The following is a 72,089-nucleotide window of genomic DNA, read 5'->3' as shown; positions in this document are numbered from 1 at the left end:
TGTCTGTGTATTAGGATGAGGAGAGGTCTGCATGTCCTGATGGCTGTGTATTAGGATGAGGAGGGGTCTGCATGTCCTGATGTCTGTGTATTAGGATGGGGAGAGGTCTGCATGTCCTGATGGCTGTGTATTAGGATGGGGAGAGGTCTGCATGTCCCGATGGCTGTGTATTAGGATGAGGAGGGGTCTGCATGTCCTGATGTCTGTGTATTAGGATGAGGAGGGGTCTGCATGTCCCGATGTCTGTGTATTAGGATGAGGAGGGGTCTGCATGTCCTGATGTCTGTGTATTAGGATGAGGAGGGGTCTGCATGTCCTGATGTCTGTGTATTAGGATGAGGAGGGGTCTGCATGTCCTGATGTCTGTGTATTAGGATGAGGAGAGGTCTGCATGTCCTGATGGCTGTGTATTAGGATGAGGAGGGGTCTGCATGTCCTGATGGCTGTGTATTAGGATGAGGAGGGGTCTGCATGTCCTGATGTCTGTGTATTAGGATGAGGAGAGGTCTGCATATCCTGATGGCTGTGTATTAGGATGAGGAGGGGTCTGCATGTCCTGATGTCTGTGTATTAGGACGAGGAGAGGTCTGCATGTCCTGATGGCTGTGTATTAGGATGAGGAGAGGTCTGCATGTCCTGATGGCTGCGTATTAGGATGAGGAGGGGTCTGCATGTCCTGATGTCTGTGTATTAGAATGGGGAGAGGTCTGCATGTCCTGATGGCGGTGTATTAGGATGAGGAGGGGTCTGCATATCCTGATGCCTGTGTATTAATGTGGGGAGGGGTCTGTGTGTCCTGATGTCCGTGTATTAGGATGAGGAGAGGTCTGCATGTCCTGATGTCTGTGTATTAGGATGAGGAGAGGTCTGCATGTCCTGATGGCTGTGTATTGAAATGAGGAGGGGTCTGCATGTCCTGATGGCTGTGTATTAGGACGAGGAGAGGTCTGCATGTCCTGATGTCTGTGTATTAGGATGAGGAGGAGTCTGCATGTCCTGATGGCTGTGTATTAGGATGAGGAGGGGTCTGCATGTCCTGATGGCTGTGTATTAGGATGGGAAGAGGTCTGCATGTCCTGATGTCTGTGTATTAGGATGAGGAGCGGTCTGCATGTCCTGATGGCTGTGTATTAGGATGAGGAGGGGTCTGCATGTCCTGATGTCTGTGTATTAGGATGAGGAGGGGTCTGCATGTCCTGATGGCTGTGTATTAGGATGAGGAGGGGTCTGCATGTCCTGATGGCTGTGTATTAGGATGAGGAGGAGTCTGCATGTCCTGATGGCTGTGTATTAGGATGAGGAGGGGTCTGCATGTCCTGATGGCTGTGTATTAGGATGAGGAGGGGTCTGCATGTCCTGATGTCTGTGTATTAGGATGGGGAGAGCTCTGCATGTCCTGATGGCTGTGTATTAGGATGAGGAGGGGTCTGCATGTCCTGATGGCTGTGTATTAGGATGGGAAGAGGTCTGCATGTCCTGATGTCTGTGTATTAGGATGAGGAGGGGTCTGCATGTCCTGATGGCTGTGTATTAGGATGGGGAGAGCTCTGCATGTCCTGATGGCTGTGTATTAGGATGAGGAGGGGTCTGCATGTCCTGATGGCTGTGTATTAGGATGAGGAGGGGTCTGCATGTCCTGATGTCTGTGTATTAGAATGGGGAGAGGTCTGCATGTCCTGATGTCTGTGTATTAGGATGAGGAGAGGTCTGCATGTCCTGATGTCTGTGTATTAGGACGAGGAGGGGTCTGCATGTCCTGATGTCTGTGTATTAGGATGAGGAGGGGTCTGCATGTCCTGATGTCTGTGTATTAGGATGAGGAGAGATCTGCATGTCCTGATGGCTGTGTATTAGGATGAGGAGGGGTCTGCATGTCCTGATGTCTGTGTATTAGGATGAGGAGGGGTCTGCATGTCCTGATGGCTGTGTATTAGGATGAGGAGGGGTCTGCATGTCCTGATGGCTGTGTATTAGGATGAGGAGAGGTCTGTGTGTCCTGATGTCTAAGAATTAGGATGAGGAGGGCTCTGTGTATTAGTATGAGGGGGGTCTGTGTATTAGGGTCAGGATAGCTGTGTGTGTGCTGAAGTCTAAATATTAGGATAAATAGGGGTCTGTGTATTAGAATGAAAAGGGGTCTGTGTGTTCTGATGTCCATGCTTAGGATGAGGAAGGATCTGTGTATTAGAATGAGGAGGGTCTGCATGTCTTAAGATCTGTGTATTAGGATGAGGAGAGGTCTGCATGTCCTGATGTCTGTGTATTAGGATGAGGAGAGGTCTGAATGTCCTGATGTCTGTGTATTAGGATGAGGAGAGGTCTGCATGTCCTGATGTCTGTGTATTAGGATGAGGAGAGGTCTGAATGTCCTGATGTCTGTGTATTAGTATGAGGAAGGGTCTGCATGTCCTGATGGCTGTGTATTAGGATGGGGAGAGGTCTGCATGTCCTGATGGCTGTGTATTAGGATGAGGAGGGGTCTGCATGTCCTGATGTCTGTGTATTAGGATGATGAAGGATCTGTGTTCTAGAAGGGGTCTGTGTGTTAAGATGAATAGGGGTCTGTGTATTAGGATGAGGAGGGTTCTGTGTGCCCTGATGTCTGTGTATTAGAACGAAGAAGGGGCTGCATGTCCTGATGTCTCTGCATTTGTATGAGGAGGGGTCTGTGTATCCTGATGTCTATGGACTTCAATGAGGAGACGTCTGTGTATTAGGATGAGGATGGGTCTGTGTGTCCTGATGTTTGTGTATTAGGATGAGGAGGGATCTGTGTGTGCTGATGGCTGTGTATTAGGATGAGGAGGGATCTGTGTGTGCTGATGTTTGTGTATTAGGATGAGGAGGGGTCTGCATGTCCTGATGTCTGTGTATTAGGATGAGAAGGGGTCTGCATGTCCTGATGGCTGTGTATTAGGATGAGGAGGGGTCTGCATGTCCAGATGTCTGTGTATTAGGATGAGGAGGGGTCTGCATGTCCAGATGTCTGTGTATTAGGATGAGGAGGGGTCTGCATGTCCTGATGGCTGTGTATTAGGATGAGGAGAGGTCTGCATGTCCTGATGTCTGTGTATTAGGATGAGGAGCGGTCTGCATGTCCTGATGGCTGTGTATTAGTATGAGGAAGGGTCTGCATGTCCTGATGTCTGTGTATTAGGATGAGGAGGGGTCTGCATGTCCTGATGGCTGTGTATTAGTATGAGGAAGGGTCTGCATGTCCTGATGTCTGTGTATTAGGATGAGGAGGGGTCTGCATGTCCCGATGGCTGTGTATTAGGATGAGGATGGGTCTGTGTGTCCTGATGTTTGTGTATTAGGATGAGGAGGGGTCTGCATGTCCTGATGTCTGTGTATTAGGATGAGGAGGGGTCTGCATGTCCTGATGGCTGTGTATTAGGATGAGGAGAGGTCTGTGTGTCCTGATGTCTAAGAATTAGGATGAGGAGGGCTCTGTGTATTAGTATGAGGGGGGTCTGTGTATTAGGGTCAGGATAGCTGTGTGTGTGCTGAAGTCTAAATATTAGGATAAATAGGGGTCTGTGTATTAGAATGAAAAGGGGTCTGTGTGTTCTGATGTCCATGCTTAGGATGAGGAAGGATCTGTGTATTAGAATGAGGAGGGTCTGCATGTCTTAAGATCTGTGTATTAGGATGAGGAGAGGTCTGCATGTCCTGATGTCTGTGTATTAGGATGAGGAGAGGTCTGAATGTCCTGATGTCTGTGTATTAGGATGAGGAGAGGTCTGCATGTCCTGATGTCTGTGTATTAGGATGAGGAGAGGTCTGAATGTCCTGATGTCTGTGTATTAGTATGAGGAAGGGTCTGCATGTCCTGATGGCTGTGTATTAGGATGGGGAGAGGTCTGCATGTCCTGATGGCTGTGTATTAGGATGAGGAGGGGTCTGCATGTCCTGATGTCTGTGTATTAGGATGATGAAGGATCTGTGTTCTAGAAGGGGTCTGTGTGTTAAGATGAATAGGGGTCTGTGTATTAGGATGAGGAGGGTTCTGTGTGCCCTGATGTCTGTGTATTAGAACGAAGAAGGGGCTGCATGTCCTGATGTCTCTGCATTTGTATGAGGAGGGGTCTGTGTATCCTGATGTCTATGGACTTCAATGAGGAGACGTCTGTGTATTAGGATGAGGATGGGTCTGTGTGTCCTGATGTTTGTGTATTAGGATGAGGAGGGATCTGTGTGTGCTGATGGCTGTGTATTAGGATGAGGAGGGATCTGTGTGTGCTGATGTTTGTGTATTAGGATGAGGAGGGGTCTGCATGTCCTGATGTCTGTGTATTAGGATGAGAAGGGGTCTGCATGTCCTGATGGCTGTGTATTAGGATGAGGAGGGGTCTGCATGTCCAGATGTCTGTGTATTAGGATGAGGAGGGGTCTGCATGTCCAGATGTCTGTGTATTAGGATGAGGAGGGGTCTGCATGTCCTGATGGCTGTGTATTAGGATGAGGAGAGGTCTGCATGTCCTGATGTCTGTGTATTAGGATGAGGAGCGGTCTGCATGTCCTGATGGCTGTGTATTAGTATGAGGAAGGGTCTGCATGTCCTGATGTCTGTGTATTAGGATGAGGAGGGGTCTGCATGTCCTGATGGCTGTGTATTAGTATGAGGAAGGGTCTGCATGTCCTGATGTCTGTGTATTAGGATGAGGAGGGGTCTGCATGTCCCGATGGCTGTGTATTAGGATGAGGATGGGTCTGTGTGTCCTGATGTTTGTGTATTAGGATGAGGAGGGGTCTGCATGTCCTGATGTCTGTGTATTAGGATGAGGAGGGGTCTGCATGTCCTGATGTCTGTGTATTAGGATGAGGAGGGGTCTGCATGTCCTGATGTCTGTGTATTAGAATGGGGAGAGGTCTGCATGTCCTGATGTCTGTGTATTAGGATGAGGAGGGGTCTGCATGTCCTGATGGCTGTGTATTAGAATGGGGAGAGGTCTGCATGTCCTGATGGCTGTGTATTAGGATGAGGAGGGGTCTGCATGTCCTGATGTCTGTGTATTAGGATGAGGAGGGGTCTGCATGTCCTGATGGCTGTGTATTAGGATGAGGAGGGGTCTGCATGTCCTGATGTCTGTGTATTAGGATGAGGAGGGGTCTGTGTGTCCTGATGTTTGTGTATTAGGATGAGGAGGGGTCTGCATGTCCTGATGTCTGTGTATTAGGATGAGGAGCGGTCTGTGTGTCCTGATGTCTGTGTATTAGGATGAGGAGGGGTCTGTGTGTCCTGATGTTTGTGTATTAGGATGAGGAGGGGTCTGTGTGTCCTGATGTTTGTGTATTAGGATGAGGAGAGCTCTGTGTGCTGATGTCTGTGTATTAGGATGAGGAGGGATCTGTGTGCTGATGTCTGTGTATTAGGATGATGAAGGGTCTGTAAGTCCTGATGTCTGTGTATTAGGATGCAAAGAGCTGTGTGTGTCCTGATGTCTGTGCATTTGTATGAGGAGGGGTCTATGTATTCTGATGTCTGTGTATTAGGATGAGAAGAGCTCTGTGTGTCCTGATGTCTGTGTATTAGGATGAGGAGAGCTCTGTGTGTCCTGATGTCTGTGTATTAGGATGAGGAGAGCTCTGTGTGTCCTGATCTGTGTATTAGGATGAGGAGAGCTCTGTGTGTCCTCATCTGTGTATTAGAATGAGCAGAGCTCTGTGTGTCCTGATGTCTGTGTATTAGGATGAGGAGAGCTCTGTGTGTCCTGATGTCTGTATATTAGGATAAGGAGAGGTTTGTGTAAAAAGATAAGGAGTGGTCTGTGTATTAAAATGAAGAGGGGGTTTGTGTATTAGGATGAGGAAGGATCTGTATATCCTGATGTCTGTGTATTAGGATGAGGAGGGGTATGTGTATTAGAATGGATGAGAAGAGGTCTGTGTATTAGGATGAGGAGAGCTCTGTGTGCTGATGTTTGTGTATTAGGATGAGGAGGGATCTGTGTGCTGATGTCTGTGTATTAGGATGATGAAGGGTCTGTAAGTCCTGATGTCTGTGTATTAGGATGCAAAGAGCTGTGTGTGTCCTGATGTCTGTGCATTTGTATGAGGAGGGGTCTATGTATTCTGATGTCTGTGTATTAGGATGAGAAGAGCTCTGTGTGTCCTGATGTCTGTGTATTAGGATGAGGAGAGCTCGGTGTGTCCTGATCTGTGTATTAGGATGAGAAGAGCTCTGTGTGTCCTGATGTCTGTGTATTAGGATGAGAAGAGCTCTGTGTGTCCTGATGTCTGTGTATTAGGATGAGGAGAGCTCGGTGTGTCCTGATCTGTGTATTAGGATGAGGAGAGCTCTGTGTGTCCTGATCTGTGGATTAGAATGAGGAGAGCTCTGTGTGTCCTGATGTCTGTGTATTAGGATGAGGAAGGATCTGTATATCGTGATGTCTGTGTATTAGGATGAGGAGGGGTATGTGTATTAGGATGGATGAGAAGAGGTCTGTGTATTAGGAAGAGGAGAGGTTTGTGTAAAATGATGAGGAGGGGTCTGTGTATTAAAATGAAGAGAGGGGTTGTGTTTGGGATGAGGAGGAATCTGTGTGTGCTGATGCCTGTGTATAAGGATGAGTAGGAATCTGTGTATTAGGATAAGGAGGAATCTGCATGTCTTGATGTCTATGTATTAGTATGAGAAGGGGGGAGCTGTGGATCATGATATCTGTGTATTAGGATGAGGAGGGGTCTGCATGTCTTGATGTCTGTGTATTAGGATAAATAGCAATCTGTATATTAGGATGAGGAGTGGTCTGTACCCCATTATCTTGATTCCATCTTTGCCGTGGCCCCTTTTTGTCGTTTTTCCTCCGCTTCTCCTCAGTAACATTATTTCTGATACTCCAGACACATCCAGAGCTGCATTTACATTACAACTTCTGCACTTAGAGCTCCAAGCACCCCCTGCTTGTTCTCTGGCTGCACATAGAAAGTAGTCCGCTGCTCCTCATTCCGTGGTCTTTACTACAGAAGGGGCCGCACACTGATCTTCTTTGTACATTGGGACTGTAATGATTGTAGCTGCTGTTAAAAATTGTGGCTTTGGATGTAACTAGAGTAGAAGAAGCAACAACCTAGCAGTTGGCATGGATCACTTTGTAATTCTTCAGACTGTGCATGTTTCAGTCCTTACTGTAATTCTTGTGTTCTATTCCTGAAGATCAGGATGAGCAATATTCTGCAGGGCACAGCATTGTAGCAGGAGACCAATGAAGAGAGATAAGCCGTGGTGACTGTTGGTAAGCGATGCTGCACGTGATTGCCAGATATGGCGTCTTCTTCAGCACTTCTTTAAGTGTGTCAGTGACTATTTCTGCTCATGGCACTACTGAGTGTGATGTCTTCATGCAGTAATTGGTTTGCATTGTGTGCGGAGTGACAACAGGAGTGACGGGGTGATATGTGGCAGTGACCCACTTATCTGCAGGCTGGTGTATTAATCAGTGTAGGGTATATTTAGAGCATCCAGTATATAGTGATACTGTACATGCAGCTGCTATGGGGTGACCGCCGGCCACCCTGCTGGATCCTCATATTAGGTTACATGGGAGCGAGGCATACAGAATAAAGTGCCAACTGCAGCAAAATATTCCCCATCCATATGTCAGTCACCCTGTATAACTCCCCCCTCCACCAAGATCAATCCTCTGCATCACCCATGCTGCCCATCCATCACACATTTCATTTGTTCTGGATAGATAGATAAACAACCATGTTACCCCTGAAAATAAGACCCTGTCTTATCTTAATTTTTGCCCCAAAAGAGACACTAGGTCTTATTTTCAGGGGAAGACTTATTATACGTACCCAGCAGTCTTGATCCACGTTCCTCCCGCTGCTCTCCACAGCTCCGACATGCTTCCCGCAGTCCTCAGCCGCTCGTACAACATCACTTCCTGGTTATGGGATTCATCCATCCAACCTACAGTAAGGCGACGGCTGTGATTGGTTCTTCGACCGCTGCTCAGCCAATCAATGTGGCGCTGGATGAACCAATGCAACAGTTGTGATTGGTTTATCCAGCGCTACATTGATTGGCTGGGAAGTGATTGACGAACCAATCACAGCCATTGCTTCTTGCAGGTGGGATGTATGAGTCCCGTAACCAGGAAGTGGTGCTGTACGAGCGGCTGAGGACTGCGGGAACCACTCAGAACTGTGACAAACCTCTGGAGAACAGTGGCAGGGACACGGACAGGGCTTACTTCATAATGTACCCTTTTTTTATGTTGTGTAACTAGGGCTTATTTCGGAGAATAATAGTAGTTCTATTCTTATACATAGGGGGCAGTATTATAGTAGTTATATTCTTGTACATAGGAGCAGTATTATAGTAGTTATATTCTTGTACACAGGGGGCAGTATTATAGTAGTTATATTCTTGTACATAGGGGGCAGTATTATAGTAGTTATATTCTTGTATATAGAGGGCAGTATTATAGTAGTTATAGTCTTGTACATAGGGGGCAGTATTATAGTAGTTATATTCTTGTACATAGGGGGCAGTATTATAGTAGTTATATTCTGGTACATTGGGGGTAGTATTATAGTAGTTATATTCTTGTACATAGGGGGCAGTATTATAGTAGTTATATTCTTGTACATAGCGGGCAGTATTATAGTAGTTATATTCTTGTACATAGGGGGCAGTATTATAGTAGTTATATTCGTGTACATAGGAGCAGTATTATAGTAGTTATATTCTTGTACATAGGAGCAGTATTATAGTAGTTATATTCTTGTACATAGGAGGCAGTATTATAGTAGTTATATTCTTGTACATAGCGGGCAGTATTATAGTAGTTATATTCTTGTACAAAGGAGCAGTATTATAGTAGTTATATTCTTGTACATAGGGGCAGTATTATAGTAGTTATATTCTTGTACATAGGGGGCAGTATTATAGTAGTTATATTCTTGTACATAGGGGGCAGTATTATAGTAGTTATATTCCTGTACATAGAGGGCAGTATTATAGTAGTTATATTCTTGTACATAGGGGACAGTATTATAGTAGTTATATTCTTGTACATAGGAGGCAGTATTATAGTAGTTATATTCGTGTACATAGGGGGCAGTATTATAGTAGTTATATTCTTGTACATAGGGGGCAGTATTATAGTAGTTATATTCTTGTACATAGGAGGCAGTATTATAGTAGTTATATTCTTGTACATAGGAGGCAGTATTATAGTAGTTATATTCTTGTACATAGTGGGCAGTATTATAGTAGTTATATCCTTGTACATAGGGGGCAGTATTATAGTAGTTATATACTTGTACATAGTGGGCAGTATTATAGTAGTTATATCCTTGTACATAGGGGGCAGTATTATAGTAGTTATATTCTTGTACGTAGGAGGCAGTATTATAGTAGTTATATTCTTGTACATAGGGGGCAGTATTATAGGAGTTATATTCTTGTACATAGGGAGCAGTATTATAGTAGTTATATTCTTGTACATAGGGGGCAGTATTATAATAGTTATATTCTTGTACATAGGGGGCAGTATTATAGTAGTTATATTCTTGTACATAGGAGCAGTATTATAGTAGTTATATTCTTGTACATAGGAGCAGTATTATAGTAGTTATTTTCTTGTACATAGGAGGCAGTATTATAGTAGTTATATTCTTGTACATAGGAGCAGTATTATAGTAGTTATATTCTTGTACATAGGGGGCAGTATTATAGTAGTTATATTCTTGTACATAGGAGGCAGTATTATCATAGTTATATGCGTGTACATAGGAGGCAGTATTATAGTAGTTATATTCTTGTACATAGGGGTCAGTGTTATAGTAGTTATATTCTTGTACATAGGGGCAGTATTATAGTAGGTATATTCTTGTACATAGGGGGCAGTATTATAGTAGTTATATTCTTGTACATAGGGGGCAGTATTAAAAATAGTTATATTCTTGTACATAGGAGACAGCATTACAGTAGTTATATTCTTGTACATAGGGGATAGTATTATAGTAGTTATATTTTTGTACATGGGAGGCAGTATTATAGTAGTTATAGTCTTGCACATAGGAGGCAGTATTATAGTAGTTATAGTCTTGTAAATAGGGGGCAGTATTATAGTAGTTATATTCTTGTACATAGGAGGCAGTATTATAGTAGTTATATTCTTGTACAAGGAGCAGTATTATGGTAGTTATATTCTTGTACTTAGGGGGCAGTATTATAGTAGTTATATTCTTGTACATAGGAGGCAGTATTATAGTAGTTATATTCTTGTACATAGGGGGCAGTATTATAGTAGTTATATTCTTGTACATAGGGGGCAGTATTATAGTAGTTATATTCTTGTATATAGGAGCAGTATTACAGTAGTTATATTCTTGTACATAGTGGGCAGTATTATAGTAGTTATATTCTTGTACATAGGGGGCAGTATTATAGTAGTTATATTCTTGTACATAGGGGGCAGTAATATAGTAGTTATATTCTTGTACATAGGAGGTAGTATTATAGTAGCTATATTCTTGTACATAGGGGCAGTATTATAGCAGTAATATTCTTGTACATAGGGGGCAGTATTACAGTGGTTATATTCTTGTACATAGGAGCAGTATTATAGTAGTTATATTCTTGTACATAGAATCAGTAATATAGTAGTTATATTCTTGTACATAGGAGGCAGCATTATAGTAGTTATATTCTTGTACATAGAATCAGTAATATAGTAGTTATATTCTTGTACATAGGAGGCAGTATTATAGTAGTTATATTCTTGTACATAGGGGGCAGTATTATAGTAGCTATATTCTTGTACATAGGGGGCAGTATTATAGTAGTTATATTCTTGTACATAGGGGGCAGTATTATAGTAGTTATATTCTTGTACATAGGGGGCAGTATTATAGTAGTAATATTCTTGTACATAGGGGGCAGTATTATAGTAGCTATATTCTTGTACATAGGTGGTAGTATTATAGTAGTTATATTCTTGTACATAGGGGCAGTATTATAGCAGTTATATTCTTGTACATAGGGGGCAGTATTACAGTAGTTATATTCTTGTACATAGGAGCAGTATTATATTAGTTATATTCTTGTACATAGGAGGCAGTATTATAGTAGTTATACTCTTGTACATAGGGGCAGTATTATAGTAGTTATATTCTTATACATAGGGCGCATTATTATAGTAGTTACATTCTTGTACATTGTGGCAGTGTTATTGTAGTTATACTCTTGTATATAGGAAGCAGTATTATAGTAGTTATATTCTTGTACATAGGAGCAGTATTATAGTAGTTATATTCTTGTACATAGGGCACAGTATTATAGTTTTTCTATACTTGTACATAGGGGCAGTATTATAGTAGTTATATTCTTGTACATTGTGGGCAGTATTATAGTAGTTATATTCTTGTACATAGGAGACCGTATTATAGTAGTTATATTCTTGTACTTATGGGGCAGTATTATATTAGTTATTTTCGTGTACATTGGGAGCAGTATTATAGTAGTTATATTCTTGTACATAGGGGGCAGTATTATAGTAGTTACATTCTTGTACATTGTGGCAGTGTTATAGTAGTTATATTCTTGTATATAGGGGGCAGTATTATAGTAGTTATATTCTTGTACATAGGGGGCAGTATTATAATAGTTATATTCTTGTAAATAGGGGCAGTATTATAGTAGTTATATTCTTGTACATAGAGAGCAGTATTATAATAGTTATATTCTTGTACATGGGGGGCAGTATTATAGTAGTTATATTCTTGTACATAGGGGGCAGTATTATAGTAGTAATATTCTTGTACATAGGGGGCAGTATTATAGTAGTTATATTCTTGTACATAGGGGGCAGTATTATAGTAGTTATATTCTTGTACATTGGAGCAGTATTATAGTAGTTATATTCTTGTACATAGGAGCAGTATTATAGTAGTTATATTCTTGTACATAGGGCACAGTATTATAGTACTTCTGTTCTTGTACATAGGGAGCAGTATTATAGTAGTTATATTCTTGTACATAGGGGGCAGTATTATAGTAGTTATATTCTTGTACATTGGAGCAGTATTATAGTAGTTATATTCTTGTACATAGGAGCAGTATTTTAGTAGTTATATTCTTGTACATAGGGGGCAGTATTAAAGTAGTTACATTCTTGTACATTGTGGCAGTGTTATAGTAGTTATATTCTTGTATATAGGAGGCAGTATTATAATAGTTATATTCTTGTAAATAGGGGCAGTATTAAAGTAGTTATATTCTTGTACATAGTGGGGCAGTATTATAGTAGTTATATTCTGGTATATAGGGTGGCAGTATTATAGTAGTTATATTCTTGTACATAGGGGGCAGTATTATAGTACTTATATTCTTGTACATAGGAGGCAGTATTATAGTAGTTATATTCTTGTACATAGGGGGCAGTATTATAGTAGTTATATTCTTGTACATGGAAGCAGTATTATAGTAGTTATATTCTTGTACATAGGGGGCAGTAATATAGTACTTATATTCTTATACATAGTAGTAGTATTATAGTACTTATATTCTTGTACATTGTGGGCAGTGTTATACTAGCTACATTCTTGTATATAGGGGGCAGTATTATAGTAGTTATATTCTTGTACATAGGGGAGCAGTATTATAGTAGTTATATTCTTGTCCATGGGGGGCAGTATTACAGTAGTTATATTCTTGTACATAGAAGCAGTATTATAGTAGTTATATTCTTGTACATAGGGGGCAGTATTATAGTAGTTATATCCTTGTACATAGGGGGCGGTATAATAGGAGTTATATTTTTGTACATAGAAGCAGTATTATAGTAGTTATATTCTTGTACATAGAAGCAGTATTATAGTAGTTATATTCTTGTACATAGGGGGCAGTATTATAGTAGTTATATTCTTGTACATAGGGGGCAGTATTATAGTAGTTATATTCTTGTACATAGAGGGCAGTATGACAGAAGTTATATTCTTGTACATAGAAGCAGTATTATAGTAGTTATATTCTTGTATATAGGGGGCAGTAGTATAGTAGTTATATTCTTGTACTTGGAAGCAGTTTTATAGTAGTTATATTCTTGTACATAGGGGACAGTATTATAGTAGTTATATTCTTGTATATAGGGGGCAGTATTATAATAGTTCCATTCTTGTACATAGGGGCAGTATTATAGTAGTTATATTCTTGTACATAGGGGGCAGTAATATAGTAGTTATATTCTTATACATAGTAGTAGTATTATAGTAGCTATAGTCTTGTACATTGTGGGCAGTGTTATATTAGCTACATACTTGTACGTGGGGGCCGTATTACAGTAGTTATATTCTTGTACATAGAAACAGTATTATAGTAGTTATATTCTTGTACATAGGGGGCAGTAGTATAGTAGTTATATCCTTGTACATAGGGGTCAGTATTATAGTAGTTATATTCTTGTACATAGAAGCAGTATTATAGTAGTTATATTCTTGTACATAGGAGGCAGTATTATAGTAGTTATATTCTTGTACATAGGGGGCAGTATTATAGTAGTTATATTCTTGTACATAGGGGCAGTATTATAGTAGTTATATTCTTGTACATAGGGAGCAGTATTATAGTAGTTATATTCTTGTACATAGGGGCAGTGTTATAGTAGTTATATTCTTGTACATAGGGGCAGTATTATAGTAGTTATATTCTTGTACATAAAGGGCAGTATTATAGTAGTTATATTCTTGTACATAGAAGCAGTATTATAGTAGTTATATTCTTGTACATAGGAGGCAGTATTATAGTAGTTATATTCTTGTACATAGGGGGCAGTATTATAGTAGTTATATTCTTGTACATAGGAGGCGGTATTATAGTATATTCTTGTACATAGGGGGCAGTATTATAGTAGTTATATTCTTGTACATTGGAGCAGTATTATAATAGTTTTAATTTTGTATAAAGGGGGCAATATTATAGTAGTTATATTCTTGTACATTGGAGCAGTATTATAGTAGTTATATTCTTGTACATAGGGGGCAGTATTATAGTAGTTATATTCTTGTACATTGGAGCAGTATCATAGTAGTTATATTTTGTACATTGTGGCAGTATTATAGTATATTTCTGTACATAAATGTTAAAATACCATTTTTGCTGCTTTCTTGTCTTTTTGTTTTCATACCTCTAGTTTTATCATCCTTTCCATCTCTTGCCATAATAGTTTCAGCCATTTATCTTCCTGTAGCTTATTAAGTGCAGTTGATAATTACCGTATGTCACTCAATGTTATAAATGAATGTTTCTAGTGAACAGATGAATCTCATCTCATTGCACTGAACAGATTGACTTTGCCGGCAAGAAAAGTTTCCTAAATGTTATCTCTGCTCTCAGCAAGTCTCGTTATTTACTACAGTATAATCTTTGTCACTCTGTAAATTTTCTTAGATTTGCTTACATATATCTAGTGTCAAGCGTCTCTCTCGACTCTGGGGTTTGTCGTGGTTAGTCTGTGTTGGCCGACATTCAAATAGTTTCCAGGAGTTCTGAGATGACGTTTTGTCTGTGTTTGTTCACATGTCATGTACAGTACTATCTCCGGGGACTCTGGATAATTATCATCTTCTTTGTGTGAATGGTTAGAAAAGAATTCCAAAAGTCAAAACAAAAAATATAAACTTGGGAGTTATTCTCTACCCGTTTATCGAATGGCAGCTCTTTATCTATTTAGTAACTGCCCGGGGTCATATAATGGGTACTGGTGTAATATTTCTACACCGTAAGTATGGGTGGAGACATGGGTTGGCCGGACTGAGCTACAGGGGACGGGCAGGTCACTCCCACAGCTGCGGATTGGCTGATGCCCCCCCACAGATCCTTAGAGACACATGTACTGGCTCTCCCCGCTTACAGCTCACACATCTCCTCGCCCCGACAGTCACTTTCCCTGCTTCTGTGCTCCCATCTCACCTCCTGGAGCCCCGCTGTACCGATCCCACTATCCCTCTCCACCCCTCGCTGCCGTCTGCTTCCCATGTCTGCTTCCAACCATGCTGTCACTCTCCCCATCGGTGGCGGCAGGGGAGAGGGGCTACTATGTGGAGGGGCCGGGGCTGAAGATGGGATAGCCCCACAAAGCAACAACAGCCGACTGTCAGCGGGCAAGTAACTGTCCGGCAAGGAGGATTGAAGCGCCGTCTGTGGCATATTGCCAGCCAAAGGGTGAGCCAGGCAGGAGCTGAGGGTCCGGGGCTGAAGATGGCACAACAGCTGCACAAAGTAGGAGCCTGTCACCCAGCGCAATTAACAATGAGGATGGGACAGGACACAGCAGAGACCAGGAGCCAATCGGCAGATAAGGGTGTGACCGGAGCGTTACCTTCAGCTCTGCCCGGTCAACCCCTAGCTTCCGGTGTCGACATATGACACCAGTACCCATATGATGACCATAGCTAGATTATGCCATTAGAAACTAAACTATTATTCTCATTTATTGTAAACTTGAGTGATAGAAGTGATTTTTCCAGAAAGTAGGTGTAACCATGGTGTCACATTCATCTTAAAGTGGTTGTCCAAGGAGGAGACATACTATACTTAGCAGATCAATCAGTCTCAAAGTCTTCACATCTGTCCTGGTTCCAGCAATACGACATGTGGCATGGCCCTTCTGTTGCCCATGATGTCATTGAAGGGGCCTAATTATTCAACTCATTTCAGTGGCTGCCAGACTCCTTCTCTTTCTCTTCTTCAGTTATGGCAGAGAAGGTGGCTCACTTAGTTATTGATATAAGCAGCCAGCACCTTACAGTGGCTTTACAGGCAATGAGATGTCAATACCAAGTGACCCTGTTGCAGAATTGGGCCAGTAGTGATGGTTCCAATAGTGCTGGACTAGTTAAGTATTTAATCTTCCTGGACAACCTCTTTGATCTCCATTTTTGACCCCATGTGTCACATAATTTATAAAAGTTAGAGTTATACTTTTCTGTTACAGAGCTCCAACTTCCCAGTGTAGACATAGAGGTGAATGCTTAAATTTTGGTTGCCTGCAGCTACCAACAGTGGGAGCTCAGAAGCTTACCATATATGGGTTTACTATTGACTTCAGTATATGAGTTGTATATAGTAAGCTCCTAAGCTCCCCCTAGAGGTGACTTCAGGAAGTTAAAAATGTATCGTAAGTTTATGTTGATGCACTTTGGCTGCAATGGTTGACATTCAAACAAATTGTATGACTTAATGCACTGGTAAAGCTCGGTACATAACATACTTGGACATTGTTCAGATTTTCATATTTATATAGCAAAAAAGAAAAAAAGGATTACAATTCTTGTAATTTGTAGTATGAAGCTAGGATCTTGGAAGAAAATAGAACCATGAAAAACATGCGGTTTTGACTAAAAATGTAATTAGAAATTTCAAACATAAACAAAAATGCAAAGGAAGAGATGAATAAAGCTTATAGAACATTGCTGAACTAAATGGATCAATCAATGAATTAATTTAAACAGAAGAAATAAGAAAAAATAGACAAGGATGTAAAATATAACCAAAAAAGTTATGGAATTCACTAAAGGGAAAAAAAGCAAAGCTAAAATTAAAAAGAAGAAATTACTCGAAATCTGAAAAAAATGTATTAAAAAAAAACATAAATTATGTAAGTAATTAAACAACATAAACTGCTGACTAGAATATTATTAAAAATATCGGACATAAATGACGAAAGAAAGGAAGATATGAGAAAAGTTTAATAAATATGAATTCATTTTTTCATTACTTCTTTAATTAAAAACAAATGACAGTTAAGCCAATAAGTACATAGACTTGGAAAAAAATAATAAAAAAGCTAAAATTAAATTTAAGAAATTACACCAAAAAGTGAATACACTGAAAAAATGTATAAATGATGGAAGTTGATAAAATAATGAAATCAAAGTAATAAAAAAATTAAATGATAAAAAAGCTGAAATTAGCAATTAGAAAAAATGCAAAAAAAAATAAATATATATATATATATATATATAAATGCTGAAAATCATTATAACATTGAAATTTAAAAATATAATAAAAAATGGAAAAATAATAAAAAAGCTAAAATAACAATAAAAAAGAACAATAAAAACCCAAGTGCAATAAATAAAAAAAGATAATGAAATCAATGAAAAAATAAAAAACGAACAACAACAAAAAATAAAATCCTAATTTAGCTTGTAAAGAATGGGCTGTATTTTTATCCCATTCCTTAATTCCTTTTCTAGCGCCTCCTGCCTGTAGCTGTTAGGTTTTACATTCATTCATGGCATTTGTTTTTAGCATTTCTCGTTTCTCTCCACTTGAATTACCAGTTTTTTTTCGGCCTGGCCTCTATATTTGGCCTGATCTCCCACCGTAATAGAACATCCTGTTCTGAGTATTCTATTTTTCATGATTTCGTTCTGTTGGCAAACCCATTGATCTCGCTTCTGACACCCACTCCTGGATCGTAATGAAGAGATTAAAAATAAAAATCCTGTGGGGTTCCACTAAGAGCGTCAACGGTGCTCACAAAGATAATATATTCCATCGTGATCCTCTCTTAGCACTCCAGTCATTAGGAGGCAGAATTTTTAGACTTGTTTACACAATGCCAGTCTTCTGCTAAATATATTCCGAAATGTGAGAAAATCAGACGGTGACAGCCAATAATGAAGGTTGGCACGCTGTCACATTGATAGGTAGTTTGTTATCTACTCAAAGGGGATGGAGAGGATCTAAATATTTAAAGGGTATTTCATCAATTTTTTTTATTTTTGAAAATCGGTACCTTTTATGCCTTTAAGGACATGCTTCCCCCCCCCATTTTCAGCCCCCCCTTTTTATAAAATCCTAATTCTTTTATTTATCCATCGACATAGATGTCTGAAGGCTTTTTTTTTGCGAGATGAGTTGTGTTTTTCAATGGTGCTATTTAAAGTACCATATAATGTACTGAAAAACTTTTAAAAAATTCTAAGTGGAGTAAAATGGATAAAAACGAGAAAAATGAAAACAAAAACCCTGAAATGCCGCCATCTTTGAGTGAGTCTTGTTTTTACGGCGCACAAATTGCGACAAAAATGACACGATAACTTTATTCTATGGGGCAGTCTGATTACTACCAGAGATGAGCGAGCACGCTCGTTTAAGGCTGATGCTTGATCGAGATCTCTCTCACTCTCCCCCCCACTCCCACCCACCGTCCCCCACGCATGGTGCTCGGTCGAGTAATCAGTTACTCGACAAGACCGATGCTCGATTGAGCATCAGCCTTAAACGAGCGTACTCATCTCTAGTTACTACAATACCAAACGTATATAGTTTTTTTTTTTGCTTCACTACTTTTATCTTTTTTCAAAGATATTTAATTTTTTTTAATTATTTTCTGCCGCCGTCTCCTGACAGCCATAACTTTTTTTATTTTTCTGTAGACATAGTTGTGCCAGGGCTCATTTTTTACCGGACGTCCTGTAGTTTGTGCTAGTACAATTTTAGAAAACATACAACATTTTGATCGCTTTTTATTGCACTTTTTCTTGGATACAGGGTGACCAAAAAAGCGCATTTCTGGCGTTCTTTATTTTTTTTTCTAATGACATTCATTGTGCGGGGTGATCATGCGTTATTTTGATAGATCGGACATTTACGCATGCAGCGATAGCAAATATATATATTTTTGTTTTATTATTTTGATTCTTTTATTATAAATATGGTTGAAGGGGTTTTTTTTAACTTTTATTGTTTTTTTTTGATAATTAGTACAACTTTATTAATCTTAGTTTTACTTTTCTTCTTAGTCCCCAGAGGGGACAACAACTTGTGATGCTTTGATCGCTCATGCAGTATGATGTAATGCCACAACATTACACCACGCTGCGATTGGGCAGGCAGTCTATCAAGCCACCCCATGGACATGGCTTGATAGACATTCTGCAAAGACAACCCTGGGGCCTTTCAAAGGCCCCTGGCTGCAATAACACCCGCACAGCTCCCTGCCAAATCATCGTGGGGGGTGGGGTGGGGCCTATGGGGCCCCTGAAAATCAGCTGGGTGATTTAAATGCTGCTGTCAGGATCGGGATCACAGAAGCTCTGATCTCAGCCGTTTACCTAAGATGTTACAGTCAGTAGGGACTATGGCACCTAAGGAGCCTGACATGAGGATAGAGCTACCCCTCAGTCCACTCATTCATGCCTCCAGCACTGTGATTAAGAAATATATACATTAATAGATTGCCCATCAGTGTATTACTAAATATTCCAAAATATAAGACAAGTGATAAAACAGCTTCAAACTCCGTACTGGAACAAAATAAAAACTCTAAATATAGTTTGGTATGAAAAAAAGCCCCCCCCCCCCCCCCTACAGAAAGATGGATAAAAAAGGATTTTCCAACACTAGGGTGTAAAGGCCATAAAATACCAAAAATATGGCATACTGACCAGTCGAATGTCTCCCTGTCCATTGCAGCTGCTCTAGCCTCCACCTCTCCATAACCAAGACTACAGCTGTCATTTATTGTGCACATGACCCCCCATCCAATCAATTAAACATTTCAGCAGTGCTCCTGTGCGGAATGGTGCGTGACCTCTGAAGCCTGCGATTAGTTGATTGGTCGTGTGCACAATGAACAGTATGTGACAGCTGCAGTAACTTATGGCAGGGACCAAAGCAGCTGCAATGGACCCAGGGGACATCTGACTAGTAAGTACACCTTATTTTGTTATGTTGTGCCCTTCCCCGCCCTCACTCATTTTTTTTTACCCAGTATCAGAAAATTCCTTTAAACAACAAATGATAAATGATCTTTCAGAAAATGATGCCAAAACAAACTACAACTCACCAAACAAAAATGAGCCCCATGCAACTATATTGATGGCAAAATAAAAATTAGTTATGGTTTTTGGAAAGGGGCAAAAAAAAACACAACCAAAAAAAAAGGTTGGTCTTTAAAGAACGAGAAAAAAATCCCACTGAAAGAAATAAGACTTTTTAGGTGCAATTTAAAATCCATTAACTAGAAAACTTTGGGGCAAATTCATTATTAAATACAACAGTTTTCTGGCACACATTCTGCCAAAAAACTGTCTTACACTCTGTGAGCCACATTTACTATGTACTTTAGACACTTTCTGACACTTTTTCATCTCATCCCCAAAGGGGGTGTGGTTTTGTGGAAAGGGGTTAAGCCTAAACTGCTCCTGACTGCACCAAAATTTTGGCACAATTTTTGACATAAACTAAGCCAACTAATAGATGGTATTAATGTCGACTAGACAGTCTTAGAATTTGGCAGATTTACGATCCAGCATGAGTCACGGTAATGACCTGTCGCATTTTAAGCACTGTCTAACTTTTAGACAGTATTAATAAATGTGTCCCTTTGTTGTAGGTTTTTGAATCTCAATGCCAGTGACAAACCGTTGGCAGTTGTGGCACTGGTTTTGAAAGAAAGCAGTTGTGGTTTTTAATCCTGGCCAACCTCTTAAGAATTTTTGGCATTGCTATGGTCTGGGTCATTCAGATCGGTGGATGGGTCTCACGTAGAGAACAAAACTAGGATTAAGGCTTTGTTCGCAATAATGTCATGGCTTCCATTAACTGGGCCATGACAGCTAATTTGGAATTGTCTCCAAATAGATCCCAACAAATTTTGGAATCCCATTAACTTATAATAAAGTCAGTAATCCATTATTTTGATGGCAAGAATAATGCTGCAGACTAGGCTATTCTTACCATCAAAATGTTTTTGAACCGTGACAAAATGGGGAAAACACCCTTAGGCCTCATTCACACGATCGCGGTTTTAGCGCAGTATAGGCACGTGAAAAGATCACGTCTAATAGAACCAATGGTTTCCTATAGAACTGTTCAGATGAATGAATTTTAGATACGCAAAAAACTCGCACCTAAGGTCCATGATGCAAGAAAAGATAGGACCTGACCCATCTCTGGTACGTGCTGTTCAGGAGTTTCTATAGACTCCTATGGGAGCTGGATAACATGCACCATGCGGCTCTTGACCATGTGAAGGGGCAAATTCACTGCTAATTAAGTTTGAGACTTAATAACTGGAAATCGCCCATTCACACCATCTGTAGTGCAGTATAGTCATGTTTCCATGATTCTGGACATTGTATCCATCACAGGACCAACAACGATCCATAAAAGTCAGTGGAACCAAATACGACCTTCATGGTCACAGTTAATTCCCATTCCAAAAATGCAAAAAGCTGCCCCCTGTTGCCATAATATTCTAACATTCTATAAAAAGCCAAAAAGGCATAGCTGGAGATACAAAGTTTTGGTAAAAAGATCATACAGAAGATGAGCGAGTAGAATGCTAGGAGTATAAAGTGTTTTGATTTTGCATATTTGCTTTTTTGTCTTTTTGTGAAATTTTCTCCATAGATCTCCTGTGATATCTTAGTACAAAGATCCATTCTCCGCAACATCTCAAGTTCACCCAGTGTCTTCTAGCTTGCTTGGCCTACTGGTGGCAGTGATCTCCCTCACTATTTCCGTGGCTCCTTCACTCTCTCTTCTTTGGCGTTCCTGGCTTTTCTGGCCTCCAAATGAAGATTGAAGCTATACCTGGTGCCCCCCAAGATGGGGATTTGGAATTTGTGCTAGCCACCGAGAAGGAATTTGAAGAAATTGTGTCTATGTCTCATGGGATCTATGGAGGACTGGATTATCTGCCAAGTCGTTACCACAGTTGGATCAATGAAAAAGACCGAATGGTTGTGCTAGCCAAGAAGGAAGGAGATGTTGTAAGGAAACACAATGGTTGAAAGACACCTCTACTTTTCATTACACTTTTTGAGCTACTGGGCTTCCAACTTGCCCTACGTATTGCTTATGCCCATGGGTATATGTTGACTAACATCACTGTCTGCTGTCTCTGTCCATGGATACTGCCCTGTCCCTGAGCTCCTTTCTTCAGGCATTGGTATGGACTTTAGGAGCTCACAAGGGCCATTCACACAGCCATTGGTGTAACACAAAGAACTTCTTGTATTATCCATTGAACTTTGATCTCGAATTTGCCCGATTTGCTGTGTCAATGGTCCTTCCAATAGACGCCATAAAATGGTATTAAACCCAACGAATGAGCAGGAAAGACTGAATGTCCAAATTAATCCACACCTTTCCAAAACAGCATCGCTATTATCAATTTTTTTAGCAAAAAATTGTATTTCCCAAATTTTTACTTTTTTTTTATCCAATTAAACATATCTGGATTAACGAGGGTAAACTTGAATTCCCCTCCCAGCACCACCCACGCTTTTCCTGGTTAAACTTGATGGACTTATGTCTTTTTCAACTAAATACTATATAATTATCTATATGTGTACCAAAAAGGTCATCAAAAATGCTGGTGGTTGCCTAATTCCTAATTATCTATACACTGAATTACCAGCCATGATGGAACACATGACCATAAAGTTGTGAATGAACGTGTAGGGTTGTTAAAACCTATAGGGTGGTCCAGTATTTTAAAATATCTCCCATCTTTGGATCAAGAAAGCCTCCATTTGTTGGACACCCCATTGGTCACCCAAAAGGATATGCAGTGCTGTAATGTTTCTCCTCTGTTGCTTGTGATGCCCTCTACTGGAGAATTAGAGCCATCAGAGATAAATCTCTAGAACCTTTGAACTCTATTGCCCTGCATGGATGGATTATGGACTTAGCTTGGAAGCCACAATTGGCTTGGCTCTAGTTAGGAGAAGAGGGTGGTCCTGAGAAGGCGAGTCTAGAATATTGTATATACATGGCATAAAAGGGCCACACTGAACCTTTACAATAGAAAACAAAACAACCACCGCGATATCAACAGATTCCATCATCAGTATTTTATTGAACTGGGGCTTTTGTTACCCTTATGGATGCCTTTTTCTAAGAACCTGATTAAGAAAGATCATAGTAGCACCCACATTAAAACTCCAGAGGGGAGTACTAGACCAAGCAAATCACAGAGGGAAGCATACAAAGAGCTTATGGAATGGGCATCCACCATGTCAGTGAGATTTGCTGCCCCTGGTTCTATAGTGATGGAAACTTGGATTAGTTTTTAGCGTTCAATACTTCTCACAAGACGCATTTATATGTTCTTAAGAAGATCAGTTTGGCCCATAACATAGCTCTTTTTTGGTGTCTTAGTGCATAGAGATGCTAATATTTTGTCTTCGACTTCAACTCTAGATTGGCCTCCTCTCCATGTTCGTTGTGGATGATGGGGAGACGGCTTTGCTTGAAGGACTGCGAGTGGCACCATGGGAGCGAGGCAGAGGTGTTGCAGGAGTTTTGCAGAGGTTCTGCTGCCAAATGGTGAAGCATCGATACCCAAGTGTCAGAGTCGTGAGGCTGACACGAGATGACAAGCTAACTCCAAAGGAGCTTAACAAGTATAGAGTCATTGCTAAACAGGTATGGCCATGGTATGGTGGGACAAGGTGGTGGTGGACAAGACTTGCAATATGAAGCTTCCTACTTAGAATACACGAGTAGAACTTTAACAAAATTTTTCTCTTTTTTTCCCTCCCCCCTTTCTGTCTATGTTGACATTTACATGCCATCTCACATTTATCACACAGGGCATACTGCTTGTCCGTTTCAATGCACCCGAGTTTTCCTCACGTTTATCCTCCATACCACTGCCCGCCGGGCCATCTCGTCCATCTCCACCTATCCTCCTGTCTCCTGAAGAGGTCCATGCAGTTTTTCTGGAGCGTGGTGGGCTGCTGAAAGACCTGTTGCCCCACAAGACTGTCATCCAGGACTGGCAACCATTCCAGGCTCTACCTGGGAATCATGACCTGCTTCACCGCAAGTCCCTTCGTTGGATGGCAGATGATAATGTTCGACCCCGAGTGGCTTCTCTTTGCACCCCACCCTTTCCTGTTCCAGCAGGGCCGCTCTGCTTCTACCTCAACATTGATGTCTTTGGTTCTGGTTTGCGAGGGGCACAAGAGCAACTGTTATCTCATCTAGCTGCTCATGTTCCCGGGCTGCCAGCAGATGTAAAATGTCAGCTCTTCCTGCCCCCAACTATGTGGAGGCCCATGGCTGATTTTTGCACTTCTGTGCTGGGTTTTCAGCTAGAAAAAGGTTACACAGAGCAATATCTGCTGGAGGCTGATATATAGAGGGACTTAGATGCCCTTAAAAGCTCCCCTTATAGAAAATGAGGGTTAGAAGCAAACCCAATCCACATTATAATAGCCACTTCCAATGGCTAAGCCCACCCATTAGATGTACCTAGCCCCTTACTTCCACATCACTACAAATATATGTTTGCCCATATATGTAAAATCAATCCTATATTACCTAGATTCTACTCAACAACATATATATGTGTGTGTGTGTGTGTAGAGGGATCATAGGATGGTGAACATCATTATATATTGTCACAATCAGCTCCTCATAGGTGGGGCTTCAAAAACATGTGGGTGTGGCTAAGTGTTGATTGGGTGGAGCTAGGGCAGTTTGTCCCCACTGTATATAGGGAAAGAAACCTTTTCTTTTCGTACTGTTCTGCTAACATTGCACTATACGTATGAGTGTACGTGTGTGTATATATATTTAACAATATATATATACAATATATATTTATACAGGGGGCTAGGGGAAGTGTAAGGTATAATCAGGGGGAGGGGTAGGGATTTTATACTCTGCACTGAAGTTTCCGAGTTTGTGTGATAAAATATTTCTATATTTATTGCACTTTTTTCAGACGGAGGGTAAGGCTGATGCCATGCACTGTGTATATATACATACACATACACGGTTTATATAGTGTAACCGCAGCTGTTTAGATGTGATATTTATGTGTATATGAGAGATATGTAGACTTATGCAATAATTTGCACTGCACATGCTGACGTTAAAGTGGACCCAACATCTTCACGTACTGGTAGATGCCATTTTGTAGAGCAAAATGGCTTAATAGATATTAGTACGGGCACAAAGATACATTTTAACATACCTGCTAACACTTTTTTGCGTGCCTATTAACCCTGGGTTTGGGTAGATCTAGGCGGCCATTATGAGGCCTGTAATAGGCTGTTGGCGGGTGTATATTATATTAATGGATAGTATTAGTATAATATATGTTTATAGATTTTATGGTGTGTTAACATGCAGTGGCCATGTATGGCGTTCTATAGACTCTCAATGACAATACCAGCCTTATACCATTGGAAGAGCACTTAATATTCAGTTGCCACCTTCACTATAGGTTAGGACTACCCTTTTTGTAGTTTTAGTGGTCCCTGAAGATGACTCACTCTTGAGTGGTCCCTGAAGATGACTCACTCTTGAGTGGTCCTTGAAGATGACTCACTCTTGAGTGGTCCTTGAAGATGACTAACTCTTAGGTGGTCCCTGAAGATGACTCACTCTTGAGTGGTCCTTGAAGATGACTCACTCTTAGGTGGTCCCTGAAGATGACTCACTCTTGAGTGGTCCTTGAAGATGACTCACTCTTAGGTGGTCCCTGAAGATGACTCACTCTTGAGTGGTCCTTGAAGATGACTCACTCTTGAGTGGTCCTTGAAGATGACTCACTCTTGAGAAGTCATATTCTTGGGATCTGAATGCTTCAAGTGATTGTCTACTGTGGGGAAATCAGAGTATTACATGGCACCCACTGAAAACAATGGGTACCCAGTAGATAATAGGCAATTGAGAGCTTTGCTTGACAAGGCTCCCCCTAAGTAAGGGATCACCCTATGCTATCTAAGCTAGCCAACCTTAGCACTAATGTGAATATTCCCTGGCAGTTACATATAGTCACCACACTGTAGGGATCACTGTTCTCCCCTTCATCCCTGATATATGACATAGTACGTTCCTAATGCATTTCAAAACTTGATGTACGCTTGAATATTGTGTTGCTTTGTACAATAATATGGATTTACTTGACATGCTACTAATATTTGCTATGAATCCTAATGCAGCTATTGCTCTTTGTTATCTCCCCTTTGTTCTGTATAGAGCCAGGCTGCTGTGTCTTCCAGTCTTCCAACAGGATGAAAGGCTACAGTTAACAAGAAAATACCCCCTCGATCTGCTCCCTAAGAATCCCAGATTTGTCTCAATCATAACCAATGCATAGCCTCAGAGCTCCACCCATATCCTCATCTCATTTGCATACTGTTGCCTCAGAGTAAGCAAACTCATTGGACAGCATTGAGACAATGGGAAACTGCTATCCATACAAAGAAACAATCATCCTTAAAGGGAACCTGTCACCTTTGAATGGCACCAAGAGTCGGGGGATGTATTTGTGTAATACTCCCCCACTCCACCATTCTTGCGGTATCCGCCATCGAAGTCCGGGTGTTAACTGAAAATGCGTCTCTTTTCAGACTGCTATGCATGCTCACTCCCATAGACTGCTACAGAAGAGAGCATATAGCGGTCTGAAGAGAGGTTTTCAGACTGTGTGTGGATTTAACCGGCAGAGAGCGCTGGAATTGGGGAGTATAGAAATATACATCCCCGCCTCCCTGCCGCCTCCCTGAGCAGCACCATAACTTAGTTTATCGTGCTATTCCAAGGTGACAGGTTCCCTTTAAGAGTTCCTCCTTCTTCAAATAATGGTACAGCCATACAGTCAAATGTAATGGAATTGAACAAATGATACAAATTTACATAATATAGAAGCAAATATCGGGGTGCCAGGGGAGGAACCCCACCAAAGAAATGCTATTAACATAGATGGATTCAAGATTTGTAAATTTAAAGGGGAACTCCACCCAAAGCTAATCACCTCCCTACTCTTTTAAATGTACTTCCCTATGTTAAGCTTACATGAGCAGCCACTTTAATTGTGGTATTCATAAACAAAAAAACACAACACCCCATAGACTTTAGTAAAAAGAGAATCAGGAGAGGTTGTATTGGCCCCGCCCCTCTCTGTAAAGTCAATCAATGGTCATATGACATTCTAAGCCTTAATTTGTAAGATAACTCTAGATAAGAAATGATTTTTAGATGTTACATTATTTTCACCCCCAGCCCATTATTCCTTATAAGTAGAGAAAAACTTTGTAGGGTTGGCAAGGATTAGAAAAAAACTTGGCTGATTTCTTCCTGAAACAGTGCCACCCCTGTACACAGGTTGTGTGTGGTACTGCAGCTCATCCCTTCAGTGGAGCTGGGATGCAATACTACTCCCAACCAATGGCTTGGTGGGGTGCTGGTTTTGGAAGAAAACAGCCATGTTTTTCTAATTCTGGACAACTCCTTTAAAGGGATAGTCTGGGCTCTTTACAACTGATGGCCTATCCTATGAGTTGGTCCATCAGTAGATGAAGGGGAGTCTGCCGCATGGGATCCCCATCCATCAGCTGATCGTCTGTTCTGCTGTCCAGTGCAGTGGGCCGAATATTCTCATCAGTAGACAGGGGAGGAAGTGGAAGCAATGGCTTCCCTTCCATTGTAATCAATGGGAGCTCCATGTTGCTATTCCACTTCCTGCCTAGGACAGGAAGTGGAACAGCAGTGCAGCGCTCATACTTCCTCCCCTTTCTGCTGATGACAATGTTCGCCCCCTGCACTAGACAGCATGTTGGACCATCAGCTAACAGAAAAGGGGGCCTGAGTGGCGGACCACCGTCCATCAACTGCTACTTGAAGGCCCGACTACGCCTTTAAAAAAAAAAAAAACCTTTAAGAAGAAAAAAATCTCTATTTCCGTGTAGTTTCTAAATCCAACCATTTCAGGCATTTTCAGATCTTTTTGAGATTTTTTTTTCTTTAATTAAAAAGAAAATTCGATAATTTTCAAGAAATATAATTATACCAAAAATTCTATTTCGCTGTTTAAAATAGCAGGTCTATTTTAAAGGGATTGTCTAGTTAGCACAAACCTTTACCATGCCTTAGTGGGACAATCTAACATGATAGACTAGGGACCACCAATTGGGATCCATCCCTTTTAGTAGTGACAGAAGATCAGCGCCAAAAGTCTGGTGCTGCTGTGTAGGTGCTTAAGCCAATTAGTCACAGTGTCCTAAAGTGGTGACACGTGGTACTGCGAGTCATTAACAAAAACCGCGGAAATGTGAATTGCAATAACTTTTGAAAACAGCATCAAGTAGAATTAGCTCAGAGAGCGTTGTCACCAGCAACAAGGTCATTATAATATATTATACCACTGGGGTGGCCATTTCTGTGAGGGTCAATATCATCTATATACTAACCCTCGGTGTATATCTCGCACTTAGGACAAAGTCTGCGGTCATTTCTCTTCCATATTTCTAAGACGGCACAAATGTGATATTATACATGTGATCGGCAAAATGATCTGTGTCTTTCCATCAGCTCCGCCTGTCTGTAAACAGCTGTAATTTCTAACTCTTGTTCTGAAGTAATGTAAACACCAAATCCCGACTCCATATAACAACGGAATATTTCCATCTCCTGTGTATGCACTTACTGAACCACATAAACAGCTTCCTGCTAAACCCGACACAGATCTGATACTTCACTTTATACTAGGTCTTATACATAATCCTGGGAGCACAGAGGGACCCGCAGCCACACTAATAACCTCCAGGCTGGTATGTATATGTGTCCATATGTGGCAGTTAAATAATAGTTATATTCTTGTACATAGGGGACTATATTATACACTGATACCTCGGGGTAAGAGTGCCTCAGCTTACAAGCTTTTTGACTTGCGAGCAGGCTCTCTCCAAAATTTTTGCTCTGATTTAAGAGCAAAAACTTGGGTTACAAGCCTTGTTCTCAAGGGAGCCACCGCCACCGCTGCGGGTGGCCCCATTGAAGGCAATGGCCTGCCGGCATCCCCTGCAGTGATTTTTTGGGGAAAACGTTAAATATAAGCCCTTCCCTGAAAATCATCCCTAGCTGTAGTAAAAAATATATACTCACCTGTCTGCCGCGGCTCAGGCACGTCTGGCCACCGCTTGCTTTTCCTGTACTGCTCTGAAGCTTTTCAGTAGACAGGGATTTGAAATCCCCGCCTCCTGAAAGGGCTGTATCTGATTGGTTGAGTGCTCAGCAAATCACAGGCAGCGCTCTGCTGTCATTCAGTGAATGGCTGAGCGTTGCCTGCGTCCCGGCAGCGGCAGACAGGTGAGTGTATACTGTATATATATATATGTTTTTTTTTTTTTTTTCACTACAGCTAGGGATGATACTCAGGGAAGGGCTTATATTTAAAGCCCTTCCCTGAAAATCACTGCAGGGGTCCTGGCTGCTCATTGTTTTCAATGGAGCAACGGAATTCCCATTGAAATCAATGGGAGAGCTTCGTGATCTAGAACGGATTAATGGCTTTTCCATTCATTTCAATGGGGAAAATAGATTTGACTTACGAGTGTTTTGGGTTAGGAATACCATCAAGGAACAAATTAAACTCTTAACCCAAGGCACCACTGTAGTAGTTATATTCTTGCACATAGGAGCAGTATTATAGTAGTTATATTCTTGTACACAAGGGGCAGTATTATAGTAGTTATATTCTTGTACATAGGAGCAGTATTATAGTAGTTATATTCTTGTACATAGGGGGCAGTATTATAGTAGTTATATTCTTATACATAGGGGGCAGTATTATAGTAGTTATATTCTTGTACATAGGGGCAGTATTATAGTAGTTCTATTCTTGTACATAGGGGCAGTATTATAGTAGTTATATTCTTGTACATAGGGGGCAGTATTATAGTTGTTATATTCTTGTACATAGGGGGCAGTATTATAGTAGTTATATTCTTGTACATAGGGGGCAGTATTATAGTAGTTATATTCTTGTACATAGGGGCAGTATTATAGTGGTTATATTCTTGTACATAGTGGGCAGTATTATAGTAGTTATATTCTTGTACATAGGGGGCAGTATTATAGTAGTTATATTCTTGTACATAGGGGGCAGTATTATAGTGGTTATATTCTTGTACATAGTGGGCAGTATTATAGTAGTTATATTCTTGTACATAGGGGGCAGTATTATAGTAGTTATATTCTTGTACATAGGGGGCAGTATTATAGTAGTTATATTCTTGTACATAGGGGGCAGTATTATAGTAGTTATATTCTTGTACATAGGGGGCAGTATTATAGTAGTTATATTCTTGTACATAGGGGCAGTATTATAGTAGTTATATTCTTGTACATAGGGAGCAGTATTATAGTGGTTATATTCTTGCATATAGGGAGCAGTATTATAGTAGTTATATTCTTGTACATAGGGGCAGTATTATAGTAGTTATATTCTTGTACATAGGAGGCAGTATTATAGTAGTTATATTCTTGTACATAGGGGGCAGTATTATAGTAGTTATATTCTTGTACATAGGGGGCAGTGTTATAGTAGTTATATTCTTGTACATAGGGGGCAGTGTTATAGTAGTTATATTCTTGTACATAGGAGGCAGTATTATAGTAGTAATATTCTTGTACATAGGAGCAGTATTATAGTAGTTATATTCTTGTACATAGGGGGCAGTATTATAGTAGTTATATTCTTGTACATAGGGGGCAGTATTATAGTAGTTATATTCTTGTACATAGGGGGCAGTATTATAGTAGTTATATTCTTGTACATAGGGGCAGTATTATAGTGGTTATATTCTTGTACATAGTGGGCAGTATTATAGTAGTTATATTCTTGTACATAGTGGGCAGTATTATAGTAGTTATATTCTTGTACATAGGGGGCAGTATTATAGTAGTTATATTCTTGTACATAGGGGGCAGTATTATAGTAGTTATATTCTTGTACATAGGGGGCAGTATTATAGTAGTTATATTCTTATACATAGCAGGCAGTATTATAGTAGTTATATTCTTGTACATAGGGGGCAGTATTATAGTAGTTATATTCTTGTACATAGGGGGAAGTATTATAGTAGTTATATTCTTGTACATAGGGGGCAGTATTATAGTAGTTATATTCTTGTACATAGGGGGCAGTATTGTAGTTATATTCTTGTACATAGGGGGCAGTATTATAGTAGTTATATTCTTGTACATAGGGAGCAGTATTATGGTAGTTCTATTCTTTTTTAAACATTTTCTTGTTATTGAAAGAAATCAGAATTGCCAGGAAATTGAAGCAATCTGGCCTCGCAGGGCCTAATTAGTTACAAATACAAAGTGTTGAAATTGTAGTATATATAGTGTATATACAATACATGTGATATGCTCACAGAAATATGAGGACAGGCAGTAAATTGAGGGGAGGGGTGGGGGTAATAGGGGAAGGGGGGTAGGGAGGGGGGAGGGGGGAGGGTAAAAGAAAGTAACAAATGGCAAGCATAGTGTCTTTTTCCCTGGAAAAGTAGTAATATTCTTGTACATAGGGGGCAGTATTATAGCAGTTATATTCTTGTTCACAGGAGGCAGTATTAAAGCAGTTATATTTTTGTACATAGGGGGCAGTATTATAGTAGTTATATTCTTGTACATAGGAGCAGTATTATAGTAGTTGTATTCTTGTACATAAGGAGCAGTATTATAGTAGTTATACCTTTGCACATAGGGCGCAGTATTATAGTAGTTATATTCTTGGACATAGGAGCAGTATTATAGTAGTTATATTCTTGTACATAGGGGGCAGTGTTATAGTAGTTATATTCTTGTACAATGGGGGCAGTATTATAGTAGTTATATTCTTGTACATAGGGCGCAGTATTATAGTAGTTATACCCTTGTACATAGGGTGCAGTATTATAGTAGTTATATTCTTGGACATAGGAGCAGTATTATAGTAGTTAAATTCTTTTACATAGGGTGCAGTATTATAGTAGTTATATTCTTGGACATAGGAGCAGTATTATAGTAGTTATATTCTTGTACATAGGGGGCAGTATTGTAATAGTTATGTTCTTGTACATAGGAGCAGTATTATAGTAGTTATATTCTTGTACATAGGGGCAGTATTATAGTACTTATATTCTTGTTCATAGGGGCAGTATTATAGTAGTTATATTCTTGTACATAGGGAGCAGTATTATAGTAGTTATATTCTTGTACATAGGGGGCAGTATTATAGTAGTTATATTCTTGTACATAGGGGGCAGTATTATAGTAGTTATATTCTTGTACATAGGAGCAGTATTATAGTAGTTATATTCTTGTACATAGGAGGCAGTATTATAGTAGTTATATTCTTGTACATAGGGGTAAGTATTATAGTAGTTATATTCTTGTACATAGGAGGCAGTATTATAGTAGTTATATTCTTGTACATAAGAGCAGTATTATAGTAGTTATATTCTTGTACATAGGGGGCAGTATTATAGTAGTTATGTTCTTGTTCATAGGGGCAGTATTATAGTAGTTATATTCTTGTACATAGGGAGCAGTATTATAGTAGTTATATTCTTGTACATAGGGGGCAGTATTATAGTAGTTATATTCTTGTTCATAGGGGCACTATTATAGTAGTTATATTCTTGTACATAGGGAGCAGTATTATAGTAGTTATATTCTTGTACATAGGGGGCAGTATTATAGTAGTTATATTCTTGTACATAGGGGGCAGTATTATAGTAGTTATATTCTTGTACATAGGAGCAGTATTATAGTAGTTATATTCTTGTACATAGGAGGCAGTATTATAGTAGTTATATTCTTGTACATAGGGGTAAGTATTATAGTAGTTATATTCTTGTACATAGGAGGCAGTATTATAGTAGTTATATTCTTGTACATAAGAGCAGTATTATAGTAGTTATATTCTTGTACATAGGGGGCAGTATTATAGTAGTTATGTTCTTGTACATAGGAGCAGTATTATAGTAGTTATACCCTTGTACATAGGGAGCAGTATTATAGTAGTTATATTCTTGGACATACGAGCAGTATTATAGTAGTTCTATTCTTGTACATAGGGGGCAGTATTATAGTAGTTATGTTCTTGTACATAGGAGCAGTATTATAGTAGTTATACCCTTGTACATAGGAGGCAGTATTATAGTAGTTATATTCTTGTACATAGGAGGCAGTATTATAGTAGTTATATTCTTGTACATAGGGGGCAGTATTATAGTATTTATATACTTGTACATAGGAGTCAGTATTATAGTAGTTATATTCTTGTACATAGGAGCAGTATTATGGTAGTTATATTCTTGTACATAGGGGGCAGTATTATTGTAGTTATATTTTTGTACATAGGGGGCAGTATTATAGTAGTTATATTCTTGTACATAGGGGGTAGTATTATAGTAGTTATATTCTTGTACATGGAGTAGTATTATAGTAGTTATATTCTTGTACATAGGGGGCAGTATTATAGTAGTTATATTCTTGTACATGGAGTAGTATTATAGTAGTTATATTCTTGTACATAGGGGGCAGTATTATAGTAGTTATATTCTGTTACATAGGGGACAGTATTATAGTAGTTATATTCTTGTACATAGGGGGCAGTATTATAGTAGTGATATTCTGTTACATAGGGGACAGTATTATAGTAGTTATATTCTTGTACATAGGGGGCAGTATTATAGTAGTTATATTCTTGTACATAGGGGGCAGTATTACAGTAGTTATATTCTTGTACATAGGGGGCAGTATTATAGTAGTTATATTCTTGTACATAGGGGACAGTATTATAGTAGTTATATTCTTGTACATAGGAGGCAGTACTATAGTAGTTATATTCTTGTACATAGGGAGCAGTATTATAGTAGTTATATTCTTGTACATAGGGGGCAGTATTATAGTAGTTATATTCTTGTACATAGGGGGCAGTATTACAGTACTTTTATTCTTGTACATAGGGGGCAGTATTATAGTAGTTATATTCTTGTACATGGAGTAGTATTATAGTAGTTATATTCTTGTACATAGGGGGCAGTATTATAATAACCATATTCATTTATATTGCGCCAACATATTTTGCAGCACTTACAAAGCAGGGGGAATAGAAACAAAACCACGATTACATTAAGTAATCATTTGATGGATACAGTAGGGGTGAACGTCTGCAACATGCTTACATACTACAAATAATTGGGGTTACAGAGAAGGTAAAGAGGCAGGAGATGTTGAAAAGTTGTTGAGTTGGAGAGTGTGGGATGCTTATAGTAGTAATATTCTTGTACATAGGAGGGAGTATTAAGATAGTTATATTTTCATACATAGAGGACAGGGCTGGACCTATTTCAGTTTTTCTCAGCTCCAGTCTCTTTTCTGTAGGCTGCCCCGTGCAGTTACTTTCCTCATCCCTCTGCTGGTTCAGAGTGCGCTGTTGAAAAGCAAGAACCAGAATATTGATGCGGTGTTGAGTTGCTGCGTTGAAAAAGAGTGAAACGAGACACATTTTTCTTCATAAGAACTTTATTCAGTTGATCCATCTATCAATATGATGTTGTTTGCATAAAAAGCAGGGCTACCGCACTGAGGCTGGGGAATATGAAACAGCATCGGCGTTCCCTCTGAAGTATGCCCGCCCTTGGACAGCCATTGTTTCCAGTCTGTTTTATGCCTGCATGTCCCTTCTGCTTTGCACAATTCCACAGCTACAAACTATGGCTACACTGGTTGTCCTGCACTTGTTTCCCAGCAAGTGAGCAGTGTAGGTCTTAGCGGTGGATGACGTCTACCTATCGGTTTATGGATTTGACACTCGGTAGTAGTCGGTGTCCAAAAGTGTAGCCAATTGACCAGTTGTATAATCAATTACAATAATCCAATATATACATGGCTACAGTAAGTGCAGATGGAATGACATACTTGCCAGTTTTTCAACAACATCTTCTAGGCTTCCAGAAAAGTGGAAGACGTCTCGGAACTGTTGTTGGACTTCTGGCGTAGGCACAGGTACCACTCCGCAATGCCTAAAGCATAAGCGTTCTCCGGTGTACAGGACAGCAGTGGAAAAACAGCAAATTCGTATATTAATAGAAGTACTGTTGTCCCTAGGAGATGGCACTAAGAGACAACTACATGAAGAAAGATTAAAACTCCGCTCCTCAGATAGATCACTCATCAGATCATCCACCCCTCAGACAGACTTCCCTCATGTAGTCCACGACTTTGGTCAGACCTTTGACAAGAACTGCGAGTAATAGATTGCGAAGGCTGACAGTAAGCTGTAGGCTGCTAAAAATATGATCTGTTAAGTCAGAGAGTTTCAGCTGTGGTATGCTGAAGATACAAGTGTATCCCATGAATGGCCAAACTTGGTCAACTATTTGCCACTTTGCACAATCCCACTGTGTTTTCTTACACTTTGTCTGTGGTCACACAACCATCACACGGACCACTGATCGGTCAAAGTGTATCTGATGGAAGTCTTATGTGTATGAGCAGGTTGACTTTTACACCTTCTATTCCTCAATCAGTTCACCCCTCAGTCCCTCCAGTCCTTACATGTCAGGTAGTGCTAGCCTTAGATAGCACCTTGTGTGGATTTTTTTTCTGGTGCGCCACTGTCTTAATTAAAAAAATTAAATATCTTGTCCTGATAGGAAGTCTGCCGGTATCCTGCTTGTGCAGAAAGGAACAAAATTGCAGTGTAACCACACCAGAACAGCTAAATGAATAAATACTGAACCAGAACTAAGCTCATAAGATAAATGTAGTACCAGAATCAACCTCAGTAAATAGATACAATAGCACAACCAAGCTTATAACATAAATACAGCATCACAACCAAGTTCATACCATGAATACGGCACCAGAACCAAGCTGAATACATAAATACGGCACCAGAACCAAGGTGAATACATAAATACAGCACAAGAAGCAGGATCCTAACAAAAATACAGCACTGGAACCAAGCTCATAACATGAATACAGCCCCAGAAGCAGACTTAAAATATAAATTAAGCATGAACCAACCTCATTACATAGCTACAATACCAAAGCCAAGCTCAGTACATAACTACACCCCCAGAACCAAGCTCATACGTAAATAAAGTGGTAGAACTAAGCAATTGTGTTGTGGGAGCACCATCATCAAAGACAAGGGGATAGAGCCAGTAGGAGGATGATTCATGTAGCTTCACAAGATGCTGCTGCATGGAAGAAGAAGATCATCTGGACAGGCAGACCAAAGGGGGCGATCGACCCCAGCTTACATTCTCCTGGTTCCTCCGCCTACAAACTGGGGGCTTGTGCCAATTGCGGATTATAATAGGGGCAATTGGGGTGTCCGCCCCGGGCCCAAGGCTCTAGGTCGCCCAGGGCAATCACAATTGCCCCGTAATGCTAAATCTCCAGCTGCAAGGAGAGGAAAGGATTAGTTCTCTCACAGCCTTCCATCTGTTGCTCATGATCTCACAGGCGCACAGCAGCATTTCATCACTTCCCCCCCCCCCTCTGGCCCTAGTACTCCAAGAACAGTGAGTGCTGGGGAGAGGAGTGATGATGTCCTGCTGTGTACCTGTGAGCTGACATGCATCAGAGAGGAAGGCAGAATGTAGTAAGGAATCTAACCCCTACCTCTACTTGCATTCGGAGGTTTAACAGGTTATCTAACATGGCCACTCTCACAATACTGTTTTGGGGCACAGAGAAGGTCCTACTACTAATTAGAGCTACTAAGGATGTTGTTACTAAATGGGGAACATTGAAGGGCCTGTTATTAATTGGATTCACAGAAGGGATCAGTATTACTAAGTGGGTTCACAGGAAGGGTCATATTACTAAGTGGGTCCACTGAAGAGATTACTATTACTAAGTGGGGCCACAGCAAGCACACTATTACTATGGGAGGCACTGACAAGTTAAGTAGGGGTTACAGAAGAGTGGGGAGAGTGAGTAGAGACGAGTCGTGGCCGAAAAAATCTCAATGGTGGATCTGGGCCCAGAGAGAAGAAAAAGAAATTCGGACAACGCCAAACAGAGATGACATCACCTGTGACATCACTGGAGGTAACTGCACTGTAAGCACTATTAGGGTGCATTCATGCATAGCAGAAATTGGATTTTGATGCAGATCCACGGCTGATTAGAAATCACCTATGGAGCCGCACCAACACCCTCCACAATGGTGCGAATTCTGACATGGTTCTTGATGCGGAAGTGACTGCAATTTTGTTGTGGATTTTCCATTGTGGAAAAGCCACCCCAATTTCCGTTACGCGTGAACGTACCCTTACATGGAGAGCCTGTATCTCTGAGCATTATACGCTAACTATTATTTAGACTTAGAATAAAGTTGAACTGAATATACATCATTTTTTGCATTGTGGATTTGCTGTGAATGTTGCACAGTGGATAAAGCCACAGCAAGTCTGCACTAGAACACACATTATATGTTGCGGATTTGGATGTAGATCTTGGTCCAGATCCGCATCATTGAAGGGGTTAAATCTGCCTACTTAATGTTTTTCTGGAGAATATTCCACTGGGGGGTACATTGTGGCACATTGTGTGTGAGGGGCCCCAAGTTGTGTGTACAGCCCATGGCCTCGTTAATCCGCCACTGCTTAGGGCACAATGTAACGACACGGGTCACACATGACTAAGGCTGGCCATGATACCGGGGGCCAGAGGCGTAACTTGAAGCTTCTGGGCCCCAATGCAAAACCTGGAACGAGGCCCCCAACTATAATGCTTTATTCATAGTACTGGGCTCCCTATATGGAGTAGAGAGGCCTTATATGCCCCCTAAGGCTCCTGGGCGTGGGTGTAACCGCATCCCCTGCATCCTCTACAGTTACGCCCCTGCCGGGGGTGCATCACTACTGTTTCTAAATCCTATAAAAGATGTAGAAATAAAATAACAGCTGAGATCAATTAATAAGGAAAACACTGTAACTCATTTACTACATGAGCCATGGAATAATCCTCCACAGCGCCACCTATTGGAAGTTGTGGAGGATTATTCCATCTCTTATTTGCATAGCTTTTTCCCAAGGAGCATTGCATGGCCTACAAGACTCACAACACTCTCCACAAGGAGAAAGAGGTCCGGTTGCCTCCTGCAGTGCATCGCAGTACAATTTTTCATTACAGAAGTGAAAGCTGCTCTCATTACACTCATCAAAAACTGTTTTTCTATTGGACTTTTTCAAAGGGGCGGGCCTGTAACAAAGAGATGGGGTTTATATTGAAAATGTTTTCCACGTTGCGCTACATGCTCGGCAGCGTGAACCTCCCTGAAGACCGTTTACACAAGTTGGCAAGTATTTGGAATGTGATAATGATAACACACGCTGGTTGCTCCATGACGCAGCCGCTCAGCAAAGTCTGTTGTAAAGGTTACCAAGAACCTGCAGATGTCGCTTTAAAAGGGATTTCCGGGGTATAAAACTAGATTTATGGGCTCAGAATTGTGTACGATAAAGAAAAAATGCATACTCACCGACCTCAGTGGCTCCGCATCTAGAAATGGAGTCCCAGTGCCTGCCGTGCGGCTGTAGGCTGCCACTGACTGAGCGGTCACATGCACACTCCAGTCACTGAGTAGGTAGGTACGTATTTTTCTTTATTTTACAGAATTACAAGCCTGTCATTTTTTCTTGTTTCTCAGTAATTTGGCATAAGGTAGTACTTCAGGGCCCCTGGGACAGCAGGGGACATTCCTCAAGGTCTCGCAGCATGGGCAAAACTAAAGGCTCAGGGGCCAAGGTGCAAATACTCAGCTTGGACCTTCCCCACCTGTACCCGTACCCATACCTAAACCGTGACTCATTTTCTGGACTACATTTAATTTTGTTTGTAGCCCCTTAGGGTCCTCACGCACATGAATGCAGCGAAGCACCACGAATTCAATCGCGTCGCTTTGCCACGATTTAACTTTCAGCTGCAGCTCCAATGGCTGACAGCATGTTTTAGCGCATCCCATCATTGTGATGGGTGAAGATGTCTGCTAAATGGCCAAAGATAGACCAGACAGCGCTCGGAAATCGCGGCACTGGAATGCGCCGTCCAGCGCCACAATTGAACGCTTGTCTGCAAGGCCCTATTGATTTCAGAGGGAGCGTTATACCGTGATTAACACGACGGTCAAAACGCCACATTAAACGCAGTAAAAAGCGCCGGTGTGGAAGGTTCAAGTTTTTCGTTGCATTTTTGATTCAAAATTTAAAAAATACACAGCGTGCGGTACTCAGAAACGGCTTAATCTATTAAAAACCACATGTGGATTTAAACAATACATTTTAAAACTAATGCAGGTTTTTAATGCATTTTTTTATTGTGTGTAAAGTCTGCAATCAAATACAGGAAATACCCAGGTTATACCAGCATGCTCCATATCACTACATACAGGAGATACCAAGGTTATACCAGCATGCTCCATATCACTACATACAGGAGATACCCAGGTTATACCAGCATGCTCCATGTCACTACATACAGGAGATGTATAACCTATACCATCTGTACATATATAATTTTATAGAGGAGATACCCAAGTTATACCAGCATGCTCCATATCACTATATACAGGAGATGCATAACTTATACCAGCCATACCTATATAATTATATACAGCAGATACCCAGGTTATACCAGCATACTCCATGTCACTACATACAGGAGATGTATAACCTATACCAGCTGTACATATATAATTATATACAGGAGATACCCAGGTTATACCAGCATACTCCATGTCACTACATACAGGAGATGTATAACCTATACCAGCTGTACATATATAATTATATACAGGAGATACCCAGGTTATACCAGCATACTCCATGTCACTATATACAGGATGTATAACTTATACTAACTATACATATATAATTATATACAGGAGATACCCAGGTTATACCAGCATGCTCCATGTCACTACATACAGGAGATGTATAACTTATACTATATGTACATATATAATTTTATAGAGGAGATACCCAAGTTATACCAGCATGCTCCATATCACTATATACAGGAGATGCATAACTTATACCAGCCATACCTATATAATTATATACAGGAGATACCCAGGTTATACCAGCATGCTCCATGTCACTACATACAGGAGATGTATAACTTATACCAGCTGTACATACATAATTATATACAGGAGATACTCAGGTTATACCAGCATGATCCATATCACTATATACAAGAGATGTATAACCTATACCTGCTGTACATATTTGATTATATACAGGAGATACTCAGTTTTTACCAGCAAGCCCAATATCACTATATACAGGAGATGTATAGCTCATATCAGCTGTACATATATAATTATATATAGGAAATACCCAGGTTATACCAGCATGGTCTATAACACTATATACAGGAGATGTATAACTTATACCAGCTGCTCATATATAATTATATACAGGAGATACCCAGGTTATACCAGCATGGTCTATAACACTATATACAAGAGATGTATAACTTATACCAGCTGCTCATATATAATTATATACAGGAGATACCCTAGTTATACCAACATAGTCTATCAAAATACTAACAACTAGTCAGTCAGTGAGTGAGTTACATGCTCCACCCATGATCACATGACGGTGACTTCATCAAAGGTCCTTAATCTGGAAGTCATCCCAAGTGAGTTATGCATCCCCTACAAACCCCCACGGCCTTAGTTGCTATGGAATAAGACCTGTGATGACATCACCATCATGTGATCAGGGTCGGAGCATGTAATTCACTCCGGATGATGAGGGGAGGAGCAAGAGTGAGTGAATTACATGATGGTGATGTTATCAAAAGTCCTTCATCTCAAGTGAGTTACATGCTCCTCCCCTGATCCCATGACGGTGATGTCATCACAGGTTCTGTAAGCAGAGAAAGAGTTAGTGAGTTACATGATGGTGACGTCACCAAAGGTCCTCCATCCCAAGTGAGTGAGTTACATGACCCGCCACTGATCACATGATGGTGACGTCATCAAAGGTTCTTCATCCCCAGTGAGTGTTACATGTTCCTTCCCTGATCACATGACGGTGATGTCATCAAAGTTGCTGTAAGCGCACAGCTGCTGTCCAGCTAGGTGTTCATTACTATTCCATAGCAATCATGGCTGCGGGCGTTTGAAGAGGATGGAATACTAACAAACACCTACAGCAGCCATGTGTGTACAGGACCTGTGATAAGTCTGTGGTCACATGACTAGGGGGTGATCAGTGTGTGCAGGACTCTGCTCAGCAAGAGAAACCAAGTAATCTTGTTAGTATGATACATTTTAATGGCTAACAAAAATGCATGATGTTACAGCGAGCTTTCAAACTTACGCAGAACTCTGATTAGGTTTGAAAGCTCTCATTAACATCATGCCTTTCTGTTATCCATTAAAAGATATCATATCTACAAGATTACTTGGTTTCTCTTGCTGAGAACAATCACATTTTGCTTTACTAGCTAACATGGTACAGTATGGTCCATCAAAATATTAACGACCACCTGTCCGTGAGTTACATGCTCCGCCCCTGATTACATAATGGTGACGTCATCGCAAGTCCTAAAACATAAAACATGCAGAGAGTGACATCAGCCATGTGCTTATAGGACCTGTGATGATGTCCCCTTCATGCGATCAGTCACCTGTGTGGAAGGAGTCCGAGGTCACATGACCAGGGAGGTAATCAGTGTGTGCAGGACTCTATTGTGCTGGCTGTAATGCCTGTTGGGGATGTATGGGATGAAGAATGTATGTAGCAAAGCTGTATGTCATATACATGTAGTAAAGCTCTGTGTGATGTGCATGTATCAGAGATGTGCGTGGGACTTGCATGTAGCAGAGCTGTGTGTGTGATTTACATGTAGCAGACCTGTGTGTGATGTGCATGTAGCAGAGCTGTGTGACATGTATGTATCAGTGCTTTGTGTGTGACGTGCATGTAGCAGAGCTGTGTGTGTGACGTGCATGTAGCAGAGCTGTGTGTGATGTGCATGTAGCAGAGCTGTGTGTGGGTGACGTGCATTCAGCAATGCAGCAGAGATGTGTGTGTGATGTGCAAGTAGCAGAGCTGTTTGTATGTGACATACATGTAGCAAAGCTGTGTGTGATGTGCATTTAGCAGAGCTATGTGTGTGTGTGACGTGCATGTAGCAGAGCTGTGTGTGTGACGTGCATGTAGTAGAGCTGTGTTTGTTTGACATGCATGTAGCAGAGATATCTATTATCTATCAAACACCCTAGAGGCGCAATGACGGTGACGTCATCACAGGTCCTAAACCAGCAGCCGTGTGCTTACAACTGCAATCCCTTTCACAATATTATATTATTAAGTGGTGCATTGCACCACCAGAAACACTGGTACTATAATTTCCTGGGGTTTGAGTTGTCTTTTTAGAGTAGGGACTCACAAGACAACAAGGACCCTTGTCGTGGGCTCGTGAGCTTAAGTATCTTGGCTAAAATACAAACCAATACCACGAATGTACTTTATCTATTCCATCTGCTTAGGGATGTTGGTATCCTAGTTAAGTGTTTGAGTGTTTGTCAGTCATTGTTGGATGTCTGCTTGCAAGTCCCACTATATTTTGGTTCAGTGAAGAATAGCTGCCATCAGGCCCCACGATTAATTAGTGTTTCCTCATCCATTCACACAGGTGTATCACGGGAATAATACACTGCAGCACGGAATTCCGTTGCCCAGCAGAACTCCTCGAATTGCCCTCTAATGCTTCATTAGACCCAGCTGTCTTCATTTCTCAAGTTTCGGACCCAGGTAAACTCCCTCCACCTCCCTTTTTTAGCTCCCATATGAGTCTATGGGAGCCTCCAGCATTTTTCGTCAAAAGATGGGTCAAGAACTATCTTATGACGCAGCGTGAAAAATGTATGTTTTCACGCTGTGATTTCTTCACATGCCCAAAAATCCAATGCTTCACAGGGTGCGATTTTTGGACAATGTTTTATCACGGCAAAATAGCTGCGTAAAAACGCTCGTGTGAATGGGACCTTTGTTTTGACACTTGCAATTTAGCTCTGGGGGCCTCCTATTTCTCTTGGTCATCTTTGAGATGCTTCTACACGTTGATTGGAGCCAACTGGGGTAAATTCAGTGCATTGGACATAAAGGACACACCTTTGTCTATATAAGGTCTAACAGCTCACAATGCATATCAGAGCCAAAACCAAGCCATGAAGAGGAAAGACCTGTCTGTAGAGCTCAGAGACAGGATTGTGTGGAGGCGCAGATCTGCTGCACGGAAAGGTCCCAAGAGACCAGCAGCCTCCATTATTCTTAGATGGCAGGCGTTTTGCAACAACGAGGACTCTGCCGACCCACCAAAGAGAAGAATGGCAGAAAATCCCCAAATCCAGGTGTGCAAACCTTGTAGCATCATATCCAAGATTGAGCGCCGAATGATAGGGGAAACTTGATTGTTTCTTATATTTGCATAAGGCCACAACATAACAAAATATAAAGATGTGAGCGGGTCTGAAGACCTTCAGGTCCAACTGTACATCCAGCTTTCAACCAGCGTTTTTTGTACTGAACTCTCCTCTGTTGAGGATTGCAGGTGGTCTTAGGTATGAGGGCGCTGAGGTAGAAGTTATATCCTGACCCTTGAGCTTGAGGGGTCCCAATGTCTCCCTGATACATAGGAATCCACCAGTATCATAAACGGCACATGGTAGGTGGAAACTTCACACTTCACCTCTGGATCTGAGGTATGTATACAGTATCTTCACTCTTTTCTACAATACACCAGGTTCTCCTTCATCTCATTTGCTGCTGTTTGCACCCTGTTTCATGTCAGTAAGTTCTGATTTTCCGGTGTTCCTCTCCAGTACTGTAACACATGGGCAGGAGCAGAGGCATGACAGTCCCTGTGTGCCCCGGTGCCACAAGAGCCGACTATAAGGGCCTCCATTCATTTCCAACTTAGTGACAACCTTGAGGAAGACGTTGGGATACTATGGTAAGATCTCAGGAAGGTGTGGCTATTGATGGTGCAGTGTTAGTAGTCACACCTGGACCCTAATGTCTGAGGGGGCCACAGCCTCCTCTCTCACATAAGAGGGCACCAGTATTACACATAGCACATGATAGGTGTATGTGTGTGTGTGTGTGTGGGGGGGGGGGGGGGGGGGGGGATTGTTTTAGATTTTGCATTGGTGCCCAGGAGCTTCAAATAAGTACATTTCATCACCCCAATTTTCTTATGAAATGCATTTCTATATAATTTAAGTGAAAAATCCTGAAACACTGATAGCATACTGCCCTCTACTGGTGAACTGAAGTATGTGAAGTAAATATATATATATATACAGCTAGTATAAGCTATACACAGGGCCGTATGTGCAGTAATCACTGGGCTGCCAGTGCCTAGGGCGTTCAATCAGTAAGGGAACGGACCCTAGAACTGCCAGAATGTTGTTTTTACATTTCCATAAGCTGACCTCCCTGGATTCCAGACGCCTTCTGCTGATTTGGAGATCTCATCTAACCACATTGTATCCACCAGAGAACATTGCATTTAAAAAAAAGCACTCCTTTAGAAGTTAATGGCAGCAGCACATCCCACAGAGCTTGGTCCAGGGCCGAGTCTAGTGGCAGCAGCACATCCCACAGAGGTTGGTCCAGGGCCGAGGCTACCGCTGTGTGGCATCCCCTCTTCTTACAGCAGTCTGGGAAGTCAGGAGGCCAGTTGCTGGAGTTTTGGGCGAGGAATGTTGTCCCATTCTGGTCTGATAGAGGATTCTTGCTGCTGAGCAGTCCTTGGTCATCTGGGTATCTCCTGTGTATATATATATATGTACAGCTGGTATAAGTTATACAACTCCTGTATATAGGGATATGGACCATACTGGTATAGCCTGGGGATCTCCAGTATATAGTGATATGGAACATGCTGGTATAACCTGAGTATCTCCTGTGTATATATATATATGTACAGCTGGTATAAGTTATACATCTCCTACATATAGTGATATGGACCATGCTGGTATAACCTGGGTATCTCCTGTATATATATATATATATATATATATATATATATATATATATATATATATATATATATATATATATATATATATGTACAGCTGGTATAAGTTATACATCCTGTATATAGTGATATGTACCATTCTGGTATAACCTGAGCATCTCCTGTGTATAATTATATATGTACAGCTGGTATAAGTTATACACCTCCTGTATATAGTGATATGGACCATACTGGTATAACCTGGGGATCTCCAGTATATAGTGATATGGAACATGCTGGTATAACCTGAGTATCTCCTGTATACAATTATATATGTACAGCTGGTATACGTTATACATCTCCTGTATATAGTGATCTGGACCATGCTGGTATAACCTGGGTATCTCCTGTATATAATTATATATGTACAGCTGGTATAGGTTATACATCTCCTGTATATAGTGATATGGAGCATGCTGGTATAATCTGGGTATGTCCTGTATATAATTCTATATGTACAGCTGGTATAGGTTATACATCTCCTGTATATAGTGATCTGGACCATGCTGGTATAACCTGAGTATCTCCTGTATACAATTATATATGTACAGCTGGTATACGTTATACATCTCCTGTATATAGTGATCTGGACCATGCTGGTATAACCTGGGTATCTTCTGGAATATATGGAAAATCTCTCTTCCCCTGCTATTGCAGTAGTGGCCTTGTGGGGTCAGTCTTGTACAACAGAAAATGTTCGGGAATCTATTATCTACGTCACATTCCAGCACTTAGTATGATGGAAGCCGCAGACTGATCAAGTGATTTCCTTCTATCATCTATTCTAAATGGGCATGGAGGATTAATAGCGCCCCCTGGGTGTGGAGTGCACAGCCCTTGCCACAGGGACCAGAAGTTTTCATCCATTGGATTTGCTTTCCCCATGGATAGATAGAAAGAAGCGCTGAAGTTTGCAGCAGTCAGCTACATGGGAGGCAGCATCGGCACCCGGACATGGCTGCCTGTAGGGGCCCGAAGGCTTCCTTGCCACCTAAGAGGGCATCAGCAGTTCGCATGATGCTTGCCAGGTCAGGGCTGTGTACCCAGTTTTTCCCAGGAGGTTAACCTTCCGATGACAGTATTATCACCGCTGTGACCCTCAGCTCATGGACTGCGCCAAAGTACACCAGACCGATGTACCATGCCTAGCTGGTCCTCCATACCAATGACCATAAATGTCTTTTTCACAGAGTAGCCGATAGTCTTCCAGATGCAATCATTGGTGACATGGGTTGAAGGCATTCTACCATAACAGCCTAGGGGGCCTTTCAGAAGGCTCTTGGCTGCCATCACACCCGCACGGTACCATGTGACCTCATCGCAGGGGGCCGTAGGGGACCCCTGAACATCATCCAAGGGATTTAAATGCTGCTGTCAGAATGGACAGAGGCATTTAAAGGGTAACAGCTCCGATGAGCCACACAGCTGATCGGAGCTGTTGCAGGCGGGTGTCAGCAGTAAGAAACAGACGGCGCCCATGTTGTACAGAGATCACCATGCCATGCCATCCCCCTCCATACATACCCTGACGCTGAAGGACGTAAATGTACACCCTGCAGCTATAAGGGGTTGAACCTAAGGATTATTGTTAGAAATGCCCTTGTTCGCTGTGTGGTTTGGGCTTACATGTAAGAGTAGTGGAAAACTGTGTGCTTGGGAGGCCGTGTGCATCACTGATACCGGCCGCTAGAGAGCATTTCATGCAGAATAGAACAAGCAGAAGTTTGGGAGTTTTCTGAATTGAAGGGATCTCCAGGCTTCAGGTTTGTTATCAGTGAGGAACAATGGCTGGTCTAGATGGATTCTGACCGACCTTCTGCCATCATCTGGAGGCGGAAGGTTTTTAATCTCAGAGAAGAAACCAGATGTACAATGTTAGATGGTCTGTTGGAGGAGCGCTGCGACCAGGGGCAGGAGGGTATAAAAAGCTGTAAGATGCCAACTAGAGATGAGCGAGCACCAAAATGCTCAGGTGCTCGTTACTCGAGACGAACTTTTCGCGATGCTCGAGGGTTCGTTTCCACTAACGAACCCCATTGAAGTCAATGGGCGACCCGAGCATTTTTGTACATCGCCGATGCTCGCTAAGGTTTTCATGTGTGAAAATCGGGGCAATTCAAGAAAGTGATGGGAACGACACAGCAACGGATAGGGCAGGCGAGGGGCTACATGTTGGGCTGCATCTCAAGTTCACAGGTCCCACTATTAAGCCACAATAGCGGCAAAAGTGAGACCCCCCCCCCCAACAACTTTTACTTCTGAAAAGCCCTCATTAGCAATGCATACCTTAGCTAAGCACCACACTACCTCCAACAAAGCACAATCACTGCCTGCATGACACTCCGCTGCCACTTCTCCTGGGTTACATGCTGGCCAACCCCCCCCCCCCCCCCCTGCACGACTCAGTGTCCACAGCGCACACCAAATTGTCCCTGCGCAGCCTTCAGCTGCCCTCATGCCACGCCACAGTCATGTCTATTTATAAGTGCGTCTGCCAGAGGAACCGCAGGCACACACTGCAGAGGGTTGGCACGGCCAAGCAGCGACCCTCTTTAAAAGGGACGGGGCGATAGCCCACAATGCTGTACAGAAGCAATGAGAAATATAATCCTGTGCCACCGCCATCAGGAGCTGCACACGTGGGCATAGCAATGGGGAACCTATGTGCCACACACTATTCATTCTGTCAAGGTGTCTGCATGCCCCAGTCAGACCGCGGTTTTTTATAAATAGTCACAGGCAGGTACAACTGGGAATCCCCAACTCTGCAATGGGAATTCCGTGTGCACCCACAGCATGGGTGGCTCCCTGGAACCCACCCGCTGTACATAAATGTATCCCATTGCAGTGCCCTGGACAGCAGAGCTAACGTCAGATGAAATGCAGGTGGGCTTCGGCCCACACTGCATGCAACAGTCAGACTGGGGTTCTTTAGAAGTGGACACAGATGCATTTACAACTCCGTGTGGACCCACGGCATGGGTGGCTCCCTGGAACCCACCGGCGGTACATAAAAATATCCCATTGCATTGCCCATCACAGCTGAGGTAATGTCATGTTTAACGCAGGTGGGCTTCGGCCCACACTGCATGCCCCAGTCAGACTGGGGTTCTTTAGAAGTGGACACATGTAGTTACAACTCCCTGTGGACCCACAGCATGGGTGGGTGCCAGGAAGCCACCGGCGGTACATAAATATATCCCATTGCATTGCCCAACACAGCTGATGTAACGTCAGCTGTAATGCAGGTGGGCAAAAAATTCATTTGATTACACTGTAGGCGAGGGCCCCAAAAATTGCTGTATCAACAGTACTAATGTACCTCAGAAAAATTGCCCATGCCCAACCAAGAGGGCAGGTGAAACCCATTAATCGCTTTGGTTAATGTGGCTTAATTGGTAACTAGGCCTGGAGGCAGCCCAGTTAAAATAAAAATTGGTTGAGGTGAAAGTTTCAACGCTTTAATGAGCATTGAAACGTATAAAAATTGTTTAGAAAAATTATATGAGTGAGCCTTGTGGGCCTAAGAAAAATTGCCCAATCGGCGTGATTATGTGAGGTTTCAGGAGGAGGAGCAGGAGGAGGAGGAGGAATATTATACACAGATTGATGAAGCAAAAAGGTCCACGTTTTTGATGGGGATAGAGAACGATGCTTCCATCCGCGGGTGCAGCCTACGTATTGCTTAGGTAGCGCTGCTGTCCGCTGGTGAAGAGAAGTCTGGGGAAATCCAGGCTTTGTTCATCTTGATGAGTGTAAGCCTGTCGGCACTGTCGGTTGACAGGCGGGTACGCTTATCTGTGATGATTCCCCCAGCCGCACTAAACACCCTCTCTGACAAGACGCTAGCCGCAGGACAAGCAAGCACCACCAGGGCATACAGCGCGAGTTCAGGCCACGTGTCCAGCTTCGACACCCAGTAGTTGTAGGGGGCAGAGGCGTCACGGAGGACGGTCGTGCAATCGGCTACGTACTCCCTCACCATCCTTTTACAGTGCTCCCGCCAACTCAGCCTTGACTGGGGACCGGTGACACAGTCTTGCTGGGGAGCCATAAAGCTGTCAAAGGCCTTAGAGAGTGTTCCCCTGCCTGCGCTGTACATGCTGCCTGATCTCTGCGCCTCCCCTGCTACCTGGGCCGCGGAAATGCGCCTTCGGCCACTAGCGCTGTCGGATGGGAAGTTTACCATCAGTTTGTCCACCAGCGCCCTGTGGTATAGCATCATTCTCGAACCCCTTTCCTCTTCGGGAATGAGAGTGGAAAGGCTCTCCTTATACCGTGGGTCGAGCAGTGTGTACACCCAGTAATCCGTAGTGGCCAGAATGCGTGTAACGCGAGGGTCACGAGAAAGGCATCCTAACATGAAGTCAGCCATGTGTGCCAGGGTACCTGTATGCAACACATGGCTGTCCTCACTAGGAAGATCACTTTCAGGATCCTCCTCCTCCTCCTCTGGCCATACACGCTGAAAGGATGACACGCAAGCTGCATCTGTACCCTCAGCAGTGGGCCAAGCTGTCTCTTCCCCCTCCTCCTCATGCTCCTCCTCCTCTGGCCATACACGCTGAAAGGATGACAGGCAAGCAGCATCTGTCCCCTCAGCAGTGGGCCAAGCTGTCACTTCCCCCTCCTCCTCATGCTCCTCCCCCTCCTCCTCAATGCGCTGAGATATAGACATGAGGTTGCTCTGACTATCCAGCGATATACTGTCTTCCCCCGCCTCTGTTTCTGATTCCAAAGCGTCTGCCTTTATGCTTTGCAGGGAACTTCTCAAGAGGCATAGCAGAGGAATGGTGACGCTAATGATTGCAGCATCCCCGCTCAGCATCTGGGTAGACTCCTCAAAGTTTCCAAGGACCTGGCAGATGTCTGCCAACCAGGCCCACTCTTCTGTAAATAATTGAGGAGGCTGACTCCCACTACGCCGCCCATGTTGGAGTTGGTATTCCACTATAGCTCTACGCTGCTCATAGAGTCTGGCCAACATGTGGAGCGTAGAGTTCCACCGTGTGGGCACGTCGCACAGCAGTCGGTGCACTGGCAGCTTAAAGTGATGTTGCAGTGTCCGCAGGGTGGCAGCGTGCGTGTGGGATTTGCGGAAATGTGCGCAGAGCTGGCGCACCTTTCCGAGCAGGTATGACAAGTGGGGGTAGCTTTTCAGAAAGCGCTGAACCACCAAATTAAAGACATGGGCCAGGCATGGCACGTGCGTGAGGCTGCCGAGCTGCAGAGCCGCCACCAGGTTACGGCCGTTGTCACACACGACCATGCCCGGTTGGAGGCTCAGCGGTGCAAGCCAGCGGTCGGTCTGCTGTGTCAGACCCTGCAGCAGTTCGTGGGCCGTGTGCCTCTTATCTCCTAAGCTGAGTAGTTTCAGCACGGCCTGCTGACGCTTGCCCACCGCTGTGCTGCAACGCCGCGTGACACCGACTGCTGGCGACGTGCTGCTGCTGCTGACACATCTAGATTGCGAGACAGAGGTTGAGGAGGAGGAGGAGGAGGGTGCTTTAGTGGAGGAAGCATACACCGCCGCAGATAGCACCACCGAGCTGGGGCCCGCAATTCTGGGGGTGGGTAGGACGTGAGCGGTCCCAGGCTCTGACTCTGTCCCAGCCTCCACTAAATTCACCCAATGTGCCGTCAGGAAGATGTAGTGGCCCTGCCCGCCTGTGCTTGTTCACGTGTCCGTTGTTAAGTGGACCTTGGCAGTAACCGCGTTGGTGAGGGCGCGTACAATGTTGCGGGAGACGTGGTCGTGCAGGCCTGGGACGGCACATCGGGAAAAGTAGTGGCGACTGGGAACCGAGTAGCGCGGGGCCGCCGCCGCCATCATGTTTTTGAAAGCCTCCGTTTCCACAAGCCTATACGGCAGCATCTCAAGCCTGATAAATTTTGCAATGTGCACGTTTAACGCTTGAGCGTGCGGGTGCGTGGCGTCGTACTTGCGCTTGCGCTCAAACAGTGGCGCTAGCGACGTCTGGACGCTAAGCTGAGAGACATTGCTGGATGGGGTCGAGGACAGCGGAGGTGAGGGTGTGGGTCAGGCCGGTAGGCACTCGTGCCTGTGTCCTCAGAGGGGGGTTGGATCTCAGTGGCAGGTTGGGGCACAGGGGGGGAGGCAGTGGTGCAAACCGGAGGCGGTGAACTGGCATCGTCCCACCTTGTGGGGTGCTTGGCCATCATATGCCTGCGCATGCTGGTGGTGGTGGCTCCCCAGCTGATCTTGGTGCGACAAAGGTTGCACACCACTGTTCGTCGGTCGTCAGGCGTATCGGTGAAAAACTGCCACACCGTAGAGCACCTTGACCTCTGCAGGGTGGCATGGCGCGAGGGGGCGCTTTGGGAACCAGTTGGTGGATTATTCGGTCTGGCCCTGCCTCTACCCCTGGCCACCGCACTGGCTCGGCCTGTGCCCACACCCTGACTTGGGCCTCCGCGTCCTCGGCTGCGCCCACGTCCTCTAGGCCTACCCCTACCCCTCAGCATGGTGTATTAGCAGTAGTGCAGAAACAGAACGCTGTAATTAAATGTGCCGCTTATTGGCCTGTGGTTGGAGGCTGACTTCGTTTACGGAACGCAAGGAAACAATTTGGCGCACGCCTGCTGTAACACTTAGCTGGCTGCGTATTTATTTGTAGAACTACTACCCCCAGCACACACGGACCCAGAACACTGAGCACAGTGACAGGCAGGCCAAATAGATTTTTTGCTCAATATTTTTTTGGAAAGGACCATTGCGTATATTCAATCAATAATATATGTCTTCTGGCCCTGCCTACACAATTCTGTCCCTGGAGTATTACTGCAGGGCGCAATGCTCTGCACGGCCGATATACCAAAAAAAAAAAATTGTGCAACACTGCAAAAAAGCAGCCTCCACAGTACTGCACACGGTTAGATGTGGCCCTAAGAAGGACCGTTGGGGTTCTTGAAGCCTACACTCACTCCTAACACTCTCCCTATAGCAGCTCCAGCACGATAGCACTGTCCCTCAGCTATGTCACAACGCATCTGTGGCGAGCCGCGGGAGGGGCCAATTTATATACTCGGGTGACACCTGATCGCCCCAGCCACTCACTGCAGGGGGGTGGTATAGGGCTTGAACGTCGCAGGGGGAAGTTGTAATGCCTTCCCTGTATTTCAATTGGCCAGAAAAGCGCGCTAACGTCTCAGAGATGAAACTGAAAGTAACCCGAACATCGTGTGGTACTCGTTACGAGTAACGAGCATCTCGAACACGCTAATACTCGAACGAGTATCAAGCTCGGACGAGTATGTTCGCTCATCTCTAATGCCAACCATCGCTGGGCACTTGGAAGGCCTGGATACTACAGCAGAGGACTCTCCCACTCAGCAGACCTGTCGCTGGACGCAGCGCTCTGCCAAATACTTCGGGCAGTTTATTCCAACGGTAAAGGTGAGCTGCTTGAATATAGCGGGGCCAAGCGGGGTATGCTTCGTGACGATCATAAAGCAGCATGGATGCTGGATATCGTCTGTTGTCCTGACAGCCAATCGCTCTGTGCCTTTTTTGACAGACGAAGTACGCCGCACCAAGCGCCAACCCCCCGAAGAATTGCTGAGCAATTGTCATTTAAACCAAGGAAAGAGCGAACTTCCAAACAGCGATTTTCATGCAGGCTAAAAGTCAGCGATGAGCGAAAAATAAGTGATTAGCGCACGACTGCCCGCATTTACACGTAAAGATTATCGCTCACTTTCGGCAGTTTGGGCAAATTTTGAGCTATAATCATTGCGTGAAAAATGGCCTAAAGTCCGGCTCCGCCCTGCAGCTAGTGGGGGGAGAATGGAAGCCCCCAGGACACGGTCCGGCTCTGTATGTGGCGGCAGGCCGCTCATTACTTCATGTTTATTGTACTTGTTTTTACCTTAAAGGGGTTGTCCCGCGGCAGCAAGTGGGTCTATACACTTCTGTATGGCCATATTAATGCACTTTGTAATGTACATTGTGCATTAATTATGAGCCATACAGAAGTTATAAAAAGTTTTATACTTACCTGCTCCGTTGCTGGCGTCCTCGTCTCCATGGTGCCGACTAATTTTCGCCCTCCGATGGCCAAATTAGCCGCGCTTGCGCAGTCCGGGTCTTCTGCAGTCTTCTATGGAGCCGCTCGTGCAGAATGCAGGCTCCGTGTAGCTCCGCCCCGTCACGTGCCGATTCCAGCCAATCAGGAGGCTGGAATCGGCAATGGACCGCACAGAAGAGCTGCGGTCCACGGAGACAGAGGATCCCGGCGGCCATCTTCAGCGGTAAGTATTGAAGTCACCGGAGCGCGGGGATTAAGGTAAGCGCTCCGGTAAGCTTTCTTTACCTCCCTGCATCGGGGTTGTCTCGCGCCGACCGGGGGGGGGGTTGAAAAAAAAAAAAACCCGTTTCGGCGTGGGACAACCCCTTTAATGTCATGAACTCTGAGGGCTCCCGCTCACTTGTGGTTTATCACGCGATTGTCAATGGGACTTTCTAATGTTAAAAACCCATCGCACAAAAATCGTAAAGCACAAACCTGCGATGCGTTTTTAACATTAGAAAGTCCCATTGACAAGCGCGTTAAAAAAACGCAGCGATATCGCAGCGTTAAAAAAACGCAAGTGGGTGTGAGCCGTAAGGCCTCCCTCACACGGGCTACAAAACATCTCTCATGTGAAAGAGAACCCATTGGAAACAATGGACTTCACATGCATACGTTTTGTAGGGATGATTTTGCAGCCGTGTGAACGAGGCCCGACCGCACCGTCAGATGTACAGCAACCTCAAATATATGGTGCTTTAAAATAATCACCACCTCATGCGCAAACCTAGGAAAAGCTCAACGGTTAACTGTTTTATATACAGACTGCTCCCCGTGGAGCCTTCTCCTCTGCCTCACAAACTCCTCTTGCTGGCTGCCCCTTCCTCTTTCTTGCAGACTGCTCCCTATGGCTACCATCTCCTCTATCTCGCAGACTGCTCCCCCCTTTCTTTCACTCATAGATTGCAACCAATGAAGGCCCCTCCTCTCTCTCACAGACTTCTCCCTGTAGAGCCCCATCCTCTGGCTTACAGACTGATCCCCATGGCTGCCATCTCCTCTCTCTCACAGACTTCTCCCTGTAGAGCCCCATCCTGTGGCTTACAGACTGATCCAGATGGCTGCCACCTCCTCTCTCTCGCAGACTTCTCCCTGTAGATCCCCATCTTCTGGCTTACAGACTGCTCCCCATGGCCACCCCCTTCCTTTAGCTGACAGAATGCTCCCCATGAAGCCTCCCCTCCTCTGTCTTACAGACTGCTCCCTGTGGCTGCCCTTTGTCTTTGTCGCAGACTGATCCCCTCTTCCTTTCTCGCACAGACTTATTGTTGGCTTACTAGCTTACATGTATAGCTGCCTTAACACTATTTACATTTACTATTTTTATTAACTGTAACTAGGGCTTATTTTTGGAGTAGGGCTTATATTTCAAGCATCCTCAAAAATCCTGAAAAATCACATGGGGGTTTACACCACATTTGGGGGTTCTGTCCAACAGCTCTGTCTGCATCGCCGAAAACATCGTCAGGATGGAACCCTAGAGGGAACCACAGGTTGGCATTACTAAAATGGCGGCCAAAGTGGCAGCTTTGATTTCCGTTCATGCAGGTTTCTGTTAGTTCCTGGCATTTTGGACGGACAGTATAGCATAGTTGACTAAATGCTGGAACCTGTCACTAGTGAAGACCGTTAAGTAATGACGGGTCTGGTCGGAGGTCTTATTTATTTTGGTGTCTAAATTCACTTTGGGGTCTCATGTGGGGTCTGCATTTGTTTCCCAGAATACCTTAATTATTATTTAGCAGTTTGCTGAAGTAGGTATAGTGAGCCTTAGGCCCCCTGTCCACAACAGTGATTTCGCCAGCGGTACCGCCAGCGAATCACACCGGCCGACGCTTCCTCATAGCATTGCTATGGAAAGCGCCGGCACCTGTCCACGAGCGGAGAATCATTGCGATTCTCTGCTTGCTGTGGGCAATTCGCAGCATGCTGCGAATTGCCCCGATTCTCCGCAATCAGACTATCTATTAGATAGGGCTGACCAGCGGAGATGCGGCAGCGACTCCTGCTCCCGCGGCAGAGCTTCGCGGCGGGATACCGCATCGCCCGTGGACAGCCGGCCTTAAGCACCTAAATACATCCAATGTATCTCATACTCTATTATGTTGTGTATACCATCGGGATAAGAGATAAATATCTGATTGCTGGGGGTCCAACCAAGAACTGACTACCCATGGGAATGGGGCGGTGATACGTATGTATGACCACAGTTCCATTCACTGCTATGGGACGTAGGAAGATGGTCAAGCACATTGATTTTCCTGACTCCCATAGAAGAGACTGGAGCAGTGGTCATGCATGGGCATCGCTACTCCATTCCCATAGGCCCGGGGTGTCAAACCCATTTTCACCCAGAGCCACATCAGCATTATGGTTGTCTGTAAGGCCTCATGTCCACGGGTGGATCGGACATGTGCCATAGGCAGTCGGGGTGCGCCGGTGTTGGGGGTCGCAGCAGTCAGCCCCAGCAGCAGGCATTTATCCTCTATCCCTATTTCCATTAGTGGAAAAACCCTTTAATTAAGGTTGTGATCTAGGGTGTAAATAAACTTTAGCCTGGAATTGGACTATCTCCCTATTGCTTAGCAACTAGGTAGGTAGGTATAGGAGGAGCCCATATACCATATCTGCTCTCCATGATATCTGCTCCTTAAATTTCACATACAGGAACGCAAAGGATCCGGGCGACAGAACGCGGTCCCATGCATTGTGCACCACCTAAGGCACATCGAGCCCTAGATAGAAGTCCTACAGCTTCAGCGTGCGCCGAAAAAGATGAAATCTATTGAATTTTTGTTATAATCTAGCTATAAGTACTGCTCCCGGAAAATAAGACAGTTTTACGCATTTGTGCTTTTTTCGGAAGACATCTGTGTGCTCTTGAGATCAGTCTGGGAGCAATCAGTCCCATCGTCTATAAGAATACAGCGTCATTCTCTCTAATGAGCGGTTTGTGTTTATATTTACATCTGAAGGGTTCTAAAGAGTCTTTTTATCTCTGGTGCCATGGAGCTGAAATAGGCTTTACCCGCATCATGTGATCCGAAGACGTCAGACGTGTCGGGATAATCCCATTCATTGCTATTGTACTGGGGATCCATGCCGACCCCCAACATTATCGAAACAAAATCCATGAGTCGCCTTATTCCATTCATTGGATCCTCTTCATGGGGAAAAAAAAAGTATGAAGCGTGGGATAGTTTTTTCAAAAAAAAAAGTTTATTTTGCAGAAATGCCAATTAGCAAACTCAGCGGAGCTTCATTAGTGTAGCAGAGACGGTTTTTTTCATGCGGCTCATGGTGATATCACACTCTGGTTTTCCATGGGGCAGAAGATGAACCTACTCAGGGAGTCACCAAGGTGCCCATATCTGGCGCCCCTAGTCTAGTTACCTGGTACTAACCCAATACTAGTGTAGGTATGAGTAGATACAGAGCGCAAATAGACAGAAAGATCTGGCCGCCATTTTGAACTGTTTTCTTCATACTTGGTGTTGATCTCTTTTCCAAAAAACATCTAAAACCAAAATATTGCTAAAGAGAATATTGAGAACCTTCATAAAACCAAACAGTTTGGAGATTTTTGTTTTTTAAGGGCTCCTTCACACGGGCTTTTTTTGTATCAGTGGTTTGCGAGCCAAAACCGGAAGTGGGTCCAAATATGGAAGAAACGCAAATCTCTCCATCAGACTTTCTCTCTGTAAGTTCCACTCCTGGTTTTGGCTTGGACTACACTGATGCAAAAAAGCCCGTGTGAAGGAGCCCTCGGTGCGTCACATATGATTAGACTTGTCAGGGTAAGCGAAGTCTATTAAGTCCGGAACTAAGCATGGGGGTCAGACCGGAGGGTGGATTAACGGGATATCTGTGGTTGAATGTACGAAACTAGCACAGACTATGATAACAGCGACAAGGTATTGCCTGAACCACGCAAACTGGACCAGCCACTCAAGCAGAGCACCCACCTCCAAAAAGGGTGACCCCATTGTGGACAGAGGCCGAGTCCAAGTCCGAGATGAGCAAGTGAGGCCTACCACAGGCCATCCAGTGCTAAATAACATTGTGCATGCACCAACCAGTACATCAGGTGGTTTGAGGCTGACATTGGTACATCAGCCCAGAGCAATAATCGTTTTGTGCCTTTAAACGCAAGGTGATCGCTCAAATGTTGAGCGGGGCTGCTTGTCTACTGCATCCAGCTATTCTCTGCTTGGAGCGCCCGGCTGTTATACAGCGGGCGATGCAGAAGACAATCACAGTAAACGGCCGTTACTTACTGACTGAGGAGCGCATATAGATGCATTCTCTCACCATGCAGGTAGCTGACTACCAAATGGAGGAGCCAATAACACCTGTGCAGGACACTGATGAGACAGCCACTCACACTGCCTCCTGATAATGAGGGGGGTGGATGCTTGGTGTATATTCCCACACATAGTGGATACAGGGTGCCAGACCATTCTGATATATGTAGTTCACCATGCAGACCAGCAACCTATTAATGACACCATGATAATTCGGCGGGTTGCCCTGCATATCCATCAGTGAACCACATTGGCATCTTACTGAGACCTTGTGGACGCTGTGATGGGTTCCACCCCCATAGGGAGGTGGGCAATAATGTAGTTAGCATGTCACCACCCAAAAGACCCAGCCCTGTGATAGGGGGATGTAGAGAGGGATAAGCCCACCCCTAGTGATAGGTCCCACAAGTCACTAACAGACCTGCAGGCACACTATAAAAGCAAATAGAGCTACATCACAGTGAGAGTGTGGCACGGTCCAGAAGAGAGAGTAGCGGCAGCATGTGCTGCTGGTCCCGTAGTACTTATGCAGCATCCGAGGAGTGGACCTTCAGCCTGGGAGACAGTGGGGTAGAGTTTTGGCCTTGTCATTGGGCTCTACAATCTCCCACCCTGGGGGTAACCAGGGGACCAGTCCAAGGAACCAAGAGCAGGCTATTAAATGGGGGGTAACACACACAGAGTCCACACACAGAGTTGACTTTTAAGGGCTAAACCAGGAACAGTTGGTAAAGCCCGATTACGTGAAGGACAAACTTGAACAACTTGAAAGCAGTCCAAAACAATCTACATCCACCGTCAGGACACTGGTGCAGGAGGACTCGTGGTGTGATGAATCCACAGGCCACGTTATCTGTAGGTTTCTGTTCCCGGCCACTCTTTTTCTCACTCTCTCAAACCCTCTACCGCTGCACACTTACTTTCTAGGATAGGCACTCAGCGCTGCATGGTGGGCTCTCACGGACTTGTGGTTTCTCCTGGTCCTTAGCATAGAGGCCTGGGTAGATGGGGCCGGTGCTTGTCTCCATCACAAAAATCGGTGGAGACCTGGGATTGCGCTGTGGGAGGTGTAGGGTACACCCACAGCTGCTGATTGGCTGTGGTGTGTGATACTCTCCTGTCTCAGCTTCAAGCAGCTTCCCCCCTGGCCACCCTGCAATGGGCCTGGCTGTAATTGTGTTGCAGCCGGCCTCCCAGTAATATGGCATTCCATTCACGTGCGCCAGAAGGCGCCCCCCCCCCTCTGTCTTAGTGCAGTTGCCAGAGGGGAGACTGACAGTGGACGGCAGCCATGAGCACAGAGCGCCAGGGGACAGTGAGGGAGCATGGGTACCTGGTGGGGAAACTGACAGTGGCAGCCAGGGAGGACACTGACAGTGCAGCCGGAAGCATGGATGGGAGGACAGCACCAAGGGAGAGTGAGGGAGCGCGGCTCCGTCACATGGCACTGCGCAGGGGACACACTGACATTGGGGCCGTGAACAGAGGACGGCGGGGAGGTGGGGTGGAGGAGCAAAGGGACAGTGAAGATGCGAGTGGGGACGCCAGGGCAGATAGACAGCCGATAGACAGCCAATGGCGGCTGACAGTCACAGCGGCCCAGGGAGCATAGACAACGTGTTCGGCATGGGAGACTCACAGCAGCAGCGGGGGGACGTGGGGTCAGCATGGCAGATGGGAAGCGAGACACTGACAGCAGCATCTTCGGCAGGGGAGATAGGATCGCTGTTGTCGGCGTCAACAAGCCCTCCCCTACAACTCAACCAGGCCAACCCATGTCTCCACCCATTCTTTCGGTGGAGACAAGATACACCAGTACCAATGGGGCCAGGACACAAACATGAAGCAGATGACTAATAAAAAGACCTCAGTCATGCACTTTGCAAACACATATATAAAACAAGGTCACATGACATACAAAAAGATACATTTCTAGACATAACCCAGACAGTAACCCTTCCAGTGCTGCAGCTATGAAATACACATCAAATTCGCTCACATAGAAGACACTGACAATACATAAGCACAAAACATACATAGATCATTCAGAAACGTCTAGAAACTTCCGTACATTAACTTCTGTACACTACACTTATAGAGGGCAGAACCTGACAGCACTGTGACAAAGGGTTAATATTCCTTATCCTCTTAAAGCCCCCCATACATATTAGTGTTTTGACATCTGGACCTGCAAAAAACAGCAGCAGGACGACTCTTTAATGTGTATGGGGGCGGCTCAAGCCTCCCATGACAGATAGTGATAGATGGAGTCGGGAGAAAGGAGGATTCAAGATGTTCAATTTGCAACGCCCGATCATTTTGTGCCCTGAAAGATAAGCTGGTGGCAGAGGTGTCCTGCTGCCGATTACTGGTCCTTGCACACAAGCGCTTGGCCAAGATGAACGTTCATCTGCAGGAGGAAACCACATGGGCGGCTCTGAGGATCGGACTAATTCAGGCCTTCAGAACCCTTTTTTTTCATCCCATAACACTTATATTTGTCCACTGTGGAACGAATTGTAGTTTTAATGCCCCAGGTATGGCGTACACATAGTCTTTTGACTCACTTTTGTTAATTTTTTTGGCCGGGTAGAAAAAAAAAATTGCAAATCTGCCATAATTTAAGACCTTTTTTTATTTTACCCCAAACGTTTATAAACTGTACAATCATCATTCCGGTGGTAACAAATATGTGTTTTTAGCTGTTTTTTCTTAACAAAATATTTTTACCTAAGAGCGGGATATTTTATTTTGAGGAAGAATGTTTTTTAAATGAAGCTTCTTGTGTTTTTTTTGTAATCCAACCAAGGGATTTATATCATTAGATTGCATACGGTACATAATGTTTTGGAACACTTATATCAGTTTATACCTTTGGGAGATCTGGAGGGACTATCTTAGGTTTTGCACTGCTATGATGGACTAGCCGGGGAGCCCCCTCCATCTGTCAAGCTCCATAAAAGCCATAGTTACAATTGGCTGCAGCATCTAGAGGGTTAAATGCCTGGAATCTGGGTGATCACATGGTCACAGCTTGTGTTCTCGCAAGATCAGCAGACCATTCTATTGTAGTTATGTCCAGGAAGGAATAACAGTAGAGCATAAGAGAGCTCATAGAGGGTGCAAGAGATTGAAAAGACCTCATAAAAGCTCTTCTAAGACGGTAAGTCCCTCATATCAAACATGTTGTTTACTTTGCATTCTTGAGTCTGACTGAACTAGAGTTTTGCACTTTTGGACTCTCTTAGTAAATGATCAGCAAGTCGAGCTAAGATTATATTGTTGTTATTTATAGCAGAGGCGTAACTTGAAGCTCCCGGGCCCCAATGCAAAACCTGTAATGGGGCCCCCAACTATAATGCTTTACTCATAGTACTGGGCTCCCTATATGGAGAAGAGAGGCCTTGTGGGCCGCCTAAGGCTCCTGGGCCTGGGTGCAACCACATCCCCTGCATCCTCTATAGTTACACCCCTGATTTATAGCCTTTCAGATGTCCCAAATCGATAAAAAGCATAAAAACAAATCGAAGCAATAAACCTAATTTTTAATCCTTATCTAATCTCTCCCCCCCCCCAGTCTATCTAAGATCGACAGGATTTGTTCCAGCACGGGGTGTGTCGTACTTGGTGAACTTTACCGCATTATGTAACCTCCTCTTCTTGTTTTTTCTGCTGGAGTGCCCAACCGGATCGTGCGGTGACACCATGGCAGAGGAGACTTCCTTTCCAAAAGTTGATTTTGCACCTGCCACAGCTGAAGACTATGAAGAAGTGATGTCCATCTCTGGTGGGATATACAATGGAGTAGACTATCTGCCTTTCAGGTACCATGCGTGGCTGAAGGATCCACAGAGGAGAATGTTTTTAGCCAAATGTGAAGGGAAAGTGGTGAGTAGAAGGGAGGAGATTCTTGGTAATTCAAGATAACTCCTTCATAAAAAGCATCAATGATGAGAGGCGAAAAAGACATCGTCAGACCCCTCTGGAGCTGCTTATCTCCTTCAGGAAATCTGACATCCAACATGCCTAATCCTTTCTGCCCCCAAACATCTTCAGTAAGGCGGGAGTCGGTAGACCACCATATACATTAGATGGTTGTAAGGGAAGAGTGCGTAGACTGCCATATACATTAGATGGTTGTAAGGGAAGAGTGTGTAGACCGCCATATACATTAGATGGTTGTAAGGGAAGAGTGGGTAGACCGCCATATACATTAGATGGTTGTAAGGGAAGAGTGGGTAGATCGTCTTATACATTAGATGGTTGTAAGGGAAGAGTGGGTAGATCATCATATACATTAGATGGTTGTAAGGGAAGAGTGGGTAGATCATCATATACATTAGATGGTTGTAAGGAAAGAGTGGATAGACTGCCATATACATTAGATGGTTGTAAGGGAAGAGTGGGTAGACCGCCATATACATTAGATGGTTGTAAAGAAAGAGTGGATAGACTGCCATATACATTAGATGGTTGTAAGGGAATAGTGGGTAGACTGCCATATACATTAGATGGTTGTAATGGAAGAGTGGGTAGGCTGCCATATACATTAGATGGTTGTAAGGGAAGAGTGGATAGACTGCCATATACATTAGATGGTTGTAAGGGAAGAGTGGATAGACTGCCATATACATTAGATGGTTGTAAGGGAAGAGTGGGTAGACTGCCATATACATTAGATGGTTGTAAGGAAAGAGTGGATAGACCGCCATATACATTAGATGGTTGTAAGGGAATAGTGGGTAGAGCGTCATATACATTAGATGGTTGTAAGGGAATAGTGGGTAGAGCGTCATATACATTAGATGGTTGTAAGGGAAGAGTGGGTAGACCGCCATATACATTAGATGGCTGTAAGGGAAGAGTGGATAGACCGCCATATACATTATACGGTTGTAAGGGAATAGTGGGTAGACTGCCATATACATTAGATGGTTTTAAGGGAAGAGTGGGTAGATCATCATATACATTAGATGTTTGTAAGGGAATAGTGGGTAGACCACCATATACATTAGCTGGTTGTAAGGGAAGAGTGGGTAGACCGCCATATACATAAGATGGGTGTAAGGGAAGAGTGAATAGGCCGCCATATACATTAGATGGTTGTAAGGGAAGAGTGAATAGACCGCCATATACATTAGATGGCTGTAAGGGAAGAGTGAGTAGACCGTCATATACATTAGATGGCTGTAAGGGAAGAGTGGATAGACCGCTATATACATTAGATGGTTGTAAGGGAAGAGTGGGTAGATCATCATATACATTAGATGGCTGTAAGGGAAGAGTGGGTAGACCACCATATACATTAGGTGGTTGTAAGGGAAGAGTGAATAGACCGCCATATACATTAGATGGTTGTAAGCGAAGAGTGGGTAGACCGCCATATACATTAGATGGTTGTAAGGAAAGAGTGGATAGACTGCTATATACATTAGATGGTTGTAAGGGAAGAGTGGATAGACTGCCATATACATTAGATGGTTGTAAGGGAAGAGTGGATAGACTGCCATATACATTAGATGGTTTTAAGGGAAGAGTGGGTCGATCATCATATACATTAGATGGTTGTAAGGGAAGAGTGGGTAGACCGCCATATACATTAGATGGTTGTAAGGGAAGAGTGGGTAGACCACCATATACATTAGATGGCTGTAAGGGAAGAGTGGGTAGACCGCCATATACATTAGATGGTTGTAAGGGAAGAGTGGGTAGATCGCCATATACTTTAGATGGTTGTAAGGGAAGAGTGGGTAGATCGCCATATACATTAGATGGTTGTAAGGGAAGAGTGGATAGACCGCCATATACATTAGATGGTTGTAAGGGAAGAGTGGGTACACCACCATATACATTAGATGGTTGTAAGGGAAGAGTGGGTAGATCGCCATATACATTAGATGGTTGTAAGGGAAGAGTGGGTAGATCGTCATATACATTAGGTGGTTGGCTGGTCCCGAGATTTAGGAAAACCCCCTACTACAATGGACATGAGATCTCCAATAGTGTCAGTAAGAGCTACAATGCCTTTTAGTATTTTTTATGATTTTTTAAAAGAAAATATATCAACAGGGTTTTTTTTACTAATGAAGTCCAGATAGAAAAACATTTTCCATTTTTCCAATGTTTTCATTTTCTGATTGTATCATTTTTATTCTGTTGTCTGCTCATGGCTGTGGGGGCGGCCATCTTGCGTTAGCTACATTTAACAGCATTTAGAGAGAATCTTTACAGCGGGGTTGTCAACTTCATTTTCACCAAGGGCCAGTGTTAGGTACCTGTATCTCCAGAGGCCCCGCTTTAAGGGAGAGGTACTGTAACGGTTGTGCTGACTGGAATCTGTTGTACTACATAAGTTTCTAGCAGCACAGCTCCACGGGTGTGGAATGATTAAGCTGGCTGGGAGTGGATTTCCCCGGTCTGGGCTCATATATATACCGGGCCTCTACTAGAGGTTGATGGTCATTCTCCTTCTGTGTGAGCAGTTTCTATGTGTGGTGGCTGAAAGAAAGGTTTGTGTCTTAGGGTTTGTTTGGTTATGTCGCTGGACTCCTGTTTAGTGTAGGGACTAGCGATATAGCCAGGAGCTGTGAAGTGGCCCTCTAGCTTCTATGTTTTGATCAAAGTGTCAACTAATACCTGGCATTTATAGCTTTAACATCTGCTACTACTGGTTGTGTGCTTGCTGCTGTAGGGTGTGATTCTGGCTCTGTGTGTCTTCTTACTCTGTCCAGCTCTCCCTGTCAGTGGTGGCATGTGTATGTGTCCTATCCGGGGAGCATGGGTTCCTAGGAGCAGCAAGGTCCCAGATCCAAAGACCGCTGGGCTGCCCTTTATTGGGGTGATGTCCCCGCTCAGGTAGGTCTGTGTCACTTACCCTAATAGAAGTTAGAGACAGATGTTCACCTGCTGTTGCCTAGCATTCTGGGTCACGTTCGTGTGGGCCCGGTTCCCTTTTGTCCATACTAACATAACAGCCACATTAGCATTATGGCTGCCTTCTAAGGGCCGTTTGTCATTGTAAGACTGTATAAATGTAACTACTTGTAAACGTATTGTTAATAGAGATAAGCGAGCACCCTCGGATAGAGCAGTTACTTGAGCGAGCATCTCTCATCTCGAGTAACTGCTTACTGGTCCGAGGAGGCTCAGGGGTGAACGGGGAGCGGTGGGTGTAAGCGGAGGATAGAGAAAGAGAGAGATCTCTCTCACTCTCCTCCCCGCCACCCCCCCGAGCCTGCTCACTCATCTCTAATTGTTAACTACCCTGAGACGCCAGGTGACTCGCCATCCTCATCCATGGATCTTGTGCTGAAAATAACAACAAACACAAAAAGCAAAATCCCAGCGCAACTCTTCATATGTAGCGTTAAAATGGAATTCAACCAGTAATTTAGGACCAGGTTAGATAATGGCCGGCCCTTTACACCTTTCTAGCACTGTGCTTCCTACCTTGGTGGGTGGCTAGGGCGCCCGGTAGGGCTGTCAGAGCTGATCCACCACCTGTGAGCTGCTGCACAGAGCGGTTTGGCGGTGCGCCGGAGCTCAGAATCCAAGATTACTCCCACTCCCTGCGCTGCACCACCTCCTCTGCCAAGTGCTGGCTGCATCCTCCAAGGAAAGTGGAGAGCCGGTCCTTCTGCATCTGGACCTAATGAGCCACATAACATGATGTGGTGGGCCGGATTCAGCCTACGGGCATTGAGTTTGATACATGTGCAATACAGCTGCTTCATGGGCCACTCACACAATGGGCAGGGAGGACCTGTTTGGAGGCTTTTCTAGACATGCTCTGTGGGGTCATTTAGCTGGGAGCTCTAGTAGACAGTCAAAACTGATCACCTATTGTGAAGGGTGGATCCTGTTTTGTCTACATTTAGGTGTTTGAGGGGCTTGGACGCCTTTCTTGAGCGATACAATATAATCACTAATTACTTCAAAAGGGTTGTTGATCCAGGGATTATTCTGATTGCCAGATTGGAGTCATGAAGGAGTTTTTTTTCCTTTTTTCCCTTAAATAGGGGAATATTGGCTTCTAGCTTTTTTTTCTTCTTTTTTTTTCTTCTTCTTCCTCTGGATCAATATTGGGGGTAATAGGCTGAACTGGATGGACAGATGTCTTTTTTTGGCCTTACATACTATATCACCTCTCACTGTCATCCTGCCTAATGAGGTGACTGCTGAAAGGTTTTCTCTATGGATCAGGAAGTGACAGACTAGTATCAGGCTCTGTGGTGTCAGTGTGCAGGGAGGGGGAGGGGGTGAGCTGTGACATCACCTATCATGAATAGTGAAGCCTGTGTTATCTACATACAGGTGTAATGTCTCAGTGTCATCCCGCCTGTGATGTTAATGAGGCGACGCTGCAAGGTTTACTCTATGGATTAGGAAGCGACAGACTAGTATCAGGCTGGGTGGTCTGCGTCAAAAATGCAGAATGTTAGGATAGCTTTACATGCAGGTTGTCACTGTAAATGAAAGAAAAAACACCAGAAATTCTTGAACATATGTTTAACACAAGTGTGATTTAGGTAACAGGCCATTTTCTGATGAAACCTTCCCTATAAATAAAAAAAAAAACTGTAATGATGGATCCAAGTTGACTCGAGGTTTAAAAATGATTTTTTTCTTTTAGTTTCAATTTTGTTGAGATTCTATTTCCAAGTAAATCTAATAACGGTCAATAAGCGTCCGGCTCGTTTGTAGCACTGATCTCCATGGTTGGTGCTCAGCCTTTCCTTAAAAAAAATTGCACCCTGATATTGAGAAAGGCAAATAGACTCAACGGAGCAGGAAAATCTAGAGGATTGTTAAAGTCCCTTGTGGTACTTTTTCTGTCCAAGATGAATGTGTTGGAGAAAGTGGGTGAAGCCCCGCCGGAGTTTACTGCCTGTGGCAGAATCTGGTCCATACTCAGGGCAGATTTATGGTAAATGGGGCCTAGAAAAAAATCTAAGTAGGGCCCCTGCCGCCATTTTCAGACTGTTTTTCCAGATCATTTTAAAAGTTTCATAAAGGATCTCCTAGTCAGTAGGAGTAATACTTCTTTTACGGTGTGCTGGCCGTTTCGGGGAAATGAGACCCAGGTGACACCATGGTCCCAGCCTTGGCCATGTGACTCTTATGTCTGTGTTGGTGGATTGGTCAACTAGGAGGTGTGTGTCCCAGCCAGCCAATCAGAATCGCAGAATGGTAGAGTTGGAAGGGACCTCCAGGGTCATCGGGTCCAACCCCCTTCTCAGTGCAGGATTCACTAAATCATCCCAGACAGATATTTGTCCAGCCTTTGTTTGAACACTTCCATTGAAGGAGAACTCATCACCTCCCGTGGTAACCTGTTCCACATATTGATCACCCTCACCGTCAGAAAGTTTTTAAAAATATCTAATTTGTGTCTCCTCCCTTTCAGCTTCATCCCATTGCTTCTAGTCTTTCCTTGTACAGATGAGAATAGGGCTGACCCCTCTGCACTGTGACAGCCCTTCAGATATTTGTAGACAGCTATTAAGTCTCCTCTCAGCCTTCTCTTCTGCAAGCTAAACATTCCCAGATCCTTTAACCGGTCCTCATAGGACATGATTTGCAGACCGCTCACCATCTTGGTAACTCTTCTCTGAACTTGTTCCAGTTTGTCTGTCTTTTTTTTAAAGTGACGTGGCCAGAACTGGACACGGTATTCCAGATGAGGTCTGACCAAAAAAGAGTAGAGGGGGATAATCAGCACCTTTCTGCACACATCACATTTATTCTGGCTCCTCCTCATAGAGGATGCCAGTTATACTTCTAGTCTCTTGGTGTTTCCGGTCACATCGGCGGCTGTTGTCCTGCTCAGCTGTCAGATAAGTTGGTTCAGTTATCTGTATATTCTGGGGTGTTGTGGCATCTTTATCCTGACTATAGTTGCTATTATACTCCATCTAGTAATTGCATTCTTGTTATACCACATCTTGGGGAATCATTTGCAGCAAACATCATCCCTGTTTTCCAACTAGAGAGTCAGGGTTCTCCCAGGTTCTTGATGTAGGGTCGTCCTGATCAGGTCGAGTTTTCCGCTCTAAGGTAGGGTTTCATCGCATTAGTAGATTTGGGTCAAATGTTCTGTCCCCTCCCATATTTTGGTTTCGTTGTTCATATTTTTGTTCCCTGCATTAATAAATTGTGTGTACACTGTATATCCATCCTCTTAAAGACAACAAATGACGTCCTATCCAGGCGAGGTGTTTTATGTCCAGCTCAGAGATAGCACCTTCTTGGCCATCTACTGGTAATTGAAGAGCCTTTTAATAGACGTGGCTCATGGACATTTTTGTGCAATGACTGCAGAAGGAAGAGCGGTGAAAAATAACGCTGAAAATAATCTTTCTTTGGCCATATCCATCAAAGTTTAAGCAAGGACGTGAGCTTCGCCATGTGTCTCCATAGAGATAAATGATTTCCGCCTGAGATTCCATTTCTCCTTCATTCATCTGTCAAAAACAGAATGGAGGTGACACATAGACTTTACTGCGCTCAATCAAGTATTAAGCGCGGAGGGTGGTATGTCATAAGCATCAACAGGAAAGTCTGCATGTAGAAGAAAGCAGCAAAGACTAATGAAAACCACTGAAAAGAATCTGAAGTTTATAAAAGTTGATCCGGGCTAATAATCCTATAATGAACACCATTGAAACTTCCTAATCTACTGTTTGGGTAAATTGCCATCTTGTTTCATGGCGCAGACCTCTACTAGCTGTCAGTCTATATGCCAGGTGAATGATTGTTGTAATATATCTGTGGATGTAAAAGCCATCGGCAGGACTGTAGTAAGGGCTTATATACTGGAGCAATCTTCCCATCTGTGTGCTGGCTGTGTTGGTAACTGACTCATTATAGTTGATGGGGTCACTCGGATGCGCTTTTTTTCTACACGAAATGATGGTCTGTGTAAGGAAAAAAATTGCAGTGTGTCCTATTGCAGTTCGATTTCTTGGATGACAGTCATTCATGTAAATCAATGGATGAGCAAATTACACCCGTTTGCAGGCTCAGACCGGTGAATTCCCCAGTGGGCTCTGAGCTAGGGTACCCAGTGGGCTCTGAGCTGGGGGGTCCCAGTGGGCTCTGAGCTAGGGTGGTCCCAGTGGGCTCTGAGCTAGAGTGCCCAATGGGCTCTGAGCTAGGGTGAGCTCAACATAAGATCTACACTTATCAGGTGAATGGGAGTCAACCAATTCCCGTCTGTCACATTTTCCATGTACTTCAATGGAAACAGGGCCACGTGCCAATGCAGCCACATCTCTATTGAAGTGTATGGAGAACATAGTGGTCACATAATATTTGCGTGTAGTTGTCCAGAATAAGTCTGTCTTTTTGATGTGTGTGAGAAGCAGAAATCTGCTGACCAAGCTTCCCTATGTGTCATGGGACCGCTGCTATGACTGAAGTAAGGAAACGTTAATTCTGGTAGTACGGCCTATTCTTCAACTTTGCAATTGGGTTTTGCTGTCTATTCCTTACAAGGGCCACAGTACAAAATTGAAATCCATGTTTTGGGGCCCCTAGGGGCCGTGCGCTATACCATTGTGTAGCACATCAATGCTTTCCTATTCAAGTATGCTATTATTATCTCAATATAGGACCCCAGTAGTGAGATATAGTGCTGGATCGGATTTATAGACTACACCCTGCATTAGAAAGTTGAAGAACTTTTCTTAAAAACATGACTAGAACAAAGAGGACAATAATGATCTATTTAGGGCAGAGTCATTTCTATGTCCAGAACTTACAGTAGACTGGAAAGTTTGTGAATTTCTTTATGTTCATCTTGCTCTTCTCATTATGGATTGTCAGGTGGGCTTCGAGTCATTCATATTGGTTGATGATGGGACGACTGCAGTGGTGGAAGGTCTTCGGATAGCCCCCTGGATGAGAGGACGTGGGTTAGCTGGACTGATTCAAAAGTTTTGCTTCAATACTCTACATTCTGATCACCCAGAGGTTAAAAGAGCCCGTCTGACCCGGGCAGAGAATCCACCAGCTGCCATGTTGACGAAATACAAAGTAATCAACTCTAAGGTAGGTTACTCATTAAAGTTACCTGATTACTATTAACCAGAATGACTTGTTCTGTGCGGTCACTGTTTTCTATCATTACAGCTTTTGTCAAATGAAATATATAGAGGCATCTTCCAAATGTTCTTTATGTTCCTTGTTAGGCAGTGATGCCGTTCCTCCTTCCCGATGACCAGTTAGAAGCAGTGCTCAACTTAATGGAGTCTCGAGTGAATGATTTGGACAGATCCAAAAACCTAACTATTCTGGGAGCAGAGGAAATTCTCAGATTCTTTGAGGAGTCTAAGTCAAGAGAAGAGCTCCTTTCTGGTGGATTACTAGTTCAAGGCTGGCTCCCTCTTACCACTCATAAGTCCAACTTAAATCTTCTACTGAGACGACAGATTGTCTGGATTTATTCACATCCTGGGGATTCCAATGACTCGGCATCTTCTTCCAGAGTTACAACCAGCTGTGGTAGCACCCAATCCTATCTACAAGGGTTTCTTAGTCTTGGTACCCCTGCCTATCCAATTCCCTTGGCAGAGGGAGTACACCGTCTAGACATAGATTTGTTCGGAAATGACCCATCTTGTGCAAAGGTCCACATCCTACAGCAGTTGAAGATAGCAGTACAAGCATTGCCTGCAGGGATCGGTATTATCTGTATCCTCTATGCAGATGAGAGTCTTCGGACTGAGCTTGGCCAATTGTGTGAAGGAGTAACTCCATTCCATGTCGTGAAGGAACAGATGATAATGGAAATGGAGATCTAGGGTTGCTTGGGTTCTGCTTTCCTGTCTCAGTAAAGTCTTATTTCAGTATATGTCTACAACAGATGTCAATCTTTTTGTTGTTATGATAATTAAATGCTCTTGTACATTATATGGAAAGCATGGATTCCTATGCATCTGTTTTCTATTCCTTAATTGAAGGTTATGTACACTTTGACCACTAGGTTCTTACAGTTGCAAAGCACGATAAATAAAAAGTGTTATATTTTTGCAAAGAGTCTTGATTAAAAAGGTTTAATTGGGTTAATAGGTGTCCCCTAACCCCCTTCACGCAGTTGGCCATAAGAAATAAAAGAGGATGGAGATGTCCTAAACAGTCTGAAGGGGCTTCATCAAGGAAAATAACATTACCGCAGTCCTGAGCAGTCCAAACCCTGTACAGTATTTTACCTTATGAAGCCCCTTCACACTGTTTGGGACAACAGGAAGAATGACTGTCTAGTGAAGAAGAGGTGAGGGCTACCATGAGTCCTGTGTCATGCCAAAAGCAAAGCAGCCTGAGACCATTCATGTGAGGGGTTGCTTCTCATCCGAGGGAGTGGGTTCACTCACAGCCTAAGACCACCACCATGAAAAAAAAAGGTATCTAAACCTCCTTCAAGAGCAACTTCTCCCAAACATCCAAGAGCAATTTAGTGATGAAGAATTCTTTTCCCACCATGATGGATCTCCACATCACAAGGCAAGAGTGATAACTAAGTGGCTCGGTGAACAAAATATTTACATTTTGTGTCCACGGCCATGAAACTCCCCAGATCTCCATCCCACTGAGAACCTGTGGTCAGTCCTCAAAGTGGGAAGACAAACAAAAACTCAGAAATCGTGATAAACTCCAAGCAACGATTAAGAATAATGGGTTACCATCAGTCAGGATTTGGCCCAGATGTTGATAAACAGCATGTCAGAGCCAATTGTAGAAGACTTGGAAAATAAGGGTTAACACTCTAAGGGCTCTTACCCACTGGCGATAGATTTTCTCGCAATGCGAGAGTGGGTGAAAATGCATGATTTTGAAACCAATGATTTTCAATGGTAAGATGCAGACACCAGGTTTACAAAAATATATATTTTTTTATCTTAACCCAATAAGGACCAAGTGCTTTAAATATACGGCTTCAATCCGGACCGATAGTAAATATACGGCATGGGATTAAAGCTGAATAAGTAAAAAAAAAATACAGAATACAATAGAAGTTTATATGAAAAATAGGAACCGACTCACTGCCAGCAAAGAACATAAACAGCTGCTATGAGCACCTTGTAACCCCGATTATACAAACTACATGATGAACCCTTTCCTGTCATTAATTATAACTAGAGATGAGCGAGCACCAAAATGCTCGGGTGCTCGTTACTCGGGACGAAATTATCGCGATGCTCGAGGGTTCGTTTCGAGTAACGAACCCCATTGAAGTCAATGGGCGACTCGAGCATTTTTGTATATCGCCGATGCTCGCTAAGGTTTTCATTTGTGAAAATCTGGGCAATTCAAGAAAGTGATGGGAACGACACAGCAACGGATAGGGCAGGCGAGGGGCTACATGTTGGGCTGCATCTCAAGTTCACAGGTCTCACTATTAAGCCACAATAGCGGCAAGAGTGCCCCCCCCCTCCCAACAACTTTTACTTCTGAAAAGCCCTCATTAGCATGGCATACCTTAACGAAGCACCACACTACCTCCAACAAAGCACAATCACTGCCTGCATGACACTCCGCTGCCACTTCTCCTGGGTTACATGCTGCCCAACCCCCCCCACGACCCATTGTCCACAGCGCACACCAAACTGTCCCTGCCCAGCCTTCAGCTGCCCTCATGCCACGCCACCCTCATGTCTATTTATAAGTGCGTCTGCCACAGGAAAAGATGGCACACACTGCAGAGGGTTGGCATGGCTTGGCAGCGACCCTCTTTAAAAGGGGCGGGGCGATAGTCCACAATGCTGTACAGAAGCAATGAGACATCCAATCCTGTGCCACCTCCATCTGGAGCTGCACACGTGGGCATAGCAATGGGGAACCTATGTGCCACACACT

The 72,089-nt window shown here is 43.4% G+C and overlaps 2 protein-coding genes across 3 annotated transcripts in view; both read left to right on the top strand.

The window, feature by feature from the left end:
• NAT16 (N-acetyltransferase 16 (putative)) overlaps window positions 1–24,615 on the top strand; it is a 26,420-nt gene extending 1,805 nt beyond the window's left edge. The window contains exons 2-4 of one of the 2 annotated variants that reach the window (XM_066590076.1): window positions 21,389–21,750; window positions 23,186–23,410; window positions 23,578–24,615. In XM_066590076.1, coding sequence (XP_066446173.1) covers window positions 21,553–21,750; window positions 23,186–23,410; window positions 23,578–24,129 — 975 coding nt within the window. In that variant the 5' untranslated portion in view covers window positions 21,389–21,552 and the 3' untranslated portion in view covers window positions 24,130–24,615. The remainder of the gene's footprint in view (window positions 1–21,388; window positions 21,751–23,185; window positions 23,411–23,577) is intronic. The other variant, XM_066590077.1, reaches the window with a different exon arrangement.
• A 35,687-nt stretch (window positions 24,616–60,302) lies between these two features.
• Window positions 60,303–70,206, top strand: LOC136612990 (probable N-acetyltransferase 16). Its single transcript, XM_066593772.1, has 4 exons — window positions 60,303–60,396; window positions 60,912–61,121; window positions 69,060–69,284; window positions 69,425–70,206. The coding sequence occupies exons 2-4, from the start codon at window positions 60,939–60,941 to the stop codon at window positions 70,034–70,036; spliced, it is 1,020 nt and encodes a 339-aa protein (XP_066449869.1). The 5' UTR covers window positions 60,303–60,396; window positions 60,912–60,938; the 3' UTR covers window positions 70,037–70,206.
• The last annotated feature ends 1,883 nt before the right edge of the window (window positions 70,207–72,089 follow it).

Source organism: Eleutherodactylus coqui, chromosome 2, assembly GCF_035609145.1.
Source record: "Eleutherodactylus coqui strain aEleCoq1 chromosome 2, aEleCoq1.hap1, whole genome shotgun sequence".
NCBI classification, from domain to species: Eukaryota; Metazoa; Chordata; class Amphibia; order Anura; family Eleutherodactylidae; genus Eleutherodactylus; species Eleutherodactylus coqui.
Note: the sequence above shows the minus strand (reverse complement) of the source record. Positions and strands in the feature narration are given on the sequence as shown.

What these genes read in the sequence shown, in the direction of transcription:
- LOC136612990 (XM_066593772.1), top strand. Translation starts at nt 60,939, where the DNA reads ATGGCAGAGGAGACTTCCTTTCCAAAAGTTGATTTTGCACCTGCCACA. An exon ending in CCAAATGTGAAGGGAAAGTG is followed by an intron (nt 61,122 to 69,059) that starts GTGAGTAGAAGG and finishes ATGGATTGTCAG; the next exon opens with GTGGGCTTCGAGTCATTCAT. An exon ending in ACAAAGTAATCAACTCTAAG is followed by an intron (nt 69,285 to 69,424) that starts GTAGGTTACTCA and finishes GTTCCTTGTTAG; the next exon opens with GCAGTGATGCCGTTCCTCCT.